The sequence below is a fragment of the Crassostrea angulata genome, chromosome 5 (assembly GCF_025612915.1).
Source record: "Crassostrea angulata isolate pt1a10 chromosome 5, ASM2561291v2, whole genome shotgun sequence".
Taxonomy (NCBI): Eukaryota; Metazoa; Mollusca; class Bivalvia; order Ostreida; family Ostreidae; genus Magallana; species Magallana angulata.
Window position 1 is genome coordinate 28,380,914 of NC_069115.1, and position 72,089 is coordinate 28,453,002.

The 72,089-nt window shown below is 33.0% G+C and overlaps 2 protein-coding genes and 1 pseudogene across 7 annotated transcripts; 1 reads left to right on the top strand and 2 right to left on the bottom strand.

The window, feature by feature from the left end:
- The first annotated feature begins 18,406 nt into the window (after nucleotides 1-18,406).
- Nucleotides 18,407-57,703, top strand: LOC128183876 (PR domain zinc finger protein 1-like). 4 transcript variants are annotated; one of them, XM_052853083.1, is made up of 5 exons: nucleotides 18,407-18,645; nucleotides 37,272-37,438; nucleotides 46,192-46,314; nucleotides 49,282-49,534; nucleotides 53,339-57,703. In XM_052853083.1, exons 1-5 carry the CDS (start codon nucleotides 18,570-18,572, stop codon nucleotides 55,192-55,194), a joined length of 2,475 nt encoding a protein of 824 aa, XP_052709043.1. In that variant the 5' UTR covers nucleotides 18,407-18,569; the 3' UTR covers nucleotides 55,195-57,703. The 4 variants fall into 4 exon arrangements, with proteins under 4 accessions (XP_052709043.1, XP_052709042.1, XP_052709044.1 ...); XM_052853082.1 differs by lacking the exon at nucleotides 18,407-18,645 and adding an exon at nucleotides 22,413-22,645; XM_052853084.1 differs by lacking the exon at nucleotides 18,407-18,645 and adding an exon at nucleotides 32,530-32,710.
- On the bottom strand, nucleotides 25,023-31,980 carry LOC128183877 (uncharacterized). 3 transcript variants are annotated; one of them, XR_008243664.1, is made up of 6 exons: nucleotides 31,815-31,980; nucleotides 30,357-30,485; nucleotides 27,353-27,560; nucleotides 26,386-26,446; nucleotides 25,777-25,806; nucleotides 25,023-25,218 (listed from the first exon to the last, which is right to left on the bottom strand). XR_008243664.1 is itself a non-coding variant. In XM_052853086.1 (3 exons), the coding sequence occupies exons 1-3, from the start codon at nucleotides 31,741-31,743 to the stop codon at nucleotides 27,408-27,410; spliced, it is 414 nt and encodes a 137-aa protein (XP_052709046.1). In that variant the 5' UTR covers nucleotides 31,744-31,792; the 3' UTR covers nucleotides 26,725-27,407. The 3 variants fall into 3 exon arrangements, 1 of the variants encoding a protein (XP_052709046.1); XR_008243663.1 differs by lacking the exons at nucleotides 25,777-25,806; nucleotides 26,386-26,446 and having other exon boundaries at nucleotides 25,066-25,218; nucleotides 31,815-31,959; XM_052853086.1 differs by lacking the exons at nucleotides 25,023-25,218; nucleotides 25,777-25,806; nucleotides 26,386-26,446; nucleotides 31,815-31,980 and adding an exon at nucleotides 31,612-31,792 and having other exon boundaries at nucleotides 26,725-27,560.
- Nucleotides 57,704-67,451: 9,748 nt separating the features above from the next.
- LOC128185269 (deleted in malignant brain tumors 1 protein-like) overlaps nucleotides 67,452-72,089 on the bottom strand; it is a 5,268-nt pseudogene continuing 630 nt past the window's right edge.

A 72,089-nucleotide genomic window follows, 5' to 3' on the forward strand; every position in this document is an offset into this window, starting at 1 on the left:
CCAGCTGTGAAATTCCCCCCTATGAGTGTGGGGTAGTTTAACCTCCCATATAATCTATGTAAAGAGATTAAAATGAAAATTCAAACTCTAGAATCTTTAAACATGCACGCTTTCTTCTCTCATTTATTTTAAGGGGACTTAATTTGCACAAGTTAATATATTTTCTAAAGGGGTTCTCTTTGGAGGATAAGGATAGAGGGCAAGCCTTCATCTTCCCATCCATGTTTTGCTTTTGTAATTTTTTTTTTTACGAATTTGTTCTCTCATGCACAAATTAAGACTCTTCTGTTTATTTATCTGATGCAGAAAATGCGAACGTGACATCTTCATTTTAATGGCAGGAAATTAGGTTTCTATTAGAGGCTGATCCGTGATTTTCATTTTCTGTTGCAAAAAAACTCGAACAGCGACAAAGAAATCTTTTCAGGGGAAATGATATGGCCGTTTTGGTAATTAATGACTGCAGAAAATAAAGCTGCATGATTTGATTTGTCAAATACAGATATGACCTTTTTGAACTCTTGACATGTATCTTCTGCTCTCAAACAGGTCCCTAGAAAATTCTTTTTACAAACTACATGTATATCGGAACAATATTTGAGTCCTCGATTCCCTGGTAAGGAGACAAGTTTGTTCTAAAAAACCCAAATAAAAATTTAAACTGTCTTCTTTGTTCTGAAACTGATATAGTTATGTACAAGATAAATTAATATAATAATGAAGTGAATACATAGGTAAAAATGTGGATAGAAAAATGTCCCATTATCTTTAAGAAAGTGTTATTTTTCACTCAGAGAGCATTTTTGACTGCAGGTTAAATGTTTTATTGATGTGTCAATTTTGCTTCATTTTGCTTCATGACATCATCACATTTCTCTGCAGATGTTGATAAAGATGTGTATATCATATACCTCAGTTGCAATTATTCACAGTGAATCAAGCATTTCTGCCAGATTTTAGAAAACAATTTAATGTTTTCATTTCTTAAAAACACCTTTGAATGAATTTTTCAACAAAAATTAGTTTAAAAATCATGCACTTTTAGTATGTTGTTCAGGTATGATAATTTTAAGAATAAAAATTCTAGTTGTAAATCAGACAAAAAGGAAAAATGAATTTCTGAAATATTCACCTTAAAATTATTTTTTTTCATTATAATCATATAATCTTTAAGAGTGTCACATAAGTAATTAATATATATCTACATATGATGTTAGTATGTGGTAGGTAAAAATTTCTTTTTGGAAATTTTGTCACCTGTGGGTAGCTGATCTTCCTTAAAATCATAACGCCCTCTTTAATATCAGTTTTTAATCCTTCGTCCAGCACTAAAAGTCAAAGGTGTGGAAAAAAATGTACGATTATTGTGCGAAGTTTATAATCTTGTTTAATGCGATATGGTATATCTTTGAATATAATTATGAGAGATAACACAAGACCGCATTGAAAGGTTATATGATCAAATACTTCTGTTTTCACAGATTTCCATCATAGAAGATGGGCTTATCATTTACAATGGGACATTTACTGTGGAAAATTTTCTGTCCATAAATATCATTTTAATGCAGGACCCTAAAGTTTCACCTGTAGCATAAATTCTGTCTCTAATTTGAATTTCCTAAAAAGAATTTCCATTTATGAGCCCGTACTCTGTAATTTAGAAAGCTGATACAGACACAACCTTCAATGCAAGTTATCCGCAGTAAAAGTGTCGAGCAATTTCACGCAGGAAGCTGCGATTGTTCGGAGGGTTGGACTGTCTCGAGGAAAAACTCGCGGAGACTATGCATCGAAATTTGGTTTATTTGGGATGTCAGCCTCTAACGACTGACCTTAAGTAACCCACCCTCAAGCCTCCAAATTCATCTCTTTCAGGGACGTGAAAGGCGAGATGAAAGTGACAGGTGTAAATTTCTACCTGTCTCATTTCTCTCTCGAGATCTTAAGTTGGAGGTGTAACTTAATCTTAACTTTCACACAGTAATTCATGACCCGTCGGTGGGAAAGTGTGAGAACGGGGTAGAATGATTTTGGGGTAGTGCTTTTGAAATTAGGATAGCACTCTTAGTAAGCCTGAAACTGAACCCCTGTTGATGGAAAATATCTTGCTCATTTCGTATCATTAATTTGTCTGAGGCAAACTGATGAAAGTCTTGTCAGGAAAAAAAAATTGACTGACTTTTAAGTCAGGACACTGGAACTGTCCTGCATTTTCCACTCTGCCAAATGTTTGGGGCATATGAAAGTTGGTTAACATGTATATTAAGTCTTTGAATGTCTAAACATTATTTCCTGTCAGTAGATTATCATAGGTGGATTTTAAAACAGGTCAAGAAATTTTTTAATTGAAAATAAAAATTTTCTACCATCGTATTCCTCTACAATCCAGGAAATAATTCATTTACCCTTTTGAATTTCTTCTTTTAATGCAAGTGCAAAGTGAAAGAGTCTGTGACAGATTTTACTTGCCTCCTTTTCCATAATCATATACTTCATGCAGTCTGTAAGTCTTATAACATTTGAAAGTCATTAAAAGGCTTGGTTGGCAAGAACTGTCTTTGCCTTTTCATGCTGGAACTTCAATTTTTAATTCGATTTTTTAATTGGCAATTCTTCTTAATGATAATAAATTTATTCTCAGTTTTGAGGATAAAAAGCATTGCAAGAAAAAACCCAGAATGTGTATGAGCCACAATTTTTTTGCAATGATTGCTTAATACCTTCATAACTGCATGAACTGCCAAAAAGCATAATTCATTTTAAAACATATTTTTCTGAATCTCTCTTCAATTATCCATAAAAAGTGAGTAAAAGTAAGTAAATTTTGATGTTCATCATTACAAAGCATTTAAAAAAACAACAATTATTCCAAATAAGGAAAGTTTTGGAAGCAGTAATAAAGTTCCAGGAATGCTTGATTCAAATGTGATAAAATTGATTAAATTGGTTGAATGATGATTTGGTCTGTCTGTAGCTATAGACACAACCCAATTTCTTTAGACATACGAAGGAAATAAAATTATTTAAAGTACATTAACAGGAGTAATGTATCAGTGTCGCAGGGATTGAGACGTCTTAATTATCGGTATTATGGCTAATTTGGCACTGTCCGAAACTAATAGCTGTAGTAAAAACTCACTGGATGTCTTGGAAATATTTTAAGATCAGTTAAGAAATACATTTATATCTATACATTTAATTTGTCTTTAGACAGATATGGTTGTCTTGTATGGTGTGGTGTCTGATGTGTGGCCATCCTGTCCATTTATGGGTCTGTCCATCTTTTTATCCATCTGTCCACATCTGGAAGTATGCAAAGCATAAAACACAGTAACTGTAAAAGTATTATTATAATAAGCATGTAGAATACTGTAAACGTACTACATTTGGCTGTGTATTCTATTAAGCGCTTTTGGCGGAATGCAACTTCCGCTTAATCAAGTTCATCGCTTAATGCCATGCGCATATGTATAAGAATAGTCCCATTCAGGAATACGCTAATTCAAATCCACGCCAACTTGTTCAAAAACTAATTTCTGCCAAATAACGTACACACCAAATATAATACATTTACAGTAAATGGCAAAAAATCATTTTTAAAGTTACCATTGATTTGAATAATTAGCGTATTTCTGAAAGTGCCTATATGAATGGTATTTAGCAAAGTACTTGAGTTAGCGAAAGTGGGAGCTTTCCACCAAAAACGCCCAAAAGAATACACAGCCAAATGTAATACGTTTACAGTATGCCATAAGAGGTAGGGAGGATGATCATATTGGTGTAAAGGTCGCTTATTACAAGTGGAAAGAAGGTGTACTTAGTGCTTAATCAAAGGGGTTTACTTGCAAATTAATGCAGATGATACTGCAAAATTAAGGTTTGTAAAGTAGCATCTGTTGTTTTGATAAAACTGTTGTGACTTTCTGTAAGGAATTTATTTATGTTATGGTTAAAAATATTTTGCATGTATTTATCAAGTACCCCTTAATGATCAAGCAATTAAATTGTTTTGTTGCGTACTGCAGGGATATCAAAGGCTTTATCGAAAATATCAGACATTCTTCATTTTTTCCTGTTTTGAATTTTTATTCTTTTTCTTGGTAATGTCCTTGGAATAAGACCACTTTAAGATCTTTGTCTCCAGAAGTATGAAATATGAAATGAATATAAAACGGGATTACAAAGAAAGGAAAAAGGATGCAAATTATTCCAGTTTTTATCAGTTTTCCTTGTTTAGAAATGAACGTGAAGAACTTGCTGCATTTTGCTGTAATTCGAAATTATGGTACCTGCACTTTACTCCAAAATTTTGAACAGATATGCAAATTTATGATTTATGGAGTTTCCACTTAAATTCACCGAGTTCTCTTCATTTAAGATCTTTATTGTGTTTTAATTCAGAATATTTAATCTCTTAATCAGTGGCTTAGCCCGTGTTATCATATTTTACAGATTTGTTTAATCACTGCCAGTGCTCGGGTGTCTTTACTAGATGTTGAAAGTTACTTTTTTTTTCCCCCCTCTCCTCGGGACAACAATTATAGGGATCATATTTTGGTAATAATATTCTGTTGGATAAAGCTCTGCATTTAATCGGGTAATGCATTAATCTTAAGCATTATTGCAAAACATGATCCACTGTTACGCGAGTAGGTTTACACTTGTGCTTATGGAGCCACTGAGTGCTCGTCAGAATTTGAGCGGTCTTTGTTCGAATCACCGTTACATTACTGTCATATCGAGTGTTTCATCTTAAACTTGGCACGGCCTGGCCGAGAAAGCGCGATTTTCTCTCTTTCTTTTCCAGGCCGCATGCCCTTGAGCTTTCAAAGTCACTTTTTTGAGAGACCTTGCAATTTTTTCTTGAAATATAATATGGAAAGTAAAGATACCTCAGCATCATTTCTAAATGACCCGCGGGCGCAAAGTGTGGGGAGGTTAATGACGGAGTCTCGTTTTTACAGCGATATTTCACACCACAGATTATTCAATAAATTGTTTACCTGCAAACAAGACTGGAGAGTGAACAGATCACTTTCATGCAAGCAATGTCGTCCTGCAACATCATAGCATCTCATTTATTAGGGGTTACGTGATGTTTGTCAGCATCTCGGAGCAGAAATATGCCCACAATTTTGAATAAATTTGAATTTGAATTTTATTTCATGAATTGTTTGCAAGGTATTGCGATACTGCACCGAACCCGCTCAAGTTACCGTCAGCAAAAGAGACGATTTCAACAAGCTGTCAGCACTATTCAGGAGAATTGTCAAATGGTCACTTACAAGCCTTTCATCGAGCCCTCATGAAATCTGACCAAGTGACTGTTTTCTAACTATCGTGCTGTCAAAATTGGAAGACTGAAGATTGCAATTACATTACTAACAGGCTTTGTTAAAGAATGGTCCCCCCGTCTCAATGTTAAGGAGATGAACACTATGAAGTTACAGGTTTTTAATTAATGCATTTAACAGAAGTGAGGTTATTAAAAGTTTTATATCTGGGGAATGATATACTGTATCAAGCTTAAAAAATGCTAAGTGTTCAAGGAATTTTCATTGCAATATCGGTGTAAATCAATTGTGATTTTCCAAAGATCAAGAAATTTGGCTTTTCTTCAAACTTTGCTATATTGGTTCTAAGTTTATTAAGCAGCAACAATACTTGTGCAGATTTAAGATTTTTTTTTTTCAATTCGGTGCATTAATTCGTTGAAAAATGCAAATCTGTGATATATTTATATGAAACCCGGAAGCATTGTATTTTTTTTTTAAAAATGTATTCACTTGTTTCTAAGAATTTCACAAATGTTCAAGGTTATAATAAGAGGAAGTGAATGAACATATGAGTAAACAGAATACATAATTATATCAAATGAGCAAAATCTTTATCATATATATTCTAAAAGTATTGATGTTGTAAATAGACTCATAAGAAAGATTTATCTTTTCATTCAAAACATAATTCATGGCACTATAGATTTTTATTTATGTTTCTCTCACATCAGACGGTGTTCTAATCATAAAGTTCAAAGGCCTTGTCGAAACTCGAAGCAACTGGTGCTAGTTTCAGAAATGATAAAATTAAGTTTCAAAAAAAGATCAATTAATTCTCGGTTGATACACAGATAGAGAAATTAAGAACTTTCATATCTTGAGTATGTTAATTACGAGCTGTATTTATGTACAGCTAATTTGTTATCGAATTTACACTATTTTTACACCACGATAAGAAAACAAATTTCCCTTTGAAGCTTGTGGATATATTTTCGGAAGTTATATCAAAAGAGAGTTATGAAAACTTCACTTAAAAGTTGACCTGACCTTTATAAAGCTTCTGGGAAAAACGTAGTGTGAAATATGAAATTGAATGGGTCATAATGACTTCCTTAGTCAATCTCTCCCCCCTCCCTTCCTCCTGTCCCTTGAAATTGATTCCACGGTTGACGACAGGACCCATTGCACAAAGTACAAATTACCTTGATCTGCTCCCCCCAACACCCTCTATTTACCCTTGATTAGCGGACAGGGATAATTACAACCCGCTGAAGTGAAACTGACCATCAGACAGAAATTGACAGGGCCGGCCATTTTTCGGACAATTGGTCTCGGACATCTGATGGGGGCCATGGGAAGTATGGGAGACTCTGGCAACTTCATGATTTTTTTTCCCTGTTTTATTTTTGGCCTGCAACTTATGGGTCTGTTGTGTTTATTTAGGATTGACTGACTGACTGACTCAATTTTACAAGCCTGGGAAATTTGAAAATTGTAAAGCTTGATTTTTAAAGGATTTTAAGAATACTATTTTAAAATGAATTAGTATTTTGTTTTAAAAGTAGTATTTTGTTTTAAAAGTAACATTTAGCAACTTTTAATCATTAAAATTCATGCATTGTCTGAATAATATTAACATTTGATATTAAATATATTACCATATACCACCTGGATCAGAGAAAAACTTTATCCTAAGAAACTGATTCTCAAAATTTGCAGATTACCGTAGTAAAATGAGAGAGAGAGAGATAGAGAGAGAGAGAGAGAGAGAGAGAGAGAGAGAGAGAGAGACTATTGGTAACTACCTGTTGTTATTAATTAACACATTAAGAAGAGAAGTAATTAGATCAGTTTTAAAGAACTATGATTGCTTAAAATTGTGAGAGTTGTATTAAGACATCTGATATACTAGAGAGATGCAATTGAAAGTTTTTAATTTCTAGCTTAACTGTTAAGAAACCATCATCCAAAATGTCCTTAGGAACCTCAGATGTCCACCACTGGTAATTACTTAGATCTAATTGACCATTGTCAAATGAATATTGTCATGCTATATCTGGTAATTGTATTTTATTCTGGGAATCCTTTTCAAAAACGGATACAGATGAAACACTTTTTGGGGCAAAGAAATTTTGCTGGAAAGTCATCCTCAAAGGGTATATAGCTGTTTAATCAACAAACAGAATTATGTCTTTAACCTTAGCTTAAGGTCCATATCATTGAGTTTTAATGAACTAGAAGAGAAGATGTTTTAGAAAAATGTGAACTCAGCACTCTCTTGATGTTAAATCTTATCAAAGGGTTCAGTCTATTTGTCCAGTAAATAAAACTCAAACCTATAATGGAACCATCTGAAGATTGTCTCCAGTTGTGTTGGCCGGATTCTTTCTTGATCCATTTGGAAATAACATTTGTAACTCCATTTCATTTAATTTGAACTAAATTTAGTACTTTTCTTTAATTTGATAAAAAATTCTTTTGATACATGTAAATATTTTGTTCTTTGTTTGTTTGTTTATTTTTTTTATTGATTTATCACCTGGTCATTTTTAAATATATATTAGCAATTATATCATGCTTGAAGGTCATAAAAGGATATTTGTGTGGGTTTATAGATTGTGAAATTGAGTCTCTCGACTTACATTGTGATTAATTTCAATTGTGAGTATGCTAATATTTACAGATGCTTTGCTACCATGACCAGTCACGTCTGGCGCAGGAGATAACATTGTACACCATGTTTTTCAAAAGTCTGGGGAACCCAAGACGCACACGTATAACGGTAATTTCTTTTGTCGGAAAAGTTGATACTTTTGGAGACGTTAATGTTCATTACACATTAATATATTCACCTCATAAAGCATGTTTATTTTCCAACAAAGATATACCCATGAATAAAGAAGGTTGTTTTTCTCGTTCTTGAATTGTCGCTGAAATAAGTTTCGTCAGTTTCAGTTTACGGTACATTATTTCGGCACGTGCCTGCATGCACGTCGGGTTTTCCTTGTAACCTATTGGTCAGATGCACCTGATGGTAGGTAGTCCGTGATTCCCTTTGTCTGGTGTACTTTTGTAGCATCTCTGTTCGCACCTTGCACAATGCATGATTAGCATATAATGTAAAGTTATATAGTTATTAATTTCAAGTGAGGATTTTATCTCAAATAGTCTAAGCTTCTGATAATTGAAACTCGATGCTGAAAAAGTTACTAAAAGACACTTTTTTTGAAAAGAAAAGAGTTAACAAATACTTGCTAAATGCCGTGTCAACAGAATTAAAACTTTTTTAATTTCATTTTTAATTCCAAAAAAATTACTTTGGATTATGCCGCCCTACAAAATATATTAATTGCAGTCTTAAAATGTATCCATTTTTAGCCCTGGAGGGATTATCCAGTTTAATTTCATAATTTCATAATCTGGAGCCGATTCCAGTTTCTCTGAAGTTCTTTTGTGCTTTTTGTGCTGAGCTAGAATTTCAAGCCCGAACCAATTTTTACCTGTCAGACTGTTGAAAAATAATTGAAAGAACCATCAAAGTTTTAGGGGCCCCTTATTATCCAGATTTGTTTGTTTATACAGGTTCTCTATATTTTGAAAAAAATGTACGTGCTAAGATGAAGTGATATCTCCTGAATCAGAATGTCCACTGTTACAAACATATTCCATTATCATAGCAGAGAGATATCACATTTTACTTAAAAATAATCCCTTAAACATTTACATTTTCCTCCATATCTGTCCTTTTCCCTCATAAAAGCCATTTTTAAACCCAAGGACAATGTCTTGATCCCAAACTTAAAGTTCATGGTACCTTATAGGACAACATTCCCTCCCCCCCGAAAAGCTAGCAAGTACCTGTATCTTTAGTCAGGGGGACTTTCAACAATTGCAACCTCGTAATTGATAAGCAAGAAGCACTATAAGTTCCTTATTCTCAGAGGAAAGGTGATAAAAGGTAGATTGATGGCCCAGAGATATATGATTTTTCCTGATTATACAGCTTGTCCAAGATATGATATTCCATTCAATTCACCACATGAGGATGTTTTCCACACCAATCATTTATCATTTGTTCAGACAGAACAAATAACCAAACAAACAAAAAATAACAACATGAAAATTTGTATCGTATTAGCATGTGAGATGGTGGGCATTGCAGTCGGAGAGAACAAAATGTCCATTTGTCATTCAGGCGTGTCAGATTGTCCCCACTATCTTAGGTAATGCTAACGACTCGGAGCTGATAAAGTACGGCCATAAAGTTCCCCGACGACAGCGCTACAGTAAGGGGCCCATACTGTGCCCGCCATACAATATCTGTAAAAGATACTAACATTGGACTGTTCACTTCCTCACAATGATTTGTCCTGAATTCATTCATGGTTCTGTCTTATTTTTTTTTTTGTCGTTGAATTGAAATGAATGCACTTTTAGGTTGTAAGGTCAGCAATAAAATGCAATGTTAGAGTTATTAATTTGTTATTTATTCAAAATGTAGAGTTTTTAGAAGTTTTAACATACATATTTTAAAGAGGTGGATGTTGCACACAGAGAGAGAGAGAGAGAGAGAGAGAGAGAGAGAGAGAGAGAGAGAGAGAATATTCAAAGGGTATCAAAATTCCTAAACAAAAGTGTTTAATTTATAAAAGTTAGGACTTTTTCCAACTTTTATTATTCTTGTTTAATTATTAGTTCATGTTGCCATTTATTTTGGCAATTCGAGTTCACCGACTTGGAAGCAGTGCGTGTCACTTCTTCATTTTGCCTGACAATCCTGCCTTTGTTTCGATCATTTTGTTTTGTTTTAATGAAGAATTTACTGTACGAAATTTTGGCACCAATGTATCAATTAAGTCCCAACCCTTGAAGATCATAAATACAGTTAATAGAAACTGATCAAAGATAACAAACCCTAAGACAAAAGACGTAGGTATACATTTAAAGAAAACGGATTTGGAAGAATTGATTGAGAATATACAAGACTCCCCCAGAACGGGAAAAAAAAGGCCCCAATTCAACATGTAACAACCAGTTAGAATGAGATAGGATTAAACTCCCGAAGATGATATTCTCATTTCTTTTGTCACCGATTTCAGAGCCAGCTCTTTTCTCTCTCCCTGCGTCAGCGGTCAGGGCAAACAATGACACGATTCTACGGCCGATAAGAAAAAAAGGTAACAGTTTCCAAACACTTGGACAGAATTCTGCATTCGCTTCAACGCTCATCGATGCCGATCTCTTTAAATTCAGTCAGAGAAGAATTTTTGCCACATGCAAACTGTTCTTGATCAGATGTGATCAACTTACGGGCCCCGTTTTATTCAAAGTCATTGATGTAAAGTGACCTTATAGATAATAAATAATTTATCGTCATTTTCTATCATTTTCGGTAGCCTATTTTTTTTTTCTTCTTCTTTGAGTGTTCGTGAGACAGACTCTCGTCATTTAAAGTTAAATTCCTTTTGTCTTTTGCGTGAAAGATTTCGGATGAAGGTATTTGACCTTTAATAGAATTCAAATACCAAAACTGAGAGATTCCGAATCAGAACTTTGGAATTAAGAAATACAATAGTTTTTCTTCTTGTCTTTATTACCTATTTTGAATTTGGAATTTTCTCACAAGTATACATGCTTTCTAGAGTTGCAGCCCGAATGTTTTTTTCTCATCACTTTTCAATGGGTTACTAATGTTCTAAGCATTAGTCATTGACTCAGCTGATGTCAAAAGTACTGTTTACAGGTCTTTTCTTTTTGTCTGTGTGAGGTTTGAAATTGACAACTGGGCTCAAATACCAACTCATCTCATGAGAAGATATTTTATTCTAGCTAGTGCATGAAGATAGATTGAGGTTTATTTGAACAATCAAACTTTTACTGAATTTTTTCATTGCAAGATATATGTTTATTTGGAAATGTTTGGATTACATTTATATAAAACAAATGTAGTATGAAAGAAGCATGCATGCAAGTCAAAAGATAAATAAATGCTTATAAAATATGAATTTGCAGATTTTTTTTAAAGAATTGCTTATTATTTTACATTTACGTCATGTCATAAAAGATTTTTGACCTTTAGTCTACATTCGGAGTTGACACTTATTTTTGGCATATTAAATAATTTGGTCATATGAAGAAAGCCCATATCAAGATGGTATGGTATTATTTGGAACTTAAATGATTATAAACTTGCCATTCTTATGAATTTAACGGTAAAATTTGAAGCTCTTGCGATTAGTTACACTATAATGTAACACAACTGGCTAAATCTTTGAAGTAAAAGTCACGAAACGTTATGCTATTTCAACTGTCGCCACTAATTAAAACCCTATAATTTTCTTCTCTTAAATTCGTGCAGCAGAATCATATTGCATTATTTATCATAAATTATTCATTCCGATTTCCATAGAAAATGCAATGTAAAAAAAGGACTCAAGTTGTAAGGGGAGATTTGTTATTTTGTGGTTAAATTTCCCAAAATAAAAGTTGCTAAATATTTTTAGGTTTTTTTTCTGCATGTTTGTTCCTCCTTTATCCCCCTAGACAGATTTAATTTCACAAAAAGATCATAAATCATCGGCGTAAATAGAATCTTTTTTTTTCATTGTGATGTCATCACATGGTGTCTCCCTATATACTGCTAAAAATTATTTTAAATCATCTCTTTTTATATAATGTATAATTTGATGTTAAATGTGCACCTGCTTCAATTTTGTTTGTTTTTTTTCTTTCAAAGATATTTATCATTATCTCTTTTATTCAAATGCGGATATATATTTCTGACAGAATGCAATATCATGTTTGGTCTTACGTATAGTGTCCCATTTTATTGAACTTCATCAGGTTTACTGAATGTTAACTGTACTTTTAATTTAATCAAGATTTTTTAAATGCTAAAAAGTCCAGAAAATTCAGATTTTTTCATTTCAGAATTTGCGAGAAATTGTGAGAAAGTTCTAGCATGTTTTATTGGCTAATTTATATGGACATCTTTCAAGATTGCCCATGATCATCTAAGAATTGTTCGAAGACAAATGGGGAGAAATTTCCCATCACTTGATCCTTGGAGTCATAATCTGTTATCATGTTAACTTGTGTTCTCACAAGCCGCATCAATACGATACTGATTACTTCATACTTCGACCCCAGATCGCTACTCAATTTCCCAATGAATGTAATAGCCCGAGTTTTAACCCTCGTTCAGCTTGCATCTTTTGTACTGCTGCCTGTCATTCTCGGAGATTTTCCCAGTCCTGGGCTTTTCAAAAAAGAGCGAAAAGAAAAGAAATAAAAAAGCTGAAGAAAAATCAGAAGAATTAAGAGAAGATAGAGAGAAAAAATAGATAAACATCAGGAATAATGACTTTTTAAAATGGCAGAAAAGTCTTGCAGCGATTTTTCACACGGGCTCCGAAAAAGTTATTGTTTTAACGGTGACAGGGTTTTTACTCTGACAGTAACATGGGTGTTCTCCCAGGTGGGGAGGGGGTCAAGTTTCGCCCTGCCGATGAATCTGTGATGATATCTCAGAAGCATTCTTATGGTTGACTCTGTCACAATTAAAAGTCAGAGAAATTGTTACTCTAGCCATGAAAGAGTGGTGTCGGTTTCACAATACTGTCGATAATTATCGGGTGAAATCAATGAAATGCATAAACTGTTCTGAAAGTGTGATCATGGGTAGGTTTGTAGCGATTTAACCGCAGATAAAGCATGAATTATGGGATACCCATACAGTTGCTTTCACTTTTGTTGCACTCTTAAGACTTTGAAATATTTTAAAACGTCATATAGATCTCGAATTTAAAATTTCAAAATAAAATTGCCGGTATAATAGATTTAGAATATTATAATAGTTGATTTAAATATGAACATAATTTGCATTGCTCTCTCTCTCTCTCTCTCTCTCTCTCTCTGATGTTTTATGAAAATACACATTATTTTAATGCTATTGAATTAAGCTTGTTGTGAAAAAATCTTTTCACTGATATGTTTTTACGTGTTGTCTTTTAAAATTCTAACTTTCTGCTAATTCAAAAATGGTTGAACTTGACCAGATTAGCAAATATCCTTGACTTAATTGAAGTCTGTTTTTCATTTCAAGGTCATTTTATATAGCAACAACAAAATTAATTTGATACCAGCTAAAATTTATTGGTCTTGTATAAACATAATTATTTTGAAGAGCTGTTCTATGCTAGAAAGTGCTTCAAACTTCAAAATCAGCCAATGAACATCAAGAAGATTTAATTTGAATTAATATTTTTTCTTTTTCTGTTTTTTTCTTTAAGGTGAAACAATAAATATCTCTTATTTATTTGGAATTTTGAAATGATGATGTAAGAACAGCTGAATTATTAAGAAAATTTGATTGAATACTGGGAGATGTTTTTTAACTGGTCAAATTAAGATATGAATTACTACAAATTACTTAACATTGGGGCATAAGTTACCTGAAAGTATAATTACAATGAATTCATTGTCCAAAAAAAAAGAGAAGATTTAATTATTAATGGTAACCTTTAATTCTTATTTGATCATCATCTGGATAAAAATCCCCCTTAATGTTATTTTCAGACACTTAAGTAAAATTATGGGTCCTCTCTGTATGGTATTTAACTCCGAAAATTTGGTCTTACGTCTGTTTCTCCCGTGAAATTACGGCGATTTCCTAATAGCGTTGAAGATTTGGAGGAAACTGTTCCTATTATGCCCTGCCCTGTGCATTTGCAATTGATTGGAATTTGATTCTTGTTCGCAATTTGATTACCTCTGATTTCCGTTGAAACCATTTAATTACAGTAGGTAATGAAATTTTTCCATGGAAAACCTCGACTCATCACCTGAAAAAAAGGAACAAATGAGGAAAACGAGCCCGAGATCATCTTAAGATGGATTCTTTTTTCATCCACGACGGAATTATTTTTCTCTTCTCTGCTTGTGAAATAAAGAATGGCTTTTCCCTTCATAATGAAAATTAGTTGTATGGTGGTTTGTTTCTTTTATCATGACAGAAAATCTGGATAGAGACACATTGTAGGAAGAATTTTTTTTGTGTGTGTGTTGCGCCTTTTGTGTGCGCTCTGATTTTGTTTAGTGATATAAAATAAATTTGGTTTTTGATTAGTAATAGCGGTTAATTTTCAATTACTAGCAAGAAAAATTTTCAATTCATTTTTGCTCACTCAGAGTAGATAATACTTTTGATGATATCATCGTTTTAAACAAAAGCCCCCAAAAATTGAAAGATTTCTTTATTTCACATTAGGCACACGGAAAAAAATAAGATTTACTGGACTCTTAGCAAAATTATCTAATATATATAAAAATATGTGTTTTTGGCCCGAAAAATTCCCCTTAAATTGATATGCTAAAGTGATCATGGGAATTTGTTGAGTAAAAACCCTTGGAACAATGGATAAGAAATCGGAATAGGTAGACAATGGATAAGAAATTTGCGGGCGCATTGTTGCGGTCTTTTCCGTGTCTCAGTCGGATTGTTATCAAATCACTTATCATATATCCCAGCTCCAACTGTTTTTCTATGAAGCTCTATCTTTGACGCTATCATTTTTATATTAATATCATAAAACAGGAAATTTTGTTGTAAAAAAAATATTGAACAATTTATTACTTGTTGCTATCCCCCCCCCCCTCCCTTTTTTACATGATCACCTACTTCAGCTCTCTGGGAAAGTATTTTTATTTTTAAAGTTTATGAAGAACAATTTTTTTGCCATCTTTTATCTTAATAAAGGTGTATTGTGTTATTTGATGCTATTCTTTAAGATTATGTATTATATCTATCTATTCTATTGAATAAAATATGACTAATGTACATTTAAGATTTTGAGCATCAGTAATTTTTAGTTTAGAGATAGCAAATTAAAAATATAAAATTTCCAGCTGTTACTCTCTCAGTCTAAATGCCAAATTGAAAAAAAAATCATCAAAAATAGATATTGTTCCAATGACATTTGATTTGAAAAGAAAAGACATTTGAGGCAAAATTAAAAATCATGATGGATTCTGCGGACAATCGAATTGTGACTGTTGCCAAAGTTTGAGAATCTTGTGTCTCTTTCTTTGCCTCTTTAGAACTCATCCAAAAAAACAATTGCCTTCTCAATATCTGAACTGATTTAATAGAGACATGGGATCAAGTGAAGTAAAAATATCTTTTCTCTTTTCTGGCCGTACAGTGTTAAAGCTGAAAAGAAAGTTGTCGGGGAGAATCCATATCCCCCCATTGAGTATATCGATGTTTCGGGCTAGCCTGTAATTAAAAACAATTAGCTACTCACTTGAGCGCCATGCAACTTGCAAATATGAACCTAATTGACTTATTTCGGAACTGATTTTTTTCCCTTATAAGTAAACAAAATTTGTTAATTGTATCTTTTCAGGGGTTTGTTGAGATGGTATTGATGAAATGGAAAACAATTCTCGGTCCCAGCTGCTCTTTTTCCAGCCTCGTTGAGATTACACAGGTAATTTGGCATTTTTGACAATGACTTGAGAAGCTTGTCGGAGATGTCTGAACAAAATGAAGTTTAAAATTCTCAAATACTGATCTTTTGAAAACTCAACTCTTGATTCAAATAAACTCTCCCCTGCCCTTAAAAAAGAGAAAGTTTTTTTTTTCTTTAATGCAGTTCTCCATTTCTCCAAAAGGCCTACACCAAAAGTTTGTTCTCCATTGATCTAGTTTCTGTTTATTGAAATGGAATCAAAGTGAGATTGCAAGTTAATGATATAGGAAGAGGAACAAATATTTCTATACATTTAGATTCCAATTTTAAGGTTTTGCTTTTATTTATGAATTCAAAACACCTTTCAGTAAAGTTGTCACTACAAACAACATCAGTTTAAAAGCTTTTTTTTGACATCCTTTAAAAACATGATACAAGAGGTCAAAATTTTGAAGAGAATTAAGATTTGATGATACATGTAGTAAATACTAACCGGTATTTATGATCCTACTTTGTCTCAAAATTAACAATTAACATCAACAATCATAATAAAGATATCAGCAAGACAGATTTTAATTACTGAAGTAGAAAGTAACTTTTGAATTGTCAAATCATGCAAAAGGGAATGTAAACTCTTGTTCATTAATTTCCATCAAGTCTAAGTGTCATTATAACCAATGATGCCACTTTGTCTGTTCGTGATTTTTTGGCATGACATTGAAAACAAGTGGGTTGGGGGTGGGGGGTGCAGAAAAAATATACTCTTGAATAAAAGTGCCCCTTGGGAAGACATTGTCAAGGGATAAGTGTATGTATGTCACTGAAGAATCAATTTTTATTCCTTGAATTTGAAATCAACCTGTTTGCTTTTCCTTTGTTGAGTTGATGATAAGTATATGCAAATTGAACGGTAGGTCACTTTTAAAAAGAGATTGACTCTTTCATAGGGAGTTTATTGGGCAACACAATGTGAAAAGACGATACATTGTTGCCTGATCAGATCAGTTTTTAATGAGATTCATTGGAAAAAAATTTCAATTAAAAATTCATTGGCTCTTAAAATTGAGTGTTACTGTTTTGTTGGCATTGATTTGATTCGTTGAATGTGATCAAACTTGAACTATATCAGAATCTGTAGCCATCTCCAAGAAGAGGAAAGAAAAGAAATTACGTTTGTAATAGTTTGGTAGAAAAAATAAAGCGAGAATTGGATGCTGACATTTTAAAATTTGCATTTAATCTTGATGAAGCAAACTTTTCTATTGATCATCTGAAATTGTATTTATTTAGTATACATATCACTGAATATTAAAAAGAAGGGATTTTTTAGCAAGAAAAAAAAAAACGGTGAAGTGCGTTGGGGCTCGCAATTTTTATCTGTCGAGAGCTATCATCACGGAGCTTCGTATTTAAATCGTCAAAAGCCGTTATAATGAGTATACTTAGGGCTCCATAAAATAATTATTTACTCAAAATAAGGCATTTAACTGTAATAAAGATAAGATTGGTACCAATGTTATTTCAATGGTGTGCATTCAAGACTGTTTGTAGAACTATTTCTGGATATGATCCATATACAAATTATCATTTCATTTTACCTGACTTTGAATACTTTAAATGGTCATTGATAATTTTAGTATCAAATATTTGGGAGGAAGAGATTAGGAAGGGTTTAAGAGGGTGGGAATTTGGATGCTTTGGGAAGGAGATCGGCAGGATGTTAATTATGATGAAGATCTTTGATTTCATATGATGCAATTGGCTCATGATTAACTTAGGATGTGTTAAAGAAAATTGGCCAAAATCAGGCCCCCCCCCCCCTTCCTCCCCCCGAGAGAGAGAGAGAGAGTCAGAGAGAGAGAGAGAGAGAGAGAGAGAGAGAGAAGGAGAGGGAGAGAAGGAGAGAGAGAGTCATAAAGAGAGAGAAAGTCAGAGAGAGAGAGAGAGAGAGAGAGAGACTTCATTGGTAAACAATCAAATAGATTGATAAAACTTTTTCTCATTATGGATTAATTGGGTGATTATACAAATAGAAGTTCGTGTAACAGTTTGATACTAGGATTTGCTTGATCGTCCTGTTTGTAAGATTATACCTTACGATTCAGACACACTTTAACTTTTCAAGCATTGAATAACATTTCAAGCTAATGTACAAACACTTTGTTTTTCTTTTATTTCTATTATTTATTTGATACTGGCATCTTCCCAATAAGGAAGCAACACTGAAAAGAAGAAGGTTTTCCATTTTTTTGGTCTTTTTCCATTATTTTTCCTTTTTTCCAAGTAAAATTTTTGTTTTTTTGCTGTGCAACTACCGGGTTTGGTTTGACTTATATATTCTAACCCTGTGCAATTTTGCATTAGATGTATTCAATCTACAAAAAAAAGTGCCTGTATTCATAATGTTAGTTACCAGAATTTAACTCTTTGTTATGTTTTACCGGCTATTTAATTGAAGATCTGTTTTCCATATGCATTAAGAAGATTCAAAAGAGGCGGGGTTATATGGCTACAGTTGATCAGTGTTTCAGCTCGATAACAAAAGAATCAAATCGAAGAGACAATTGCTGCTACCCATTTCTGTTCATGTTCTTTCATGCAAGCTGAGACTTTTATCTATCATTCTGTATACAAAAAAAAAAAAAAATTAAGATTCTATACATTCTTTTAATTAGTAAGCTTAAAGAAACTGAAGAGGGTACCATTGAAATTTTATTCACCAAGTAATAAGGTCTGCAACTTTGTTGTTGATGGTCCTTAATATTAAGAACTTGGTGACAGTTTGAGTAGAGGAAGAGAAAACAAAAAAAGAGAAATTCGAATGTTGAGTAAAACAATGACTGGCTGTCAGTTGCCGGGTGAAAATGACCCCGTGGTTCACCAAGAAGACACAACAAGTAGGTCAAGTTGATTTTTTTTAAGAATTTGAATTTTTATTATTTTCAATTTTTTTGTGTTCTGAGAGAGAGAGAGAGATTATATTTTGGTAAATTAATGCAGCATTATATCATTTTTTTTTTGTTGTTGGAAAGAAGTATTTTTCAAATTTGAATTATTTAAATTTTAAAAAAAAATTGTTATTTAACAATGTTAGAAAGAAAAATCATGGTATTTTTTTTACTTTTTAGCTAAAATTAAATTACCAATCTAATTAGTTTAAATTTCAAAAAGTTCTTAACATCTTAACTCTGCATTCGCAACCTTGCAATATCTTTCAGACAAGATAAAGAAAACAAACTTTCCCATGTTCTCTTTTTAGAACTAAAGTTGTTTCTTTTGAATTTCAATTTAATTTTTTTCAAAAGAAGGTTAAAAACAGAGCTTTTGAACAGAAATAGAGTATAGAATAACATATTTAACCAGCCAAGCAAAGTTTTTTGCTTTTCTCCTAAACAAAAAAAATGAAAATCCGACACTAGCGATGGTGAAGTGATGGCTAAAGCCGATGTACCTCTTTTTAAAGGCAGCACTCAAAAACATTAAAACAAGTGAAAATTGAAACTATTTGGCTTGTCAGGAGTTATAAAGAGAAAAGTCCAGTGTTTTGTTTATAGAAAGGATGTGAAACTTTTCAGGTGGCAAGATGATACAATGGGAAAAAAGTCAGTTTATGTGGAGGATAGGTGTAGCGAATTTTCCTACGCACCCCGTCGCCTCTCTTTCAGCATGAAAGAAAAATCTACCACTCGATCTCTTGGGGTCTTTAAGAGTGAAAAATGTTACAAGAAATTTATCGGCCCTGTAATCTCAACTTGTTTTTCCTTGAGGTGCATGAGAGAATTCCTTAAAAGCGTGAACTGTTCTTAAAAGTTAGTATCCAAATGGACTGATTTATTGTCTCTGGGCTGCTTTGGAGATAGGAAACGTGTGATTGGATTTCACCATCCTTTACGCACTTCTACCAAGACTTGAAAATGCACATCGGATTCGATTTCAGCTCTGCGCACAATTTACCTCTTTGCCTGTCGCAATAAGGTGATTTTTCAACTCCTCGTTGCTCAATAAATACCTTTTTCCATTAAAAGAAAATTTGAATTTGAAAAAACACCTGAATTTTTTTTTTTTACTTCTTGAAGTGACGAAAATTTATGGTGAAATTGTGAGATGTTGAAATGCAAGCACTTTTCTTACGCCTGAAATAAAAGGCAGAGGAATAAAATAAATACATTATACAAATGACCAGCAAAGTTATCCCCCTTTTCATTATAGTTTAAGCGCACGAAACCGATTCAGATTTCTCGTCGGAATGTAATACTGTCTTTTGCTGGTCGTAGAAGGTGCTACTTGGTCCCAGCAATTAAAAGTAAAGAAAGCAATCGCAATCATCGCATACTTTTTTTTCGCTTTAAGCAAAGAAGGTGCAAAGAAATAAATAATGTACGTTAAAATTCGGGCAACAGTGTTTGATAGCAGATCATAGCCTCTGATATCTTACTGTAAAAAGACACAAAAAATTGTGAAATTCAAAATCGGGACTCTGATATTTCAATCCCCGTAAAAGTTTGGCATTGCTGTGCCCCTTTGTTCTCTTTGTTTTGAACAGTATGAGGTAAAAACTTGAGAGTAGAAGTTTGATGTTGGTATGGGAAATGATAATGTTTTACAAGATTTCATCTACTATAATATTTGTTTTTTTTACCATTTTAGACCCCCATAAAAACTGATGCTTTGGCTAAATTTTTCTCTTTTGATTCTTTCTTTCACCACCAGAGGCATCAGGTATAAAGGAAACTATTGTATTAAACAAAATTGAAAAGTCGAAAACGAGAATGTTAAGAAATAGAGAGATTTTTAGCAAAAAATTTGAAATATAAAATTGGATTCAATTTCGTTTACATGTACCATATTTAGGTTTGTCACAAGCTATTAAATAGACAGTCTAATGTTTGCTTGTTCATAACTATCACTGCAATTATGTAATTGACCAATTGCATAAAATCACTGTTTTGTCAAATCGAAGGTTGTTGGGTTTTTTTTTTTTCAAAATGAACCATTCATGCAGATTAACTAAGTCTTTAGTAAAAGGTTGAAATTATTTTTGTACCTCTTTTTATCAATGTGTTAAATAAAGCTTGCCAAATTTTGAAATTTGCCCATATATCTATAATTATAGGTATTTAACTGATGTTGTGATTCTTCATATCAGTAATTTGTGTGAAAGAGAGAAAGCTAAAAAAAAAGATTGCGAACTTGCGAGTATTGAAAAAAAGGGTGTAACACACTGACAGTGTCTTTTCGATCGGGTCTTCCCTTTCCATGCAATGCCCACGGTGTTGTCAAAACAGATAATTACAGAAAAATAATTTCACTGGCTAATTTCAATCAATTTGTCTGTGAATAAAAAAGGATTTAACTCTCCTTTTCTGAACCCGATGGTTGTTAAATTTTTCGAATGCCTTGAACTTGTAATTTACAGTAAAGTAATCCCTCTTCAATTGGCGAAGATTAACTGTCATATTTTCTGAAAGCTGTTGATATCATCTCCATAATAGGGCTCATTTTCTCCCCAAGTTTCATTTCAATTTTCAAAATGGATTTGGCATTGAGGAATTCTTCATGAGAATTCGATGCCTTTTTACTGATGTTTAAAGTCAAAGCAGACACTTCTCATTATGAACAATCATTGTTGAATTCATTGAAATTAAGAGTGATAAATTACCATTACTGGTGTGGGTTGTCTTCTTTTGTGACTTGCACTGTAAAAGGGTACATGTTTATTCAACTTCAAAGAGGTCATTTTTAATACGGAATATACGTTTTTGATTTTCTTCAGTGACCCAAATGTTAACATTGGAATAAAAGAAAAAGGAAATATGACAACATGTTAAAATTTTTTTGTTATTATTATTTTTTTTCTTTTCATTCATTGTATAGACTTATCATTTTGATAACGCCACAATTTAAAAGGTATGTTAAATACATTTAATTCGGCAAAGGTGAGTCTTTGGGAATTTTTCCTTTACAGCTTTTTTTTTTGTGTAAGATAATGTGACTCCTCACAAATTAGCAGCAGGAAAATAGTGGGCTTGGATTTCTAATCTTGCACCAAATTGACAAATAATTATACGGTCCCATCTCGAAAGTTGTGAAAGTGTCGCTATTCCAATGGCTTTAAATAAGAGAGAAGCAGACGAGTGTAATGTTTTCATTTATATAAAAAAAAACCCTGTGCCATACAATAGAATAAAATTACACTCAACCAAAATATTTTCATTGACTTTTGAAAAGACATAGCTGGAATTAAACAGGCTTTAGTCATAGATTGATTAAATTTATTTTCCCAGCAACTTGCAACTGTTTTCTGCAAGCCTTAACAAGATGATCCTTGATTTGTCATCGTGAGATTTTTTTTGTCCTCTCTCGACAATGCATCGAGTCAATTTCCATTCACTCATCTATCTATCGGAGCAAGCAGCGACAAAAGTCCTCGGAAATTTAACCTGCATCTCGATCACACCTGAGTGGCTGGCGAGAGACAAAAAGTTGACACACGATGCAGAAACACCGCTATTGTTCATGCCCCCTCTTTCTTCAATTCTATTTTTTTTTTCTTTCTCCTTTCTTTCTTCTTTCCCCCTCCCCCTCCCAAAAACAAAGTATAAGTCCACTAGTAAATGCAGCTTCCACTTTAAAAGGTTTTGAACAATTTCACAAGTCACATCCAACCTTTCAGAAGTTTTTCTTTTTTGAAGTTTCAAGAAGAGAAGATTTTTTTTTCTTCTTTTAATGAAGCCGTGACAAAGAGATTTTAGGAGAAAATTGTTTTCTTTGCCATTGAGAGCGTTTTAATTTTTATGATGCCTGACGCTATGGCCGCCTCTGATGTGGATGTGACAGACATTTCGGACAACGAATCTGAAAAGTCGAGTGATTCTGATTTTAGTAACACCGAAACAGGTCAGATAATTTATTTGTCACTTTCTTTGATTTAGTCACAGTACTCTTAAGGTCAAACAAAAGGTTCATTTTTTTTTTACTTTTACTTTATGAAGGAATCTTTCCTTAGGAAAGTGGAAATATGTAAGAAGGGAGAGGGGTTAAATGATAACAGATTAAGGGGTGTTTTAATAGAACTAATATTTAATTCTGTGTTAAAGGGGGAAAAGAGGTTGTCATTTTATCTCTATGAGATGAACTTGAAAATGAGGGAAAGTATTTTTATCGTTAGGTTGAATAAAGAGGTATATGGAATTGAAAAAGACCTGAACTAATTAATTAAGTTTTGAATGGGGGGGGGGGGAGTGTTTTATATAAATGATGAAAGTTGAAAGATTCTAAGTAGGGAAATCATGTTATCCTCCTTAATTCAAATGGGGAAAAGGGTGGGATTATTCAATAATGTAAAGAGGAAGCATTAATAGAGGAAATTATGATGAAAGAGAAATGGAAAATGTGAATATTAAGAAATATTACCAGGGGGTGGGAAAAGTGAATCCCTCCTTAAGTTTAAAATGATTATGAGCAGATGGAAATTATTTTTTTATTTAGTGCATTAGAATTTTTACCCCTGGCCAAAAGAAATTGTTGAATCTTCCTAAAAATTTCATTGACAATCTTGAACTTGGCAATTTTGATACAGTATTTTAAGCTCACGTTGCCAATGTCAACAGTATAAAGAAAGGTCATTGAAACTTTGCTTCATTGAACTAAAACAATCCCAATTACAGTTAAAAATTCTATAGATTTATTAGTAAAGGGATTTCAGAATTAGATAGAGTATATGGAAAAAAAAAATGTTGGCGATCCTTTGGTCTTTTTGAAAGCTGCATATTTTTTTCGGAGGTCCTTTTAAACTTGGAAGTTTTTATAATATATATCTTGATTTGCTTGCTATGATAATTTGTTTTATCACCTCCCATCTGAAACACTTTGTTGCTTATGTTTCTCAATGATCGTAGATCTAGTTTCTTTTTGATTGTTCACTACCTGCGACAAAAGGGCTTCCAAATTCGAACCTTTGCTTGCCCAGGATCAGTAAAATAAAACGTTTCATCAGATAAGGCCGTTTAATGGAGCCCCTGTCGACCATTGTTCTTGCTTAATATTAGTGTCTCAATTAGTATTGTCGGGCAGTGCGAGATGGCATCTCGGAATGAATTCTATCAGCTAAGGTGAACCATACCTCCAGTTTGATTTTATTGGGGTTTTTTTTTTTTGAGGAAAATATATTTTACTTTGACAAACAACTAATTGAACAGTGTCCAAATAACATTGTTCCATAAAATCCCATTCATTTACAGCCATTGTTATTGTGCACTTAAAGAGTTTAATTTTTTTTTTTTGGAAATGCACTGCAATCAAACTTTAAAGCTTATTAATACATTACTCTGAATCACCAATTTGGATGCTCCTATTAAGGTAGCATTTGAGAAAGAGCCATATAAAGTGATAAATTGAAAATTCTCAGGTGAAAGTCAAATTTTTCAACTTTTTGCACTTAGTTCTTTTTTTTTTTTTATCCTCTTTAGAAAAAAGAAATCGTAATGCATTGGTACTTATTGTATCATGGAAATTCCAAGACTTGAATTACAGCAAGGTGTTTATTTTTTGCCCATTTGATTCTTCTTTGGTAGCAGCCTGCTATGAATGCTTTTTTCTCCGATGATATTGTATCGCCCAAGATATATCTCCTTACAACTGTATCTAAATTGGAGGCTGCAGAATGCATTTTGCAGTGCTTATCTGATATTCAATGCATGCGACAGACACCGGTGCAAATGTTTCCATTATATCGCTTGGGGGGCATTTGCCTACGAAAGTTTTCAGTGAAACTTAATCGGGTGAATTGAATATCCATTTAAGAATATAATCTCTGTTTATTAACTTCTGAAATGAGCCTTTTATAACAGTGCCATATATGTAACACAATTCACTAGGTGTGGAAAACTTGTTGATTTCATCCATCATGTTAAGAAATGAGTAAATGAGAAGTCTTTTAAGTTGCACAAATGGTAGAAATTGCATTTCGAATGTTTTGAATGTAGAAATTTTAAATGAAAAGCGGTTTCAATATCATTTTTACATAATTATGTATTCTGAGAATGAATCTCTCTTTCTCTCTCTCTCTCTTTCTCTCTGAGACTGTCTGTCTGTCTCTCTCTCTCTCTGACTTTCTCTGTCTTTGTCACTTTCTTTCTCTCTCTCTCTCTCTCTCTCTCTCTCTCTGTGTGTGTGTGTGTCTCTCTCTCTCTCTCTCTCTCTCTCTCTCTCTCTCTCTCTCTCTCTCTCTCTCTCTCTCTCTCTCTCTCTGTGTAGGCATTCTAACATCATCATCACTGTATCCAACTCAGTGCAGAAACACCGGTTAAACAAAAATGAAACTAGATCCCCTCTTTATCGGAGTGTTGCCCCCACTTTCTTTTTCTTTTATTAAAAACTCAGTTTCTGGTCAATTACAATTTAACGAATCTGATAATATCCAATCGGTGTGCCTCTTGCACTCGCATACAGGGCCTGCTGATGCTGCCTGCCTAGAAAAGAAGAAAGTTTATCTTTATGAACTGAATAAATCTTTTTACAAATATCAAGAAATCAACAGAATCTATTTTGCTATCTTTAATTCAAGCTTGACTTTTGACTTTGATGCAAAAAAAATGAGAGGAAGTGTGGAGATAAGATGTATATAGGGGCATTACGTTATCGCCCCAAAAAATCATAAGCGCCGTTCGTTGGATCAGCACGTCGGGGTTGTTTATAGCGGACAGTGTGGAAGGAACTAACGACCAAAATGAAAGTACACACGAGGCCCCTGCAGTGGGACGACCAATTTTCAACAGAAATCGGCTCAGATCGAAGCCGAGATAGCACAAAACAAATAGCATCAGAAAACATTTATAATAAAAAATATACCCAGGGATGATGTATATTTATTTCTCTTTGGCATTTTGTTCAAATGTGTATCGCGATTGCGTATCATTCTTGTATAGGGGGTAGAGGAACAGGTGGGGGATTACGAATGGGGGAGGGGGTCGTAGACACTCAGGCTGGACAGATAAACAGATAAGGCTTCCTCTTCCGTAAGAACGTACCAGAGACTAATGACCTTTTGAAATTAACATCTGAAATTAAAAAAGAAAGATGATTTTTAGGGAAAGCCTTTGATTATCTTTCAATTCGTTGGTAGAGGGATTTCTGTAGCTTGTGTTCTTCCTACGTGGGGAACTGAACGTTTTACTCATTTACTCGGAATTATGAAAATCTTCAGATCAGCGATAAGCTGATTGAAACAAAATTTAATAAAGCAAATGGCAGATTATTTAATTTTCTGAAATAGGATGATTTCTTTAAGAGAACGGACTTCACTTAGTCATTCAGACTCGTGTCTCACTGATTCGTCTTTGATAACTCTTAAGTTTAATATTTAAAATGCAGTATAAAATGAGTCTTATAATCAAACACTTTGAAATCTTTTACTTTTTGATTTTGATAATACATATGTACTTAATTTATTTTTTAATCCAATAAAATGATGATTCATTGCTAAAACACCAATTTTGATTCAAATGAACAAATGATCATAAAAAGTTGTACAGAATTTTACAACAATGCTTTGTTCTAACAACAAGTTAAGTATTCAATTTTTTTTTTCTATCAGAATGCTAAATTTTTTGTGCTTGTTGATGCAGTTAAGTTCATACCCATTGTATTTTTCTATCCTATCTGATCACATGATCCTGAATGGCCTATCAGAAACCCTATCTGAAAAGATTTAAAATAAACTTTATCAGGCGAGATGTGCGATGCGACAGTGCTTTCTTATATAAATTCTGATAAAGTGCCGATTTGGGATCTTTAAATTTTTTACAAGAGGCAAAATTTTTATCACTCACATAAGATAGCATTCAACTGTCTTAAACTCCAAATGGGCTTCAACTTTAACAAAGTGTAAAAAAAAAAAAATCCAGAAAAGATAAATTATGAATTACATGAAACTGCTGAATTGATTTTTTTTTTTAGAATACTAGTAGGGGAATGAGTTTATTTTGTTAGAGTATTCTATTGTGTGATGAAAGTTACAAATGCAGTTAATGGTGATTAAAGTTTTCTAAGTTGCAGTAAAAATGCTCCGTGCATCATTAAGTTTAAATGCTTCTGAAACATAAACAGGGTTTTACGGAAGGTTAACTTTTATTGGGAGTTGGTGGCAAAGTGTCGCATTAATTCCTTTTCTAACTCGCACTATATATGGGTGAAAACATCGGCATCAATTAGAGAATTCAATTTCTCCATTGCTAGAACCCGAGTTAATTGCCGAAGCCAAATCTGTTTCAGTCCGAGTCATTAAAACCAGACAAAACAAACACGGCGGAGCTGTTGGAGAGCTCTTTTGTGTGCGAAACAATAGGAAGCGACATATCCGTGTTCCACTCTCCTCGGTGATGTGCAAGCTTCGGCAGTGAGTCCTCATCTCCTGGTCTCCCGAGCGTTTTACATGCTCCGAGTCATACGATCTCGCATCTTCACCAGTCTCCAAACCGCAGTCAAGTACTTGGACATTCCGGAAAGTTGTTTTTCTACATTAGTTTCTCGGGAGACCTTATCAGCCAACCTAATTGATTTCGTTTTGGAGGGGAGAGAAAATATCCCGATATGACAGAAACTCACCTGGTTTGTTTGTTCATATTGCGGAAGCCATCAGATAAAAATGATATTGATACTTTTATGTTTTTTGGGAGAGTGGTCTGCGACACTCCAAGGAGAATGGCCAAGAACTTCTAGCCCACCTGGTCCTGCCTGAAAACCACACTTGAGCAGACCGTCGAGTCCTCGATTCTCCTCTACTGAGGAATGGGGCAGCGAAATAACCACAAACCTATTAACACGAAGAGATGGATTAAGACATTTTTTAGTGGATTAGAGTTATTGAAAATCGAAAATGTAATATTGTCTTGATTCTTTTGTCTTAAGAGATGAAGGTTTTTTGTTTAAACAGCCCATACAATGTCTTTGACTTGCCGTTATTTCACCTGAGCAAGATTTATCGGGGTTTGCGGAGATAGCAGGTACTAAAACAATGATCTGCAGTTTAAACAAGCTAGTCCATCTTGAAAAGAAAAGGGCTGATTCGGAAATGTATATTGATGTCATTAACATGAGAGAACTGAACAGAGTTATTCCTCTCTATGCACCAAAAATCTGTACCACTGCACTTTGAAATGCAATTTAATAATGTTTACCCATTTATGAAAGAATAAAAATTGATTTTTGATTTATTAATATAAGAGCTTTTGATTCTTGACACATATAGAAAGTGCACAAACTCAAGAACTGCCTCCTTGAATATACAAACTAGGTTCATGTGGTCTAAAAAAAAAAAAGAGCTTGCATGTTAGCATGCCATATATATCCAAATGGCTGGTCATTTGAAATTTTTTTTTCAAGGATGGCACCCTCTATTCTGAGGTTCAATTGAAATACTCTAAACATTTGCCTGAATAATGGAGACAGTGTTATTGCCAAATATTTAAACAGGATGAAAGTTAGAGGATCTGGGAGAAAGTATAATTATGGGTTATCGAAAGTGATATAATAGATGATCATTTAAACCTGAGTGACTTGGGGGTTTATTCGACAAAGAGGGGTTTTCACAATTGTCGTGCTGTGGAAAACATATGAGAGCCAAAAGAGAAAAAAAATTCTGAAGGGGGGAGTCTTTTCAGAAGAAAAATCAGCAAGATTTCATTGAGGGCTGTAAATTTAATCTTTGTTAAAAAATAAAAGTCGGTTTGAGAAATTCAAGAGCTTAATAAAACAGTCGCCACCGATTGTCAGTATCTGCCGCTAAAAGCATTTAACTCTTGGGAAAAATAGAACGGCCAAAAAAAAAAAGGGGGGAAGCTCGACGGCACAGGAAGGAAGAAAGCCAATGACTTCTATCGAAATATAAAAAAAAAAATTATATATATATCGGTGTATCGGGTTTACTTCGGAGGGGGAAAAAAGTACTGGGTGTATAGGAGATACGATATCTTTCGTAAATCACCATGCTAATTGATACAAGCCATAATACGACGGTGTGTGGTAGGGATCTTGTCTCCACAGTGTCATGTGGTTCCTCGTAAATGTCAATATTTTACGGTCCACTTTATCATAACCAATCTAATGCAAAGCCAAAGAAACTGTCTTTCAAAAATCATCTCTCACCCCCGTCCATAGATTAAACTCATAATTGTATTCTGGGTAATTTCCTAAGTATTTATGTGTTTGGGAGGTTTTTTTATTGAGAAAGGAGCAAAAAAAATATTTTTATCTGAAAGATTTTCATCGGACATTAAAAGGAGAACTTTTCTTTTAGTGTTAGCTAAGTCAAAGATAGGCTCTACTTTGCTTTTTATCATTCAAGTGCTTTTCATCCCTATTTTTTGTATTGGTCTGATTTTTTGAATTACATAATTAACCTTTAAAAATGCTTCCATTCATTTGTGCTACAAGTTATAAAATTTTAAATGAGATGTCAAAGCATTTTATTTTAGATTTATTTGAATTTTGATAACTGATTTATATAATTATTTAGATGCAGAAAATTAAGGTCGAAAACCCTTTTTATAAGGCAGATCACTGTGATGAATTTTCGTATTAACCTGAATTTTACTTGGTCCAAAACCTAAAAACATGTGCAGAGAATTGAAAGGATTATGATGGTCATAAAAAATTGTTCCGGTATATGGTACTGGTGTGTCAAATGACCTTGAATCAAGGTCATTATTTCAGGTAAAGGTCAAAGTTGAGAAAGTTTTTCAGGTAGTATTTTGAGGACCACACAAAACTATTTAAAAAAAATATTTAAACAACTTGCAGCAAAAAAAAAAATAATTTTGTGAGAGAAGATCGAGTGTTTACTCATGTTTTGGACAGTGAATTAAAAATTTACCACCATACAATATGAACATCTGGGAATAATTTATCATAATTATTGACCAACTCTTCAAATATCTACTCATTAAAAAGGAAACATGTTGCCAGGAGAATATTGTATAAAAATTGTGTATCGCAACAAAAGAATAACAATAATCAATATTTGATAAACTGCACTCACTTTTCCAATTGGATCTTGTAGTTTGGTAACATGTGCATTTAACATAAAAAATTTTGGGGTGTTTATTTTCAATTATTAGCTACCAGCCTTCAGGAAAAGAGTTATTTACATTAATTGAATGAAAATCCCCAATTTTAGATCATTTGTTTCAAAGGAGCTGTCAATTTTTTTTTCAGTTGACATTTTAATATGACATATCATGAAATATGTTGCAAATGCTCTTGAATGACTTAATTGCATGGAGCCATTCTCTTCAGTTAAATAAACACATTTTAAAAGGTTATAACAACATGTTTAAGCAAATTATTGGCTTAAAAAGAGAGCTAATGTTTTTGATAAAAAAAGAAAGAAAGAAAATCCCAAAGATAAGTAAAAAGATTTTTTTTTCATTGTGAGTAAAGTAACCGGAGTGGAAAAAGAGGGGAGATGTTTAATAATTCTTACAATATGATAATGAAGAAAGACAGGGTGCTAATCCACCTTAAAAGATTTGTAACCTAATACTGTTTTAAGACCCCCAAAGAAAAACAAACCCCAGCCCTTTGATGTTGTAGGATGTTTGTCAAAACATACTTGTCTTGGGTCTTCTTCACTCTCAGCGAACAGGTGTTTTGGGGGGGGTAGGTATGGCTTCGATTCACCTGTGCTTGTTAACTGACCAGTAAAGTACTCCTTGTGTGTGCCCGCTATCCAAATCTGGAACTTATTGAGGGAAAATCAGATTATCTATATACTGTGGCAAAAGATGGCTACCTAAAGAGGGAAAAAAAACCCCGAAGTCAAAGTCTAGAGATTACAAAATTTTAATCTTCGATCCTCATGGTACTTGGCCACTATCAGAAATAAAGTCCATGCAAGTCAGTGCGACAGAAATAAGATGAAATGTGTTGGTTTCCCATGAATACCCACCCCCCTCTACCCCACAGATTAGATAACTATTAAGTTTTTTTTATCTCCTATACTTAAGATATTTTCACCTATCAAAAGTTCATACATGTTTTGAGAGGGATTTGATGTCATTTTCTGTGTTGAAGGATTTTTTTTTTTTGCGTTTATCTTGTTATGTTGAGTATCATTTTTTTTTTTTATCTGGAAATGAATTCTTTTATTGTCACGTCTTCTACGATTCTATGGCTTCTTGTCCATGTGCTGATTATCTTATACATTGCATTCGATCTGAATTTTATGCATTTAGAAAGGGGTGAAAAATAATACCTGCAGAAATAGAAGAGCTTCAAAGTATTGCTTTTATTCTTGCACAAAACAGATAAAAATCATCCGAAAATAATTCCGATTTCACGGAGTGCAGAGTTTCTAGAATCACAGTCAGGAAGACATTTATAGATAAATTTTTGAACACTCAATACTTTCGCCCGAAATTAAAAAAAGTCTGAAGAGAGGTAAAGAATTAATCTTTACTATCTCTCTCTTATTTTAAATCTTTAATTTTCATGCAAGAGAACTCTGGTATTTCTTTATTAAAAAAGTTAAATTCATTCTCATTGTCTAAAGTCTTTCATTTGATACACCAGTTAGACAACCTCCATTCAAAATGAGAGAATTTATGGTTTTTCCTGAGAAACGAGAGAGACGAAGGTACTGCACACATAAGCATATTAATGTGTATTCCAACAATACGCACTCGTGAAGACTTAATCCCGGGGATTAAGCGGACAGTGGATGACTTCACTTCATGGGGATTAAAAGTGAGAAAACTTCAAGATTAAGATATAAACATTGGGGTTAATTGAAACTAAAAGTAAATTTAATTTCAAGTCTTAAAGACGAGGTTCACAGTCGGGGATTTAAAGAGAATGGTTATTCGTACCTCCGCTCGGAAACCATTCACGGAGGAGATTCTAAGCCTACAATAGGAGGATTGCAGTGTAGTCGAGAAGTTACGCATTTTGTCACTAAGTTGTTTTTTAATCATGAAAGCGTCAATTTCATCTACATGCATGCAGAGTGCAAATCCTTTGAACAGAAAAAAAAATTCTCACTCCTTTTCACCCCCCCTTCCCTTCTTTTTACCTGTTGAAATACACAATTAAGTGTATAGCAGTCTATCGGCTGATTTGATTGGTCAGAGAGGGAGTGTGCATTGCATTCTTATTGAATTGTTGCCCCCATCAATGTGTCGCTTCACCTGAGGCTTTGACTAATGGAGGTGATGAGAGACTCCTCCCCCCTGCATCATCTTGATCAGTCACGGAAATGATGTCAAAACCCACTGTGAGGCCGTAAAGGATGAAGAAATCCAAATAAATAATCAGAATCAATTTAATCTTTGTTTGTTTAATTACTTCTCATTAAATAAACAAAAAAGCAAAAATATTACAAAAATTCACATGCAGTAAGAAAGATTTTTTATTTAATTCAGGTAAATTTTTTTATTGGAAAATGAGAATTTTTAATAGAAAAAAAAAATTGATAAATAATACCTCAGGTGAATTTTTTTTTCTCTCTATCATGTTCTTTGAAAAAATAATAGAATGGACTGGCCCCCTTGGATCGAAGAAGCCATATCATACATTACAATAGCAAAAGGGTCCAAGGGAAGGACGGCCAGGTAAAAACACTGCATGGAGATAACTAAGGGGGTAGCCTATCTCTGTATCACACCTGAAGAAAAACAATCTGAGAGCGAGTGTCAATCATTGTGGAGTTTGTGTGTCTCTGTCCGTTATAACACACCTGGATTATCGTCTGAGTGAAGAAATTTGTTGCAATAATATATACTGCATCTCTTGGAAGAAGAGGAGGAGGCTTGGGTTTTTTAAATACTTCACTGCTGCCACCCTGCCTCGGGTTTTTAAAAAAAACTGCTTTATTTGAAAAGAAAGCTTTTATATTACTTACCTGTGTTATCCGTCTGCTACAGCAGTTTCTGAAAATGCTATTTACTAAAGATCCCAGAAGATTTCGAAGTGAGTTGAATATGGCTTTATTTTTATTTTTTAAATTCAATAACTTAAGATATTTTAAAGATTTTATTGATGATTTTGAATTGGTCATTTATTTTGATTTCTTAATTAATGTAAACTTTTGAATATTTTAATTTTTTTTCTGTTTTTATTTTATGATACTGTCAGTGAAAAAAAAAGATATATTTGTTATAATTGTTAAAAGATTATTTGTAAAGGTAAATAATTTTTAACTTTAAATATGAATTTTGAATTTAAATACCCAGCTCTTGCTCAGTCATGCAAGAAGGCCAGGGGAAAATAGTTTACAGCAGGTAATAAAAAGTTTAAATGAAATATTAATATGTGTGCATGATGCTAATTGATACTGCAATTTTTGGTATAGAAATAACAGATTAGTTGATTGTAAGTTGATCTCAGTTGTTTATTTTTTTTTTTCACAAAGATGATTTGTCCTTGTTGATTTTTCTGATTCAATTCTTTTACATTTATTGATTAGATTTTTAAAAGAAGACCAGAACTCAATTTTGGTCAAATCAGAGTTAATTCATTTTTGTTGTTGACATTTTCTCATTTTATTAAAAAAAAAGTTTCTGATATAATATTCATGAAAATAATTAAATTTGCAGCTCTGGAAAAACCTTGTTTTTTTTCTTAAAGATTTCAATGAATTTTTCTGTTTTCATTTCATATTTTAAAGTTTATCCCAAGTTTTGATTAATTTTTCTAATTGCAGCATTATTTAAGGTGTATTTTACATTAAGAGTTTTACTTTCATTTTCCAAATATATATAAATATTTGCCTTATTTACATAAGGGCTGCAAATGATAGTAAGTAAACAGATTGTCTCAGTACTTGTCTAGTATCTATCCTGTATCGCACATTCACTGCAGCGATGGAGTTTTCATTGAGCATAATTCATTCAGCAGTGTACAAGTACCTGCACTAATCCCTACTACAGTTTACTTCGAGTCACTTCTTTATCGAAACATAAACATGTGATTTTGTTTTTATCAATCGTGCTATAAGCTCGTAATTATATCAGCAAAGAGGTTATTTACAATGAATGGTTAGTGTGGTTTAAGGCCATCGTTGCATGGCTTACAGATTATCCCAAGATGATACTCCGCAGATAAAGACAGAGATTAAAAGGGTTTCGCTCAAATTCACTTTTCCATTCATGATAGATGTGTAAATTGAAATGTACCATACTCTCTAATGTGTGTGTGAGAGAGAGAGAGAGAGAGAGAGAGAGAGAGAGAGAGAGAGAGAGAGAGAGAGAGAGCCTGATACACTAGAGAAGCAATTGCTAATACATGTTGAGAGACAGAGAGAGAGAGAGAGAGAGAGAGAGAGAGAGTAAAAGAGAGAGAGAGAGAACTGATTATAATATATATTTAAGATTAGAATTTTCAATAGTTAAATGCCCTCACTCTATATTTTTCTCTTTCTTTCTTTCTCTCTCATAAAAAATATATTGCAGCAGCAGTAGCAGCATCTTAGAGATACATTTGTAATTTAAATGATGATCTCTTATCTGACCAATGATTAGTAAATACATCTTTTTTCCGGGTCCAATCTGTTACCAAAGCAATCATTCACTTCCCAAATGATTTTTGATCTGTATCGTGTTTTTCCCTTTATAGGCCATTGAGAGGGAGAGAGGTTAACGTGGTCCCCATTTCCCCTTAATGATTTATAGGGTCGCTCCGTATGTATATTCTTCAGAACACTGTATGTGTAATTTGATCGCACATTAAAAAGAAAAAAAATGCTCGCTTTTCCCTAATGAGCCCAGCAGTTGTTGAATAGATAATAACTTCCCTAATTTGGTTAAAACACATTTTTTTTTCTTTTCTCTTATTCTTGATGGTTATATGAAGGGCTGTTGCACCACAGGCTTTGACATTAAATTTGTATGAAAAGTATTTTCCCCCTTATTAATTTGTTTGTTAGTTTTTTACTCTGGAAAGGAGATAAAGACGAGAAAATGTGTTACCTAAGTTATTGACAGAGCAGAAAAATGCTTTCTATCATTTCTTTTATTATGAATTGTTCTCAAATCAATTTGCAATGCACCATGTTTTTGGGTCTATTCAAAAAAGCTGCATATATGTTTATTCTAAACAAATATATATATGAAAGGTACTGTAAACTTGAGTGTCAAAAATTATAGGTAATTTTGAGACAGTTTGGTAAAAGTATCTATTCAATTAATGTGACAGTCTTCTGGGTAATTTATAAAATTAATTTTTTTTTTATAAAAATAGAAATACTGATAAAATTTAGTAGTTACTTAAAAAAATGAATTGATAAAAAAACTCTAAAAGGTGGAAAAAGTGAGATATAGGGATATGGCTTGTTTTTGTTTTTTGTTGTTTTTAATTTAAAAAAAAATGGGTGTGGGAGAGGAAAAATTGCCAGAATGTATTAATCATATAGGAACATATTAATCATAAGGGAACGCATATTAATCATAGAAATATGAGAGGAGTGTTGGCCTTCAAAGATCGGGACTGCTCTCTTTGTGAGTAGTATCAAAAATACATTCGCTCTGATTTCAGGGGAGATAACTCGTGTTTGTTTGGAGCGGAGAGTTGTTTGAAGTCTGGGGTTCTTATAGATGCAAAGAGATCAGACTATGCACTCTAACTCTTGTTTTGAATGAGCTATAATTTTTCTTGAATTAAATACTTGAGCCTATAAAATTCTTATCTCTTTTTACCCTCTTTAACCCATCAGGAAGAAAAAAAAAAGGAAATTTTGTTTTTTTTGCAAGTAAAAAGTGAAAAGATTGTTACAACAGCATGGGGGCTCAACCACATGCAATGCTGACATTTTCTATTTTCAAACAACGCGATACCAACATTCAAAGTGTTTATTTTTGTTTCATGTTCATTAAATCTTTGAAACTCCGAAAAAGATAATATTGTATCTGATAAGTGTTACGACCTATTTCAGTCTATTTACTACGAAATTTTGTTTTCCACCTCCACCCCACTGGGATGGGGAGCCATATCAATTCGCGGATCGTGCTAAACCATTTGCTCATCCGTTTCAAATATATTTATTAAATCTGTAATCTTGTCATAGCGTAGACCTGTTAAATCATGTCGGGACACAGGGCCTCATTAAATCAGCTCTTGTAAACTTCACTATCATCGTGTTTTTTTTTTTTTTTAAGAAGACGTCACTTTGCGATGTCTGAACTAAAAGAGAGAGAGAAAAAAAATACAATGCTTAAACAGGATCTCGACTGCGGCTTTAAACTCGCTTCCCCCTGGACTCTCCCTCCGGGAGACGCGCAGATAATGAATGAAAAATTATGCTTTTACAGATAATACGTGAAATATCGCAGTACTTGACACTTTAATATGGAACAACTCAAGTCATCAGTCTTTCTGATTTTAGCAAACTGACTGATTAGTTGGGAAAAAAAAGTGGGGTGCACAGAGAGAGAGAGAGAGAGAGAGAGAGACAGACAGACAGACAGACAGACACAGAGAGACACAATAACGAAGCTGAAATGAAATCAAAATCTAATGAATTTTATCAATTAATGGCTTTTTTTTTGTTTTTAGGGTACCATTTCAAGTATCTTTTAAGAGCTATCTAAGAGAGAGAGAAAGAGAGAGAGAGAGAAAAAAAAAGAAAAGAAAAGAGAGAGAGCTAATAAAATGGGTGAATGTTGAAAGTTTTGATTCTGGGTAACAAGTAGCTAGAGAACTAGAGTAATGTAAATAGAGGATAGGTCTTGGCTATCATGGTTTCAGCCAATGATAACTCTGTACAGGGACTGCATGGGGGAGAGAGAGTTATCCTCGTCAAGAGGCAGATGTGGAAACATGTCGGGAGAAGTTTTCTTGTCGCCGGTGTTTGTTTTGCGATAAAACAAGTACTTTTCCCTGTGTATAAGCTTGATAAGTCCGCAAGTCTGTACCAAATTTGTCAGGCCCCAAGGGCTTCTTCAGTCGGCGGAGATAGAGAAACTGACCGGTATCAAGTGTTTTGCTGAAGTTTGAACCTTTTGGAGGACAAACTTCCACAGTATTTATCAAATTTCCAGGGGGAAAAGCTGATAAAACTTTCATAATTTGACAGGGCTTAAATTTTGATACTTCAGATTATACAACATGATTGTCTCTTCGTATGTACATGCAGGCCTATTCAAATTTTCCACAACCAGGTTCAATTTTTCTCAACACTCCAGCAAATGTGGGGAGATCAGACTTTGCCCCAATGTACTCTCAGTTTGAGAGCCTGAGTACCTCTAAAATGATTCTTCGAATTAAAGTTTAATGAAATTTGAATTTTGTAAATAAACCCTTCCATCCACCCTTTCAAGGTCAACAAAATCATAGGCTTTATTGGGTACAACAATGGCACAAACTCTTAGAAAATGAATTGACAGTTTATTAATTTTTTAGTATCTTCTCGTTTTTATAAAACTGTTTGTGGAGAAACATTTACAGATCTTTTTGAGATGCATGGAGTATAGATAAAATTGAAATTAAGTTTGCAAGAGCAAAACTATAATTAAATTCAAATTTCTTTTATTTGTAGATTTAGAAGAATGCTGGGATAGCTCAAACCTGAAAGAGGATGAGTTCGAGGAGTTTTCCGTGTACATCGTTCATGACCGGGCATGCGATCGAGTGTGTCCAAACCGTGCTCAAGCCTCCCTACCCAGAAACCTGACCCTGAAGCCCTCACAGAACCAAGTTAACAATGTGAGTTATAGTTTTGAGCCGAGTCAATATATGAGTAGATTTAGAGTGTTTTGTATAAGCAGTTGTGCTGATATTATCAGTCTGTCTAAGTACTCATATAGGAAGGAAATTAACAGATGTATCTTCTTTTATTCTTTTTATTGCTATTTGATTTTGGAATTGACGGTTATTGACATTTTGGTTTTTAGCGAGATGATTTAATTAACTCTAATTGTTATTCTTTAAAAAAAAAAAACCAAGTATAAAAAGGCAAGATCTGGTAAGTTTTTTTTAAGAAAGGTATAATGCTGATCTGATTATTTTGTTGTTTTTGAAAAATTTGAAAAGTTGAAAATCTTGTCAAATTTGTAAGATTTAATGTCAATTTACAGAAGGTTGATTAATCTTAGAAAGATGTGTTCAATTTATTAAAACAACTTAATAGGTATGGGTCTGTAGAAAACAAATTTATCTATATTCAATCAAGCATTGTTACAATGATTTTTGTTGAAAGGCGGCACATGTATTTTGATATGTGTACAATGGTTACAGTACGGCACTTTCTTTATAAAGTTATATATAGGTCATCCTGCGTTGTGGAAATTCCTAAAAACTATACAAATCATGAGGAAATATTCATTTGTTGTTTCTCACAATGCTGTGAACTTTCTTAATATCAAGAATGCATAAGAACTTTCAATGTATAATTATAGGTTTATCGTCAGTGAAAAAAAAAAGATACAGGAAAAGTTTGAGGAACTAATTCCTGTGTATTTGAAAGTAGTTTTTGAAGTGTTTTCTTTTGTTCATTTCATACTTTTTTGTCATAAATGCAAACAAACCTTTTTAAGGAAAGAAGAGAAAATTATAGACTTTTATCTCTTGTATTTCCGCCCTTCTCTGTATTCGTTTCTCTGTGGGGGTAAAACTGTTTGAACTAGTCGCAAAAGAAAAGTCTTTTTTCTTCAAGATATTTTAGCTCAGAGAAAATAGGAACAAGACAAGAAGAAAATGAAAGCAAAGAGAGAAATCTTTTTTGGTGTTTAAAAGCGACATCTTTAGATTAATATATCAAAGTCCGGGTTGAAAGGAGGGGGAACCGTTATATTGTGTTATTATACCGCAACTGTAAAAGGCCTCAAAAAACGGACAGCGTTCAACTCTTTTGAGAGGTTTTCATACAAACTTGTGAGAAAGCAAGATCAGAGTTTTTTTTTACCCTTCAAAGAAAACATTTTTTTTGGCAGCTGTAGCGGTCCCTTTTGGATTTTGTCTTTTTATATTGGCTTACTGATTGTCCCTTCCTTAGTATCTTCAGCAAGTCCACTCCCCCCTTCTAATTACATAAAGGGGAAACTTTATACACAAAAGTTTTATTCAATTTGAACATTTTTGTAAACTTACTTTCCAAAAAAAAAACACCCCACAATGGTAGGTGGTTTAGAGTGGAAAAAAATGGCATTCAAAATTCATACTATGATTTTTATTTTTTTTCTCTCTTTAAATATGGACCTTAGTCCTTGGAGGCATCATTTCACTACCAGAACAATATGGCACTTGTTGACATTTTACAGAAAAAGACATTTTGAGAACTGCAAGTCCGGCTCAATCAAGGGAGGATTTCTCTCTACTCACAGTGCATACTGAATGACAGTCGGTTACATGTCACAGTTTTGTTACCATTTACTCAAATGCTTTTTTATTTTCGATACATAAAATCCTTATTCTCTCTCCGTTTAATAGAAAGTTGATCATTGCGAGATCATAAAAAAAAACGAGAAAAAAAAAAAAACTGTTGCCTAATTCCAATGAAGTGAAAAAGATTAGACAACTTAAGTTGCACTTATTATCTGCGTTTAATATAAAAGCCTCTATTATTGACGACAAAGTAGCGATTCACTTATATACATCTTCGTTTTTAATTCCTATTTAAATTTTCCGAAAATTATTTTTGAATTATTAATTTTTTTCTTTCTGTGACGAGATCCCATACTTGTTTTGTGGTTAAGTAGAGAGCAGTGTCTTTATACAGTGAATGAAATTTCATCAAGACCTTTCAAAGGACTCGATAATGATCTTCACTTGAAAGTAATGGCGAAGAGTAGAGACACCAAATAAATTATAATTCTTTGGTCGGCCTAAGGGAAGACTCTTCTATTTTGTTCTGGGTTTGCTTTGAAATGATATACTAATTTCCTTTTAAATTCCATTTTATTTTTCTCTAGCTCCCTCTCTATCCTATCTCTTTTTCTCTGTCAATGAAATTGTTACTTTTGATGTGCATTTACCCACAAAATGAAATCTTTGGTCAGGGTTTGTGTGTATAAAGTCATCAGATATTGGTTTCTAATATTTAATAATTTTCATTTTTTGAGGTATATATTTTGTATAAATGAGTTTCCAGATTGAGAATAATGTCATTATTTTTTTTTTCAATATATAGGATAGGTTAGACAAATTAAAGAGGTTTGTAGATGTTTATAAATATTTGTTTCTAATTAAATCCATGAGGATATCGCTAAAAAATCATGAAATATTATGGGGAAAATCACTTCAATCATAAATAGACTGTATTTGTTACAGATAAATTATATATGAGCAATTTAATATATTAAAAAAAACTTTTTTTTGGTATTCATTAATTAGCTCTATGTAATTTCCGAATGGAAATAACTTTTTTAGTGCTTTTCCATACTACAAGATATACTTTTAAAATTCAACAAGATATACTTTTGAAATATGCCTGTTGGTTTGTAATTCTGCAGGTACTTTATACAACATGCAATAATTTCTCCAAGTATTTATCTTTAAATCTACATCTCTAAACTTGTTCTACGATATCGATGCAATTACAGTTTGAACAAAATCTTATTCCTTAGCTAATTATTTCAATTCAATAAAGCTCAAACATTTATCTATCATAAATGGGTCAACTTAAACTCCACAAAACTTTCAATTTTCTTTAGAGATTATCCCAAGTAGCCTGCTATCTGCTTTGCTCCATCCATCGGCTTACAGCCTTTTGATCTCGATTTACTGCTAAATCCCAAATTTCCGTGAATACAGACAGATGGGTCGCGAGTATAATTCGTCGTATTAGCTGATGATGATTGCCGACCATAGATTTTTTATAAAAACAGAAATTTTAAGTTTGGAATAAGGCAAATTTTATCACCTCTTGAAAATCAGGAGCCAAAAACCCAAGGGGGGAGGGAAAAAAATGTTTGATGCTTTTTCATTCAGCGTAAGTAAATAGAATTAGCGAATTAAGGGAGATGTTAGCTTGATCCGAGAGATTTGAGGTTTCGATAAACGAGATAAGGACCCATGATACACAAGTCAATTACACACTTTTCCGAGTTTGAATTTGACTTTTTTCGTCATCTGTATGCATGTAAAATTTTTGCCAGTTTTCATGTAATTCCCGTTTAAGATACAGAAGTGAGAATCGTTCGATAAAACCGAAGGTAATTTTCAAACAGATTTAGAATTTTACATGCTATTTTGTGCGAAGGTGTGTATTATATTAGTTTTAGTAGCTTATTAAATAAAGTTCTTCTGAGTTGAAACATGTTTCAATTGATTGTGAACCACTTGGAGTCAAATCCTTGGAATAACTGTTTCATTAAATATCCTCTATAAACTAAAGTTGATATTGGCTGAAAGTGTATATAAACTTTCTCCCTTATCTTTACTCTTACTTAATCCGTGCAAACATCAGCCCATTAAAGAGGCGAATAGTATGCGAGAATTGTCATGAAATACCAACAGATGGGTTGGGAATCCTTGACCATATCAAACCAACGCGAAAGAAAAACCTGCCGAATTATGACATTGTTTTCCCCCCTTGTCACTCTCTATCAAGAAAGTGATAGTATAATCCATGTTAATCGCGGCAAAGGTGTCTCCAAATCCTGCTAGTTTATTGATCTTCACACACCGAGGTTTGTTTGTCAATAACATTTCTGTCATTCCTGATTCCGAAATCATAGACTGCCGATGTAGGTCCGTAACTATGTAATGAAGACATCGCCTACCAAAAGACAGCACGAAATCGCCCAGTCCCGATGATTCATATTTATTCAATCGAACAGAAAAGTTTGCCCAGATTATAATCTAACTGTGAAATCAAATTCATCGGATCTAGACCGCAATAACGAATTGACCCTTGCGGAGGGGAGAGAAAATCTTTTTGTCTTTACAAAATTCACAAACATTTGTCAGAGGAAAACATTTTTTCTCAGGAGTTTTACTCCTCAAACCTTAGATTACCTTCCTAATTCTATAAATACCATTGATAAAATCTTTTTCAGAGAGTTATCTTATTTAAAGTTGTTTTTTTTTTTTCATTCAATTATATTTTTTCCTTTCCCATGTAAAGTAATTACTTTTGTATATCTCCGTGCACAATGTGGATATCTCTTTAAGTCATTGTGCGCCTCTTTACATTGTCACTTTTTGGCGTTACAATGTTGATCACATAATGAGATCAAGACATTTAATCTGCTTTGTATGTTATCGACGATACGATCACACTTCCATCATGGGAAAATGATAGTTATATGTCTCGGAAAAGGCAAACGTTGAACCTCCCCTTATAAACTTCTAAGCCCTCTTTACCACAAAAAAAACCTTCTGTTTTGTAATTTCATCAATTAAAATTAACTTGAATTGAAGGGAAAATAAGAGTAAAATATTTGGAGATTTTCATTGAATTTCTATAAATGGAGGGTTCTGTTGACACTTTTTTTGTAAAAAATTAGGTTTACTCATATATGATAGCTAGTATTTAGATTTTGGAGTAGCATTTGCTACATTTTACAAGCTAGCATTCTTCACAGAAAGTTAATTTTTTTTTTGGACAAATAATAGAACATTACTTGGTTTTCATCTCATGATCTTGGCTTGGCTATATAAATATACATATGTATTTGATACACACATAGATAATAACTTTAAGTAGTGCAGACATTGTAATTAGTGGCTCCTTGGGGATATTGCAACCAGAGACAGCAACACTGCAACAAACAAAAGCAACCCCCTCTGAAGCCAGAGACAGAGCGTTGGACAGAGGCCGACTGTTAAGAGAAACCTGTGATTTGGAGGGACTTTCAGACAAAATTTTCTTTTCTTTCAATTTCTCCAAACATCAAACCACTCCTATGTGAAATTGAAATTTTGAACAAATTTTCATTTCAATAAACAAACCTTAGAATGGTGTGAAAGGCATAAATTGTTTGCATACATCTGAAGAGGGGGCATTTTGCTTTAGAAATCTTTTTTTCTGCAATCTTTTTTCTACAAGTCTATAATTTGAATCCTGCCAAAAAACAATTTTTTTTGTCAAAGTTCAGTTATGAAGTAGAGAATCAGTTTGTCTTGTGCTTGTCATTTTCTGTCGATTTCAATGTCTTCGTTTGTTTAGGGGAAGACATAATTTGGGAATTCTTTTTAATTCCAATAACGGGCATATTTTTCTTGCAGACAGTTGATAAATAGGAGGGCTGAAGGGATACAAAAAAAATAGCGTTGATTTCTTTCCTGTGTGTGATTTCAACTTTCAATTGCCGTGAAATATCACCAGCTAAGCTTTACCTGCAATTACGTCAAGAATTAGCGGAGCAGATAAACTGTATCCATTGAAAGCCTCTCTTGTTAGAGAGACTCTCCTTCCCTCCCCTTGTGTCAATCACTCACGCCCCTCTTCAACTGTAATTGTCCAACAAGCGACTTTTAGTCAATTTTCTCGCTAAAATGTTTTGTCGATTCGTCTGATATGTATTACTGCTGACCTTCGAGAGGGCCTAATTTCCTTATTATTATTTTTTTCCCAATAGCAATTGACTTTCACCTTGCCTTGGGTTTATCCGCTTTTGAAAATTAAAATATTTTTGTTTTTTTAAATAGGCATTTCAGCCGAACAGCAGATAAATGCATCTTTTGTCAGTTATACAAAAGAGAAGAGATAGGTTACCATTATTGAATTGGGTCTATCATAATAGAGAAAAAAGTTCACATGAATGCAAGAACTTAATGTTAAATATTTAAATTATGACCATCACTCTCATACAATAGGTGTAGTGTTACTGGAATTAGGTTCATATGTATTAAATTTAATCGTCACAGCTAATTTGCATATAAAAGTGAAAGGTGTGGCGACTGCACGGTTTGGAGGTCCCAACCAAAACGCCGTTTAAAAAAAAGAAGAAAAAAAAGGGAGGAAAAAAGATATCGCCCAATCTTTTTCTATCATTTTGAAAGTAAAAGAACTAAGCAGAGGAAGGTCATTTTTCTTTAAGAGCTCAATGTATGAAGATTATCAAGTTTTGAAGATGCAAATCGAAAGAATTATAAGTGGGTATTTAAGCAATAGGAAATGAAATTCTAGATCGGGGCAAACAGCCAGTGGTTATCAGAACAGTTGGATCCATACGGTGAAACTTTACTGCTTCGTGACTCTGTGGTCATTTTCACGGATAGGGGAGTTTGGTGTGAATTTTATCACTAAAATCCGCAGGTCAGTGCTACATAGATAATCTCCTGAAAACTTTTATGAATGAAAGATCAGAAATGATGCATGGTAGCTATTAAAAGCCCATCCATGATCAATTTGTACGACAGGGCTATTTGCAAGGATCATCTGCTGGTTTTTAACATTAATCAAAAAATGCATATTTGTGTATTAATCTTATTGATAAAATCAAAAATGTTGTGATTATGATAAAAATGATTATTTTGTCTCTCTCTCTCTCTCTCTTTCTCTCTCTGTCTGTCAGATGAAAAATGTTCATTGAACTTTTGATCTAAAACGACTGAGCATTAATGATCAATTTATCAGATGCAAGGGGGGCTTTTGAGATTAAAAGAAATTATGTTCTTGCTTTTATTTCATTGGCTGTTGAAGACATGCACATGCAAATGATTGCCTCAGAGTGCTTTTAGGGGGTATTAAAAGAAGGTTTCAGTACAGATCAGAACTTTGTATTTTAATAGGAGCTGAGTAGATGAATTTTTGGTAAATGTTTTCATAGTGAAAAATATCATTTGCAGATTTGCAGGTGTGAGTTAGTTGACTGAATTTTCACTTTTCAAGTATTATCGAATTAATTAAACCATCCATTGCTCCACAGAGTGGCTTTTCAGCTCCGCATTCTGACGAGTGTGTTGACAGCTTTCGAAAATTTCCTTTGAAGCACAAGGACTTATTCACTTTCCTTGTCCCGTCGATGGCTGAATTTCAAACTCGGGGGGAGTACTTTGGCTTTCGTCAAGTAGGGGGCTTTTAAACAGAAGTGTTTTTTTCTTCCTGTACTCAGTTCCTTCTTTTAAAACCAAGCCCAGATTTCTTCTCATCTTGTGGTAATTGCATGGACCATGCACAGGGACTTTGTTTTGTCTGAATCTCTCTCTTTCTCTCTTAAATTCTCCCTCTCTTTCTGTACATGTCTTTATTTTCACTAATTTTTTTTTCATCTGCAAAATTGTGAAGTGAGTCTTGGGTCTATTATTTTAGAGAAATGTGTATCGCCCCCTCCCGTGGAGATTTTCTAGTGGCTTCGTTGTTATTATAGATCTCTATCATACTCAGGACCCACGTGTTCCTCAAGGGTTGCACATGCATGTTGAATTATCTCCCCCTTCTCACCAATGAATTGCATGCAAAAAATGATTTATTATTAAAAGATTCCTATGAAAAAGTTAAAAGTTCTGTTAATATTATGATATCATAATTATTAATAGACTCTATGCATTGGCTTTGAACACCTCTCTTCCCTTTTGAATATTTTGAAGAAAAACATTTTTATTTGCTGAATTAGTCAATCATTCAAAAGGTGCTTTGACTCCTCTAACTGTATTGATAAAGACATATACATACCCTTTGAAAACCTTAAGAGTCAAAACCACCCACCTTTTTCTAAACTAGCTTGAATCTGGTCATCCCTTGATGGGAACAAATTTGGTGATGATGATCAATGAACAGATCTCTTAGAACATCAATCGTCTGAAGAGGGAGATTCTCATTGGATAAACACTTGTCGATTTGACAGCTGTACACACTTTTGCAAGTTCAACCCGATGGGCCCCGTAGCTCTCTCAGTATTTTCGTTTTTCGTAGCCTCTATCAAGAGATTTTCCTTTTTTACACACCCCCTGGGTGGTGGTATCAGTAAAACGAAGCTGCTGAACTTACGAGGGTCATTGGAGGCATCAAAATATTAGATGTAATTTTTTTACTGACGACTCGTGTGAGCGCCGCCGCATATATATGTATATAAAAAATCCCTGTCTCTGCTATCTCTTGGCGAGTGGTAGGGGGTCCAATCTATAATTTATATCTCTACCAAGCCTGATTTAAAACCAGAGGATCTTTAGCCTTTTTCTTCATTAATACAAACTCTGTGATAGAAGGAAAAAGTTCCTGTCATTTAAAGAAAAATAATATAAAAAAGATTCCATAATTCGGCGTATTATATAGTTGGAGCTTGGCTGTGCAGAAGTCTTGTGTGTGCTTTTGAGAATATAATTGTTTGAGAGGTAATGTTTCCTGTTTAATTATTCGATACTTGACTCAAGAACTGGCCATTCTTGTTCATTTGTTTGTTTGTTTGTTTGAAGACTAAGAAAGCTAATAACATTGAGACTGTTATCACAGTTTCAAGTATAGGAACATTTCCTTGTTGGTTTGGTTTTCTAATTTTTTTGTTTTTGTTTTGTCTTATTTTAATTTGATGTCTGATGACTTATTTTTTCCTTTCTTCTCTCTCTCTGTCCAGGGACTTGGAGTTTGGAGTCTCGACCATATTCCTCGGGGAACCAGATTCGGACCACTTGTTGGAGAAGTCTTTTCCCGTGAACCATATAGCAGGAAGGAAACCGACAGAATTTCTCTTTGGAAGGTAAAAATATTTTTTTATTAAAATTTTAATTGTTGTAATTTCTCAACTATTTGGGTTTTTTTCTCTCTCTTTTTTCTATCTCTCTGTCTCATTGAAAATTATTTACCACTTCACCTAGATTTTGATGAAATTTAGTTCTTTAGATTTTTGGGTCTCTCTCTCTCTCTCTCTCTGGTTTTTTTGACTCCCCGATTTTTACACCATTTACAGTCATGCAGGCCTTTAAATTGAGTGACAAATTGATTTTCAGTCTTTGACAGATAATATTCTTCCCCCAATGCTGATAAAGATTTAAGTTGTTTTCATTGATATTTTTTTTTTACAATTCCATCTCTTTAATTGAATTTAAAAATGTTATTTTAATAATGAAGTGAAATGAAAAGGAAATAATAAAAGAATTATGTATTATAATGGCTTACAAAGAATTCAATTATGGTTTTTTCCTTTAAAAGATGAGAGACCAAAAAAGAAAGAAAGAGAGATAGAGTGAATAATTTTTATTCAAGCTTTATTATGCATTAGAATATTAACATATCCTATTAAATTGAAATAAGGAAAATTTTTTTAGGAAACTTTGCATAAACAAGGTAATTAAAGATGGTCAAAATTGAAAAGATATTAAACCTCTCTGACTTCTTCTCTGTGGAAGTGAGAGTATATAGAAAAAAATTAAGTGCATTTAATTTTTAATTGATTTTTTTTTTAAAACCACGAGCATTTCCCTTACTGAAAGTCAGCCCCTATGAAGAAATCTCTGATAAACATCTGTACAGCAATAATATCTTCTATTTAGGTTACTTTATATCTTTAATTTTGCCTGTGGGTAATTTAGATACCCAGTATCTGTTTGCAGATGTATTTTACTTTCATTTGATCCCAAGCATTATAAGCCTCTCCGATAACCCATCTAAAACTAAAAAGCAGTATCAGTTCGAGTATTGTGTACGTGAGTACCTATAGCCCCCTATGCTCTCGATCACATACTCCGAGTAATGGCCAGGGAAGGTTTGACCGAGAAAGAAAGAATTTGAAAGAGAAATTTTAAAAAAACCCATTTTTTTTTTTATTTTGGGATAAATATTTTTCTCCGTCTAACCTTGCAGCATTGTACAAGTTTTGCCTGCCTGTTCTCACGTATTAGTTTCATCTATAAATCGTTATGACTTTCTTTTCAAATTTTTCTCTTTCAAACAGTGCCCAGATACATAAATGAGATAACTACAGGATTTACTTTCAGATAGGGAATTCTGCGTTGATAAAAAGTTCAGTGGTCGTCGAGTTGAGTTTCGTATTTTTGGGGGAGAAATTTCATTTTGTTTCTTATGTACATATAGACACCCCAGTATGAATGCATTTTAAGTATTAAGGAGCATGCAAAAAAAAACTAAGAAATATGAGAAAAGTTTTTCATTTCTATGATGTCATTTCACAAGTATGAACAATATTGTATCTGATGGCAATCTCTTTTATGACTGAAAGTAAAACCCAGTGAAAATATCTAAGGTATGTCCATATGTTTTTCTTTAGGTTTTTAGGGACGACTTTTCAATTACATTTTATACGACTATTGAGAAATAGATATTTTTATCAAAGCATGTGTTTCAGTTAAACCTTATCTTGTAGATTGAAAACTAAGATTTTTTTTTTACTTCAGAAAGTGAAAAGATAAATTTCAATTGACAGATGTTATCTGATGGTTGATCCAAGGCATTTCAGAATTTCAGTGTAAAATGTGTTGACACTTTAAAATCATTGCAGAAGGAAATTGCCCGTTTAAATAGATTCATTGCCAAGCACTTGTATGATAAAGGCCCCAACGGCTCATGATTTTGAATATTATCAAATGTATATAAAATATGTCATAATTTTTACCCTAATAATCTTTGAAATTTTGAAGAAAAGAGAAAAAAATTAAGAAGAAAGATCTGGGAAATCTCTTCATTCATTTTTCGTAGTGCACTTTTGACATTTGTAAAAGTGATTACATCCAAAAAACCAAAAAAAACCTTTATATATTTTTCGCCATGTTACCGAAATGTTATCATAACTGTCTATACTCAATATGGCTGGTTTTTGCTCAGAGAGAGAGAAAGGCGAGATAAGTTGATCTTATCTATGGATAAAAACCTGCTAACACTTTGTAAGAGCAATATAATTTTTTTGAATCCTTGTCTCTCCTCATTGGACAAACTTGAAACATCCCCCACGGACAAGAATCAAGTTCTGTACTCGAATAAAAAATAAGATTATCTGTCGGCGCATATATATACCGTATATATTTGAAGAAACAAAAAAAATAAGTCGAAAGAAGAATTGCTTATCACTACATTTTCGGTAATGTTATATATATCTACGATTCTGTCAAAGTGACACATGTTTTATAGTACGATGAACATTACCATTGCATTAAGATGGAGGCGATATCGGGATAATAACTCACTCGGAGCGCCTCGCTTCCTGGACCCCCTAACGCAACACGGAATGACACGCCGACTATTTCAGTAGCATGAGTTATATTTAATTCTGATCGTAAACCAATTTTTTTTTTATGTTTTTTTTTTAGTTTCCTCTCTTCATTGATAAAAATTTTTTTGGAAACAGGTTTTTTCCCCCTTAAATATGACTTTCAACCAAAGGGTCGTACAAGATCTCTTGTCATTTGAATCATACAGATACTTTCCTCGTATGTTTTACTAAACAACTTGTTGAAGAGTGAACACCTGGAAGTAACTTAAAATCTTACAGTTTTGTGTTTGATTTTCATTTTGTTGGCTTCAGTCAAAATTAGTTATGGTCTTATTTCTGTCTTGATGAGATCTTTACACATGCATAGATTTTGATTATGTCTTAATTATGTTAATTAAATTATATCATGAATATAAAAAATAGATTATTTTTAATTGAAATAAAAATCTATGAAAATTCTACAAATTTTGAAATGGTGGTTTTTTTATTTTGCCTTTTTAGGTTTTCAAAAACAACAATGTCTACCAGTTCCTTGACAACAGCGATGTGACGCGCAGCAACTGGATGCACTACACAAATTTCGCCTACACGGCAGCCCAGCAGAACTTAATCGCGTGTCAGATAGACTTCAATATTTATTTCTACACGACGAAGCCCATCCCCCCCAACACGGAGCTCATGGTGTGGTACTGTAGGGAGTATGCTGACCGCCTCAACTGCCCCCTGACAGGGGAGGAAATGCTGCAAAACTGGAGTAAGTTACAGTTATTTCCCCTTCTTAAAAAAAAAAAACTTTGATTTTGTTACGTTTACGGGCTTTTTAATTGGTAAGTAAAAGACTTAGTCTTTCACAAAATGGGTGAAAAAAAAATGTGTTTTTGGTTAGACCTTTCAATTTTCTTTTCCTAGATGAATAGCAATTTTTTGGACCACATTCCAATATCTGTTTATATTGAAGTATTTTTTGTTTGTTTTTTTTACTTTTATAATTAAGCTTTCATTTACTGACAATAAAATGAAGGTGCAATATTGAGGAAACATGTTAAACTTAATTGATAGTTTTGTTGAAAAAGGATATTTCGGCTGATTAAATGATTTTCTCTTATTTTAAGATATAACAGATTGAAAAGAACAAAAGAATTCTTGGTCAAATATCTTTTTGTGTCGGAAATTCAATGATCTTTTATATATATTGGAAGTTCTCTTGAAAAGCTTTTTCTAGGAAAATAGAAAACAGAAAATAATTACTTTGTTGAAAGCTAAAAAAAATCATGGATTTTCATTAAGTCTTGTTTAGAAATAATAAATCGTTAACCTTTGTTTGTTGTAAATAAAGCTGGCTTTTATTGTCTGCTAATAAGTTTAATTTTCCGCAGTCACTTTGAAAATGGAACCAGTCTGAATGAGAAATAAGACATTTCTTCTTGGGTATTTTTCTGATATTAGACATGTCTTTGTGAATCTTGGAGCCTGCAAGGCATAATCAAAAGTTGACTTTTCCCGAGTTTATTGTTATTGAGAAACCCCAAGGAAAATGCCTGACAATATTCACAGACACTTTTTGAAATCGTAGATAGCTAGTGCAGGGACGTTGGAAACATCTTGATTTTCAAAGATGGCCCCATGTGATTAAAGTGGGAAAAAACAATAGGTTCGCCTCCAAGGAGGTATTTTCTCATGAAGTTCTTTGCACGCAAATATGAGAATTTGAAATGCGATCAGGAATGTCGGAGCAGCGACGAAGCGAAAGATCAGTGAAGCTCAATAGGGATAATCTCAATGATCGCCTTAATTCATAGTCAACTAGCAAATCATGATCTTTTTATTTTAAATTGTTGAATCTTGATTGCTATACACAGGACCAAATTTGAAAAATTGCCAGTGAAAAGAAAGATATCTTTTAAAGGATAAAACAAAAAAAAAACCAATTCATTGTCATTTTAAACCAAACCCTCTAGGCATTTGTTCGTATTAATGTAACAAATTTGAGGTTGATACATTGAATTGCATTTGGGAGAGAAAAATATGGCAAGAAAGAAATTGATGTAACATCTGGTTTGTTTGCATTGATTAATAGATAATGATGCTTTCACTGTCCTCGTAAATGCCCGGAAACCTATGTCTAGCTCAATCTTAATTTTTTTGGTGTCTTGTGATAAATGAAAAGCATAGTCGTAATCTACCATATCGTTTTCACTTAATAATGAAATTTTTCAAAAAATATTTATATCAGCAGATCTAGACTTGGTCACCTTTTTTAACGATTATAGTGCGTTATAATTAGATCTAAAGGCGGCCTTTATTTTGTACATGAAACAGATAAAGAAAAATTTTATTTTCCCTAACAGAAAATGAAATCTGATAGTATAGGTACATTGTAGATATCTGCTTGAATATGAAGATTGTGTCTTGAATATACTTTTAAATATAATCATTACGGTATTGTGACATTCCCATTTGACACTTTCAAAATAAAATTGACAGCAAATGCTATGGTCTTTTTATGCAAGATAGACCAATTATGTAAAATTGTACCATAATTTAGCATGTGAAAATGATTTCTGAATAGAAAATTTTGCTATATTTTGGAAGTTAAGCATATCGTTTACACTGGTGTCGGAGATTTTAAATCATTTTTACACTTCCTAAGACTGTTATATTTTGATGATGTGTTAATGAATGGTAAATTTGATATCTAATTTCATGCAAGGAATTTCGATGTATTTGTTCATGTAGATTTAAATTTAAAACTATTGAAAGCATAATTATAAATATCTTATATACAAGATATAAATATTATTTTCTTTACATATAATTTTAAAGCAAAACACTTTTTACCCATGTCAATATTTTATATTTTACTAGCCTAAGTATCTTACATAACCTATTTATTTTCTTTTTAGATTATTTAGATGAATTTATTTATAATTATTTGATAGAATCAGAATTTCAAAGAAAAGATTTTTTCTTTCTTATTAATAACTGTATTACTTTAAAATAATTAATTGATAATTATCATAATTACAAATCATGATGAATTCCATTATTAAATTCATATCTTATGATATTATCCATTTGAAATATATCCTATTGATTTTTCAACAGCAGTATTTTTTTTATATATACTTCATCTAACAATGTATCTTTAATTAGTACACTGTTCGAATTATTTTTTCAACTTTTACTGCAGTTTGTCGGTGCATATCGTTTAACTGACGTTTCCTATCATCACCGCTCGCCCATTACCTCTTTAGATTTCCTAATTATCGAAGCCCAAATAATAAGAAAAAAAAAATTCATTTTTTTTTTATTTTTAACAATTGGCAGTTCCCTAAATCAGTGTCTAATTATAGGATAACTAGGCCTGTATCAGAGTGCAGAAAAATTATCACGTTGTTTGAACTCAGCGTTTTCCTTTCGAGACTTTGTAATGAGAGCAAATTACTTTCTCCACACTCAAGTGTTGAATCAATCGATTCGGTCAACTGCTGGGGAATGTCAAGAGTCGGGCAATTAATCGTCGCAGGGTAATCATTCGATTAAATAAACAACTTTTACATCAGATCACAACTGTTTTGCTAATTGAAGGGCTGTTAACACTTGATTTGATTTTTCTTCGCAACAATTGATCAAGTGGCTTTATATAGGATCTTGTGGGATTTCTGTGTAGTTTAAAAGTGGTTGATTTATCTGTAGTTTTCTTTTTGTTTGTTTCTTTTATTTCTCTCTCTCTTTCTCATACATTCTCTCTCTCATTCTCTCTCTCTTATTCTCACTCATTCTCTCTCTTATTTTTGATTCTGAAGTCATTTCGCCATCTCGGTCAGTGAGAGAAAAATATTTTTACATCAGTAATTCCAAATGTTTATTTGCATGGATTTGTGGCATTTTATATTCTAGCTGAGCCTTTCGTTTACAAATGAAAAGCGAAGCCTTGATGTTTAAACAGTATATCATTTCAATGGCTTAGATTCCCCACTTGGGATCAATGAAAGTGATTTTAGTAAATATCTGCTAAAGCTTACAGCCATCTCGGATTTCCTTCAAAAGAATTACCACTAATGACTTTCACCATTTTGTAAATTTTACACCATTAAATTATTAATCTATTGCCTCAATTTTGCTTTCAAGGTTTTCAATTAAAAACACATTTTTCTGCCTGTTGGGAGTCAGGTTTGACAGTTGAATGAAATGAAAATCAACAAATGAAAATGTCAAAAATGTCATATAATAAGAATGTTTTTATAATACATATTGATGTTTGCCTTTGTGCTGCTAAATCAAGTTTCTCGTTTCTGAACATGTAATGAAAGCTGCGATTTAGAAAAACTGATCATTATAAAAGTTAGAGACTTTTATAATGGAGGTCAAAGAACTTTCATAAATAAAAACTTGTGAAAACATTTGACAAGTCTGGCAATTTTTTCCATGAATTGATGAAATCTGGTTGATAGAATTGACATAATGTTAATATGGTCAATAAATAAACCTATACTTTGTTAATACTTTTTGTAAGGATTTTTTTTATTAAAGGATACTTTTATTTTACTTTTAACAGGGCGGCAGTATATCGAGCGACAGATCACCATGCCCAAACCTTTACTTCCTCTTCCTATCTGTCACAACGCATTCAAACCGGACCTGAGCGATTCCAAATTCTGTCCAGAAAAACTGACGAAGGAGTCCAAAAACGAAAGTAGTGACAGCAGTCGAGACGATGGCTTCGCCATTGATTACAGTTTACATAAGAGAGATGGTTCGCCCACTAGCGAAGATCTTGAGAGGAGTCGAGAGGAACGCAAAAAGTCAGAAAATATGGAAATTATCCCCTCCCCCACTAAGTCTCCGCCCATCAGTTACTTGAGGGATAGGCTGTCGCCAATGTCTATCTTTCAGGCTAGCTCCACACCATCTGCTTTCCACCCAAAACCGGTCATGGCACACAGCACTCCAAAGAAATCATCGTCCGGTGCGGTGTTTGATAGTCTGCTGATGAAGAAGATGAAAGAAAATGGTGAAGATGTGCCAGACAAAATGCTGAAGGGAGATATGTCTCCACTTGACTTTAAATCACCCAATGAAATCAAATCACAAATCTCACCTGCTCATGAGCCGAAAATCAAAACCGAAGAATCTAGTCCCAAAGATCTGAAGGATCGTGCACCTCATCCAGACCAATTCAACCCCTTCAATCCATTCTTTTTCAAGTTCATGCAGCCAAACCCGATGATGGATAAAAACAACATGCCTATGCCTCCATACATGGGCCGTCCAGAAGAAAACAAATTCATGTCCAAGATGCCTCCCCATTCTGGGCCCCCCTTGTATTTCCCCACCCCATCCATGCCCTATCTTCCAGCCATGTATCCATTTGGCCCATACCCAGGAATGCCCTGGCAAATGTTTCCGCCTCCTTTCCAGCAGATGGGCAACCAGCAAGCACCGATGCCATTTCCACCTCGACCCATGATGCCTCAGCCAGAGCAGGTCCTCAATCTCACAAAACCAAGAATGGAGGGGGTTCACGGACGGGGACACAGAAGTCTGCCCTATCCTCTGAGAAAGAAGGATGGAAAGATGCACTACGAGTGTAATGTATGTTATAAATCATTCGGACAATTGTCAAATTTAAAGGTGCACCTTCGCACTCACACTGGGGAAAGGCCATTTGTCTGCCAGACTTGTGGCAAAGGTTTCACCCAGCTCGCTCATCTACAGAAGCACCATCTTGTCCATACCGGCGAAAAACCTCACGAGTGTACAGTCTGCGGAAAGAGATTCAGCTCAACCTCCAACCTCAAAACTCACATGCGCCTACACTCGGGGGAGAAGCCCTTTCATTGTAAACTCTGTCCAGCCAAATTCACTCAATTCGTCCATCTTAAACTTCATAAAAGACTGCACACCAATGAACGTCCGTACGAGTGCCCTCAGTGTAACCGCAAGTACATCAGTGCGAGTGGACTCAAAACTCACTGGAAGACTGGCAACTGCATCCCGCCCGGTTTGAACATTGACTACAACACGCTGTTAGAAAATACTCATCACGAGGTCATCAGCCAAGACCGGCAAGACGGATACAACGAAAACATGGAAGGCGAGAAATTCGAAAAATACGACCAAGAGCTGGACGAGGACCTCTCCAATCAAAGTCATTTAGACTCTTTTAACAATAACGCAGACAGTCCTAGTGCTAACGGAAGCTTAAATCATTTACGTTTGAACAGTTGTAGTAGCAGCGTGATTGGAAGTGACGAAGAAGGGGAAAAGAACCCTCCCTCGCCGGCTTTCTCTGACCCTGAGAACAGCAGCACCAGTGTGTTTGAGAAACCAGTGGAGTATACCATGTCACCCTCACCCCCAAAACTGTCATCCCCACCCCCCATCTCAAACCCTGAGCCCGTCTCAGTTTAATCAAATTAAACTATAGTGACAGATTAGAAATTTCCTAGGACCGTTTTTTATGGTTGGAAAATACTGTATTAAATTATACATGTAAAAGATGCATAATAACAAAGTAGAGCATGATAATTTAATATAAACACATTCAGACCTTATGTAGAAGAGTTGCATCCCTTGATAGATTGTGTATTTGATTTGACAAGAACTTAGTGTGATGATGATAATGATATATATATCCATGACAGGTCAAATATGACTTTTTTTTGTTTGCTGAATATTTATATTTCATGTTATTTAAACAGAGTTGAATTGTTTTTGTATAATTTATTTTTCTTTCTTTCTTTTGAGTTGTGATTTTTAAGGTACATTTTTTTTTAGGTTATACCAGTCTTCTTTGTAATTTAAGTGTACAGCTCAGCAGCCTCTGAAAACAATTTGTATTTATTTATTTTTTTCATGGATTTTTGATTTCATAACTTCCTGCTACATGTATTAAATGCTAAAGCACTATATTCTTTAACCCTGTTTTAAAACATAAATTTTTTTTTTTTATGAAACCTGACTATGTTGAAAATTTTGAATTGAATGACTTTAATGGCAGCAAGGAAATATTTATTTTCTGATATCAGTGAAACTAACAAATTTTTGCTGTGTGTTTTCCCACTAATTCTTTTTTTAAGAAATGTGAATTTGTACCTGTTGTTCTTATAATGGCTCTTGCATTTTGTGAATGTCATCATGTTATGATGACGTTTTGTTTTTGTATGATTTTTTTTTCCTGGCATTTCATTTGCATTTATGTCTATTGACAATCATTTTTAAGAGTATTGCTAATGAATATACTTATTCAGTTCAATGACTGTATTGAAATGGTTAATAAAACGTGCTCCCAAAAGCATAAGAACTGTGAACAAAGAAATTTTGTTAATTTAAGAGGGATTTTCAATGGAAACAACATTACTTCTAATGAAATGTTATCGTCTGATGAAATCCTTTTTATTCTGCTTTCAATGAGATACAAATTGTTTATCTATTTTGGTCCGTTATGGGGGATCATAATGTTAATCCTTTGTTTTCAATGTTTACAATAGGGAAAAGTCTTCATGTATGCTATAAAATTGACTACAATAGGCCGGATTAGAAATGGCATTTGGGCTTCAGAGAAAATTCAGCGTCACTGATGCTCTAGGAGATAAGATAATGTATTGGTAAATAAAAGGTTTTTTCTTAAATTTTCTAAATCAATTGTCATGATTATCTCCCTTGGCACGAGTGCAGTCCCTTGGCGCATCGGCCATATCGTCCATATCACAGAGAAACGAGATTGGGAGTTATTAATGACACCGGAATGGTCCGGAGCTCTCTGTCAAATTAACAGAGCCGTTCTACGTAACTGTATAGTAAACGTGTTTGTTTAATAAATTCCAGGAGACAATTTGGGAGTCTCCGGGCGCTCTGGAATCGTCTTACTTAGACTTTTCAAGCGTGTCCGCTCTAATCTACACAATCGTCGGAGTAATTTTCAAAATCGCTAGACAACCGTCATTTCCCTTTGACTCTTTCTCTCTGGTGAATTATAAGATTTCTATGCAAATTCTCCTCTGTGGCCATGCCAGGGAATTAACAGGTTGACACCATATTGAAATTAGTGAAAATCTTTATCTGGAGAGTTCGAAGCATTGTTCTTAAATGTTGGCCCCCATTAGCGAAACAAATGATGCAGAGAACGCATCATCTAACAGGTCTCTTTAACTAATGATTTAGTAAAATCAACCGGCAAATAAAAAAAAAAGCACATTGAATTAAGCTCTTGCATCATTTGCATGTAGTCGTATGCCGCGATTAGATCTCGAACGCAAATTGGCAGTTGAAATTGACAGGCATAGATAGCGAACGGTTATCGTGGCTCAATGGAGAGAATTGATTGTGAAAGTTTTCTGTCAACACTAGAAGCGGAAATGTTTCGCTTTCTGTCGAAATTTGTGTCAATATTTATCAATTAAGGGATGCTTTACGACCGGTCGGTTTAAAGCGGTGAAATAGAAAACTCTAATAGTTAGATCTAAATGATAGGTGGTACGTTTCAGAGGTAAAACAAAAGAACAAAAATCTAGAGAAAAGAGAAATTGTTCTTAAATAGAATGTGCGCAAGTTGATAGAGATCATTGGGTTTTTGAAAATAGCACACCTTTATGGGTTTTTTTTCCCAACAAATTAAAATAGATTGTCTCCTTTAACAGTCACAATTCTCCGACTGGTACGGACATCGCAATTGATATTGGAAAACATGTTAATATATTGACAAAAAATATTTTTCTGCCCCCTCTTTTTAATTCCTGAAAAAAAATTACGAAAAATAAACCCCCACTGTTGAACAAACAATATTCTAAATGTAAAATAAAATGAACTGGTTATAATGTTTGTATTTCGTTTTCCTTTTTGAAGACTGTGAAATGTTTTAAACTTAACTTGTTTATGTTTGAATATTATTTAAAAAATAAAAATATATATACACAAACAATTCATTTGGGATTTTTTTCTCGTTTTATTTAAATTACGATTTCTATTTTTGAGGCACCCCCCCCCCTCCAAAAAAAAACACAACAACCTAAAAACAAAAACAAAAACCCAACAACAATCAAAAAGGTATATGAAAAACATAAAAGGCACTGAAAACCTTTAAGTATATGTTTTTATAACAGTAGTATGATTATGACAGATGCAAACTGGGCTTGTATTGCATTCATGCAATCATAAATTGTTATGTCCTCTTTACAAATTAATTTAAATTATTTTTGTTATAAATGTATTCTTCAATTCTATATTTTACATTATGTATCAAAAATACTTTATATATAGGAAAAGCAATCCGAAAGTGAGATTTTCTACCTGTTGATTTATCGATGTCGAAATTACACAAAACTCTTAATGCTAAATATACATGTACCTATGTTTCTGATACGAAGCTTACGACGGTAAGAACTTTTGACATTTAATAAAGAAAATTCTCAACACGTAATATATTTTCTATGAAATTATGTATAAAAAGAAAAAAAAACAACAAATTAACATTGATAGAATATACATGTGTATTTTTCAATGTTTTATCCAAAATATTTATATTCATATATGTTAAAAAGGCACTGACCAAATGCGCATTTGTTTCAAACGTTAGGAAATTTTTTTACCTGAAATCGTACGTCACGTGATTTGCGTTTGAATATTTCGTGAAACAAATAATTTTATTAAAACTAAATCTTAATACAAGGAAACATGGACTTGGTCATATTGTTTTTTTATGATTCATATCATTCATGCAACACGTGCAATTTTTCAATGAAAAAAGGAAGGGGGGTATTTCCAAGGTCATATTCTTTCCACAAGCTAGCGTATTATTTTAGAGGACAAAGAAGGTGAAAGGCTGTTCCTTAATGTCTGCTTAAGATAGCGATCACAGTTTCCATTGCAATTAAAATGCATGTGTTAAAAAGAATTTATCCCCGCCTGACAATACGATAAATCTGATTTATGAACTGATTAAAATATTAAGTTCATAATCTCCAGTGGGCTGCCAGTGAAAAACGTTCTAATTGGTCACGTGACCGAAGCTCATTTAAATATTACAAAAGATTTTTGGCAGTTTGAACCAAAAAAAAGATAGACGCGTTGGATGACCATTTTGCATAAAATGGGATAAGAAAGGGTGAATTCTAGCCCTCCTGAAGATAAGGATTCTGAAATATCAGCAACTGAGGGCAATGTACTGATTTCAAACTTTTACAATTTTCCCCGATTAGAACTGACCCCGCGTCTGTGACTTCCTCTGTTAATTCTATTATATCTCTCTCCCCCAAGTACAATACTCACTGCACTGTTCCTTCGGCGACACTGGATAATAATTGCATCACTTTCTGCAGTCATAAAACGCTTGAGAAAGAGTTCATCGCTCTTGTTTCAGTGCAAAAGTTATATGTGACATAATTATGTTAATTTGCAGGCAGATTGCAACGTTACAATTGCTGAATAAGAGAATACAGTGAATGAAAATTAAAAATACTGAAAATAGTACGGGGGTCGTTCTTTCAAGAGCCCAGTGAAGCTTTTTGTACTTCCTTTGATCTTTCAGAAATAGACTTTCGATATATATTTATACCACGCACAATTTAATAATAGTCTACTACTCTACTTATAGCAGTATTTGTACATTTCGAAAAGTGACGAAGATTATTTTTCAAAATCTCGCGAACTACTAGTATATTACATGTTGTTATTACTTCTATGCCCCACGAACTATGCTACATGTTGTTACAATATATATTACTTTTTTGCCCCAAAATAATTTCACTTATGTAAACATGTTATGCTTTTTACCAACAAATAAAAGGAAAAATCTTGACATTTGTCCAACTTGAAAAACAAGCTCGGAGTCGCCATAGGTTAAATCTGAATACAGTGAATTTTCCTCCTTCAAATGTATTACTTTCTTTCTTTTAACATGATTCGCAGACGACAGTCGCCATTACTAAAAAAACACGTGTTTAAATTTTCCGGGTGGCATACGGATATCGGCTCTCACGGCGTGGTTACTGATAGGCTTAACTCAACATCGGGGTCCCATCACGACAACTTGCAATTGCCTGACCCCCCGAAAAGATAAATCCTGACCCGGAACCGAAGTTGGAAAGACGAGCCTTCCTCTCGAGTATTTTCTTTACCAACATGGCTTCCTCAAGGCGATCGAGAGGAAAAATGAACATTTTTCATTTTTTCTCAGTTTCGGCCCTCGGTAGATGTCGGTTTCACTATCTGGAGTATCCGGTTAAGATTTCCTTGTTAAGGCACAATAGAGCCAGGGAACTGATAAATCTGTCTGGGCCTTAAATACTATCTACCCTCTCATCTGTGGCCACTCAATGTCGTGGAAGTGTTACATATACCTGAGGTACATAATACGGGTGAAAACATTACATATTGTCCGCTACAGTGTAAAAAAAACCCATTTTTAAAAGATGGGAAGATGTGATAATAATGATAAAACCCCAAGGTCTCTGTTCACACGCGTACAATAAGTAACAACTTATTGGCTTCAACTTTCTCCAATCTCCATTTCGTATCTGTTTTGAGTTTTAAACAACAAAGCTTAATACCCAAACCTATATAGCGTCATGACCTAATAATTTCAAGGTCATGTGAAAAAAAGGTCAGAGTAGCACTTCAAAACTTTTTTGTTTTCCTCCTTTGATGTATTGACGTTTATACTTTATATGCAACGAAAACACAAACAGTTGAAACCTCTCACAGAAATTTAAGAGGCCTAAACGAAGGCCACATTGTTTATATTACTAAGAGGACTAAACAGGGCCTCATATCACAATTGATATATAAAGTAAAAGTGTTTTTGTCCAAGAGATATTATGAAAACCCAAATGTTATAAAATTTAACGAGCTCATGAATATTTTTAATACAGAAAAACTAAAAAACTTGTCAAGATTTAATAAGAAAATTTTCAAAGTCTGTTCTTCCAGAAACCAACTTTAGCAACCAACTGTATTGTAAACTTTACCTTTTTTTTTTTATCAATATTTCTCCTACTGTACATGTGATCCTTGACCGTGTTTGTGTACATTTGTATATACTGATTTTGAACCTCAAATACCAGTGAACTGGTCTTGAGTGAATAAAGAATTGAATTGAAAGTGAGAATACTTTTATAATAATAATAATAATTTATATGTAAGATAATTCAACTTTTGAAAAAATTCCGATGTCAAACACTAATTAATGGTGGATCCGTTTTTATCTATTAAAGAGGTGTTAAATTTTATTCCTATGAAATTGGGAAAATACCCGACAAATGTTTTTTTTCTGTTACAAAAGACAAGCTTTATTTTGCACTAGAAAGAAATTACTTTGAATATACAAATCTCGGTCTATACAATGCATGCTGCATAGCGACAACATTTGAGCCATGAAGCCTACTACTTGTCCACTTGAATCTGGACTGCGCACCACAAGGGTGGTTTTTGCCAATTAGTTTTCTAGCAAGTTGTAATGAATGTTGAGCTTTAGACGAAGGTAAAATAAAACTCTCTCCAACATTCGTATAGAATGTTTGAGTACATGCAATTTAAAAAAGGAGCCATATGTTTTTTTAAAATAATATTCTTAACTTTCTAAAATTGGTTCCAGATACAGCATGTACGACGTACATCGCATTGTAAATAAGCCAGTTATTAAAATTGTTTATTTTTTACCACCACAATATTTCTGAAGTCGTATCTGGTAAATTCAGAAGCCAATTATGAATCATGACTTGAAAATCTGCATTGTTTATAGATCGCACAAATGACAGTTTATAGATATTTCCATTGGCATTTTGTTTAGTTTTGAAGATTCAATTTTTATCAATATATCCTCATATTATTCTTGACATGTTTCGTCATTGAAATGAATTGAATAATAATATCAACACCGATATCATCTTAAAAGATAAATAAGAATATATATTTACATTTTCCAGTGTCCTTGCCTGTGATAACACTACGTATCAATTTTGTACTATATAACTCATAAAGCCAAATTGAGGCGCCAGCGGGGTTTGCTGATCTATATTTAAATGATTAATCGTAGGATGGTTTAAAATTATATAAATATAAGTAATAAGGAATCATTCTTTGAATATAATGAGGTGATAATTTCGGTCGGGGCGTGATCAAATCTGTGTTGGATTTGACCACGCCCTGACCAAAATTATCACCTCATGATACTCAAAGAATGATTCCTTATTCCTTATTAAATATCAATTATCACGTTTAAACTCGGCTCAGCCTCTTCCCTACCGAAGTTGGCTGGGGGGGGGTCTATAAAATTAGAAAAAAATTAGAGAAACGGCTTGGCGCAGGATGATGTAACCGGGAAAACGAAAATACATGAGCATTCTTTTTTTTTTAAATGCATGTAATATATTTCTTTTAATTTGTGTTCTAATTTTTATAATCGTCTCTTCATTTTGTTGCCGTTTTTTTCTTCGATGTAATTTTTTTTCATACATATGTAATTTTTTTCGTACATATGATGAAGAAACACGGGGGAAAATAAATGCCATTTGGCTAAGGATAGTAGATGCCTACTTTGCACTCTGAACCCATGAAATTTAAAGCGAGATTCTTCGGAGAAATAGAAAATTTACGAAGATAATGTCATAAAAACGTACATGTATACTTTTATGCAGACAACTTGATATGGAACAGATTAAAATAAGAATGGGCTTATTACAAAACAATACATAGTATGTTTGAAACAAATTTAAGATTCAAAATTATGCTGAGTTATCATTTTTAAGTTTTAAATACAAATTATAGAAAATTCAAAATATGTTTCAGCTTTCTTTTCTTCATTTGAAAAATGTTGGTCATCTTTGGAAAATATTATTGATTTTTTAGTGTATAAGTCAATATATGATACATGTATGTAAGATTAAGACAACCTCTTGGCTTATTACATATCTTTTTTTTGGGGGGGGGGGGTGAATGAGTGTAGTATGATAAGGGTAATAATAAAAAAGCACAAAAACATAATACATTCATACTTATACAGTTATGGATACATTTGTGTGTTCTTAAAAAAAAAACAAAAACAAAACAACAAATAAAAAAAAAATCAGAAAAGGCTCAGCTGATCCGGTGTAGTATAGGAATTTCTATTAATGTCATCTTTACCCCCAAGGAAAACAGGCTATACAGTAGCCCCCCCCCCCCCCCCCCCCCGAAAATCTGGTTACATAACAACTTTCTCTAATAATAATACAGCTTTCTCCTCGTTTCATAGCCAGATTTCTTCGTGAGAATTATAGATATATTTTCTAATATTTTTGAAGATGTGAATATGTACTGCTATCAATACATTTTATCGCAAACATTATGTGTGCATCTGATGCAATAGCTTGTAGATTTCAGCTTTATTAACATGGCTAGCATTAAAAATATTTGCGTTATAAAATAATATTACATTTACATGCGTGAACTACTGGAACCCCCTCATATGTAATATTAGTCCACTTTTAACTCTCTTTAACCCGATCAATTAATTGTAAAATGTACTGTCATCACAAGAGGAAACGAGAAAAAACATGGAGATCTTCATTCCCCAGGTTTCGGCAAATGCCAATTTTTGTCTTTGATATAGTAATTTAATTTCTTGCTTTTATTTGGAAAACCATCAGCGAAGTCTTAAAAAATGCATGCACACATACAATCGTGCAGTTTCTTGTTATTAATTTTTTTCATATACTTTTGTTCTGATTGACATATTGTCATGTTGTAAATTTTGAATTCAAAATTAATATGAAAGCCAAAAGCTGAAGTACCATTATTTTGAAAATCATAGAAAGTTGATATTGTTTGTATGGGTGATATTCTGAATTTGTGAATATAGTATTTTCGTTCTGAAAAGATTGGATGAACATTTTGTTCTTTAACCACTTAATTGCTATAATAGTTCTTATGCCCAAAAGTACGTCAACATTTTTGATAATTAATACTAACAATGGATTTGTCTATTGTTGTTGAAAGAAGATGGGTAGATAAGTCGTGTAAATTGGCTTCATAAGAATGAAAAGGGATCTGAAAAGCTAAAAAATATTAACAAATCTGATATTTTTCGTTTAAAATCATTGAAAATAATGTATGTGATGTGTTAACCTTTATTTATGAAATGTATCTGTACAATGCGAGGTAACTCTAATTAGATATTAGTCGATGGTTTGTATTCTCCTTTCAACGTGGCTCCAATCAAATATTATGAAAAGAAAGAGAACTCCCCCATAAAAAAAAATAAAATAAAATTAAAAAAAAAAAAAAAAAAAAAGGACAAAACAAAAAACAAACAAATATAATTTAATCTACAAGTTCCGACTGAATGAAGAAGTACCGATATGGCATTTTCTTTTCTCTGTTTTTTTCCTTATAAAATCATTTATTCATACAATATCAATGATAAAAAAAAATCAAAGAAATTCCATGAGTAGCAAAATTTTCAATTAATTAAAACATGCTGCATTATTTATTTATCAACGGAATATTCTCATACTTATGAATTGAATTAAAAGAATATTTGAGATCTACAAAACTCAATTAAAGAGGCCGGGTGGTAAAAAAATTACCTCTTAGATCTATGTTTAATACTTAGATATTACAAGATGTTTTATTCTTAGCTATAAACTATAATTTTAAGAAAAATTCCATATTATATTTAAATAACTTTCCGTATCTTTATGCATAGCTCTTCTCCATCGGAAGAACAATTTCTTTAAGGTGGCTCACTACACCTTGAAATATTTTCTCAAATTAGCAGAAAATTACTTGATTATGATAGAAAGCATGATGGATAAGAAGTATCATATGTCATGTCAAATAGGCGAAAAAATGTGCAATTTTGGATAATGATATTTTCAAAAATTTCATTCAGTAAACATAAACAAAAGCCCAGGCGGCTCACAAGCTTAAGCCAGATACTTTAACCACTGAGCTATGACGATATACACCTAAATCGATTGATACAAACAGTTTAACAAAACATTTAAATCGCCATCTTGTGACGTAGTATCTTAAAAAGTATAAGTCTTGGTGTAGTGAAACGACCTTAAATCGATATACATGAAATCACTAACTATATTATTTCTCTTACATATTTTGTTTCTCTAAAATTAAACATAGCATTGTAATAAACATATGCTTGCTCTCTGAAACCACTTGGGTTCATCCCAGTAAACGTCACACGAGCATCCAATATGGCGACGACCCAACAAGGCATAAAATTAAAAATAAATCTTGTTTGAACTAATTAGATATACCTTGTGGATTGCATGTCTCTTTGTTAAATTTTGTCAAATATGTGCTGCGTTCCTTCCTCATAGGCAACAAAATAATCAATTATTCGATGTATATAATAGTATCCTATTCCTTTCTGATAAATAAAAAAAACAGTGTATGATACTGGAATTTTTTTTAGAGAGTTCTATATTTTTCTTCCAATATCTAGTAGTCTGGCCAGGGGATACTTTAAAACCCAGCCTGGCCTCAAAGTTGGCCTGGCCTCACTTTTGGCCTAAAAAATGGATTGGCCCGAAATTTTGGCCTGTCAGCAAAAATTGGCCTTGCCTCAAATTTGGCATATAAACCAACATTCTTTGCCTCAATTTTATTTTTTGATTTTCTTTACATATTAGATGATTTTATTGATTTTTAATTGATTTATTTAAAATACACATTGCTGATTCAAATTTTATCGGAGGAGCAATGTTGCAGTCATTCGCAAATGACATTAATTGAATTAAACGAGTAGAATGTAAAACAGCAGAGAGAGAGAGAGAGAGAGAGAGAGAGAGAGAGAGAGAGAGAGAGAGAGCTACAGTTTAACAGGATATATGTACGTATTCAATCATTTTACTTTAACTAAATAAGAAAAAACCAAACAACAATGGTTGCTTTGTTACGCTGATCTTGATTTTTAATTGTATAAATTGCATTGTTAAAATATGGCATACTCTAAAACCTGGCCTGGCCGGGTCAATGGGGCCAAGCAAGGCCAGGCCAGGTTTTAGAGTATGCCTTGAAATATTTCAACATCGCACATGTTGAATAATTAATGTAAATGACAAACTTTAAAAAAACAAACAAACGAAAAATATGCAATAGTATATTGTATTTGTTTTTGTCGAAACGATGCATCGATGCCGTTAGTAAGTTTGTCAATGAATCGATGTTTTTCTATAGTAAAAAAAATATCATCTCCCCTTATGAATATTTCATAGTTTTTCGTAAAATTTAATATGGGTTCTCAAAATTCTTAACTCAATTTGTCAAAAATTGTTACACAATTTATAGCAAAACTTGAGATGAGTAATGATTTAATTGGAGGAATGACATTTTGTATTGTTGCTTAAATGTTTATTTCAACAAAGTTAGCTGCATGGTTTTAATATCAAAAACGGTCGATTTTAAATCCTAAATTGCAAATCCCCTCAGCATTACTTATTTTCATCAAAAATGGAAAAAATACAAGTTCCATGTAAAACCAGTACACTGTTTGATATAAATGTATACATATTGTATAGCATTTTCGCGAATAGCATTAACACCAATGTTTCGCAGAAAAAAAAATGATATTAGTAATAATTGCAACGCAACGTGGACCCCTTCTAATGATAGAAAAGAAAAACTCATTCAATGTTTGCAAATAACTCCGACATCTTCGGAATGGACACAGTTATGTGACGTTAAATAGCCACAGTGCAACATTGTTGCCTCATTCGATACACAACTTACGTTATCCATTAATATATATAAATCAAACTGCTCTCAGGATTGGACTTTATTAATGTAACTCTTCCTATATTAATGACTTGTATGAGAAAATGACAATAAAAAGAGGCTAATATTCATTTATTCTAATCAACATCAAAAGTTACAAAATGTTTGACGTTGTTCAAATTCTGATAATTCCCCACAGGAGGAAAATTCTTTTCTTAGTATACAAACAAGATATGCATGAAAACCTACTCTGATCAAGAGGTGATCTATGATAGATGGCCATTCATTTGATGAATCAAATTATATCGAAGAATGCAATGTTGTAGTCATTCATTGTGTTACGTTGATGTTTATTTTAAAGTGTATCAATTGCAATGTTAATATATATAAAAAACATCGCACATGTTATTTAATTAATGTGATAGAAAAACTTAACAAAATACAAAAAAAAAAACCCAAACGAAAATGTGCAACAGTATATTGCATTTGTTTTTGTGTCGAAACGATTCCTTGATGCTGTGAGCAAGTTTGTCAATAAATCGATATTTTTCTATAATAAAACAAAATCTCATCTCCCCTTATGAATATTTAATAGTTTCACGTAAAATTTAATATGGTTTCTCAAAATTCTTAAATCAATTTGTCAAAAATTGTAAGTTAACTTATAGCAGAAATTGAGATGAGCAGTATTTTAATTGAAGAAATGACATTTTGTACTATTGATTACATATTAATATCTACGAAGTTAGCTGCATGTTACAGTATTGAATTACATTTTAAATCATAAATAGCAAGTCACCTAAACATTACTTATTTTCACCAAAAATGGATAAATACAAGTTCCATGTAAAACAAATACAATGTTTGATATATAGCATTTTCGCGAATCACATTATCATCAATGTTTCGCAGATAAAAAATGTTATTAGTAATAATTGCAATGAAACGTGGACCCCCTCTCATGAAAGAAAAACTCGCTCAATGTTTGCAAATAACTCCGACATCTTCGGAATGGCCACAGTTATGTGACGTTATATAGCCACAGTCCAATATTGTTGCCTCATTAGATACACAACTCACGTCATCCATTAAAATATCCCCGGTGCCGCTTCCATATTTATGAGTTACCTGTAATGCACTGGAAAGAAAATATAACGCATCAGATACAGCATCATGTCGAACGTGATCATATATATTGACCAAATATGTTAAGAGGATAAAACACAATTAACGATCTCCGATCCCCGGCAATGTTAGATAACTCTTAATTATCAGGATTTTTTTGTTCGTATAATAAATCTGCCTTTGACATTGACAAATTTAATTAGTCTTGAAGTGTTAATATTACGCAAAGTAGTTCAACGAACTGCTTGGCTTAGAGGTTTCACGGATACCTACTATATAGAGGTCCAAAGGTTCGAACCACCGATGCACCGTTGCAACCTTTTTTTCTAATTTGGTCTCTACTTGTATACGTTATTTATTCCATTTTATTCATCGTTACCAAATTTGCAATAACTTCGTAAAATGCATGGATACCATTAAAAAAATTCTTTTGATTTTATTTCAGTTATAAAGTTTGAAGGGTTAATAACATTTTTCTGATGAAAAAAAATTACTTTGAGGCTGTGGATCGGAGAACCTTAAGTTCTAAAAACTTATAATAGTTATCTTCTTAATACTTACATTATATATTACACTTTCTGCCCTACAAATTACAGTGTAAGTGACAAAGATATAAAATTCTTATTTTGAACGTCTTTAATAATTATTATTTGTTTAAGCAGAATTATAATAGAGTCTTATAAGAAAAAATGCCAATACAAATATTTCACAATGACATTAGGCCTAAATATTTCATTTTTTAAATTTTTTTTATTAAATATGGAAAGAAGAGAAGAAAAGAAAAGTTAATATTTTCAAATGGAAAATTTTCTTTTACTTTATAAAAGTTCATGCTTTAAAAATTATACATAGAATGGTAGATCTGACGGACAATTTAATTTGTTGACGATCCAGTCTTATTCAAGAAGCTTTACTTACCCTGGAAATCCCAAACTTCTACAAACGACATCTGCCTCCGACATTCCAAAAGAATCATCACATACAGTTCCCCAGGATCCAGACCTGTAGACTTCCACTCGTCCTTCAAAGGACACACTCGAACCAACTAGCCTGGTGTAACCTAAGGTAAGATATAAGCATGTAAAAAATATTTCGAAAGTAATATGGCACTTGAACAGAATGTTTATTATTATTGCAAAAAGTTTTGCAATAATTCTTTGAATAATTGTTACAATCAATGAATGTATTGCTAATTAAAACTTGTTATTATTACTGTGTTTATTCTTTTTTTGTAAAATGAAACTGTTATTTGGTTTTATACGTAAATAAAGTATATAAGTTTACTTTCTTTCTATTTTTTAATAAAACGGCATAATTTAATTTTCTTCTACGTTTTCCTTCTGATTCAACATTGTTGTTTTCCTGTTTATTTTTAACAAAGGACAGAAAACACTGGAAAAAATTCTTTAACCATATCACCAAGTTTCTCAAATCACACTGATAAACTGTAAATAGGGTTATTTTTGCGCAGTGTCTTTTTTCGCCCTTTATAACTTGCAAACGATTTTCTTAATTCGCCCGACGCAGTTTGAAATAGATACTCTTACTGAAAAAACACAGTGATATTCTTTTGTATGCGCAGTTTTAAATCGCCTTCTGACAACAAATGCAAAACGGGCGAAAATAAAATGGAGGCGAATATTTCCCAGTATACAGATGCTTGGTAACATTGATTGGTTATTTACAAACTTTCAATCTATCAAACTAAAAAATAATAGGCATCCGTAGGATATGACTTACTTCTCATAGTTAACATATAAAAAACTATTTGGGACATTGTAACATATATACCATCAAACTATGCAAAGAAAGCACGATTAATATTACTTGCAGAATACCGTATATATTTACTGTTTTCAATAATTTATGTATCAACATTTTGGTTATACAGTATAGAAATCAGTTAAAATGTGTTACTTACTGATTGAACAACGGTAATCTAGAGGTGACCAACCCCAGCCTACAGTACAATTAATGGTTTGTTTGGAACCCACAGGATGAAGCTCTGCCATTCAGTCAACTGAATGTTAACTGAATGGTCTGGAAAGGTGACTGAATGGCACAGCTATGCCATTCAATCACATTTCAGTTACCTTTCAGTCACCTTTCAATTGACTGAATGGCAGTGATTCATCCTGTGACCATGACTGATGTAGTTTGGATTACAACCATAAGTAATTGACGCCGGAGAATATGTCCGCTGAACAATATTTCCGTTCGGTATTACTGGTGTTGTTTCTGAGCAATTTTCTTGAAAATAAAATGGTAGCAAGTAATACATAAACAACTTTATAATCAATTATCAGCATGAAAGGTTAAATAATTAAAAAAATGAATTAAAAAAATTTGAGACTATGCTTAATGTCTAAGGCAATTTTAAACACGATCAAATTTAAATTCCACAACAAGTAAATTAAAAAGTTGCTTACTATATTCACATCGGTAATCAAGAGGTGACCATTTCCCGCCAATAGAACAGTTAATGGTTTGGGTGGTACCATAACCGATGAAGTCCTTGTTACAACCATAAGTAATGGACGCCGGAGAATATGTCCGCTGAACAATGTTTCCGTTTTTTATTACTGGTGTTGTTTCAGAGCAATTTTCTTGAAAATAAAATGGTAGCAAGAAATACATATGCAACTGTATAATCAATTCTCAGCATGAAAGGTTAATTAAAAAAATCAATAAAATTTGAAAAACTGATCTTTTTTTTACAGTTGAATAAACATGTAAGAATAGTTTGTACATTTTAACTTGTGAAATCAAAGTTTAAAATCCAAGGTTTTTATAAACAAAACCATGAAAAAAGCTAGCGATTTTTAAGTTTAGTTTTCCAAAACAATACTTTGTTTTAGTTTCAATATTGTTTCCCCCGGTAACTTAAACAGGTTGCGTGGTCTTCTGTCATGCATTTTATGACACAAATAAAAGATTTTTTGTCAACCAAATTTTTCCATAAATATAATACATAAGCATTTCCAAGAGAAACACTTTTATTAATTTTGCCCAACTTTGAGCTTTGTTGCTACAAGTAATTTACCCAATACAAGTAACTAAATCCAAAATCTTCCAATGAGTCCAAGTTCATTTGCAATGAAATAGAACAACAGATTGCGTTAAAGGTCGTTTATTCAGTGAACCCAATTTGTATTGTTTAAATTGAAAACAATAAATTAAAGAAGAAAAAATCATTGAATAAATGACAAATTAATTTGCAAAGGTGATGTAAAAACCGCCAACTCACAATAATTCAAATACTCAATGAAAGTTATAATAAATAACAAATTACTTTGCAAAGGTGGGGTTAAAAACCGCCAACTCACAATAATTCAAATACTCAATGAAAGTGAAAACATCATTTGACTATGATAAAAGATTATTTGAGTCCCCTTAATATTTCATTAACAAAATTTGAGACTATGCTTAATGTCTAAGGCAATTTTAAACACGATTTAAATTTAAATTACACAACAAGTAAATTAAAAAGTTGCTTACTATGTTCACATCGGTAATTAAGAAGTGACCATTTCCCGCCAATAGAATAGTTAATGGTTTGGGTGGTACCATAACCGATGAAGTCCTTGTTACAACCATAAGTAATGGACGCCGGAGAATATGTCCGCTGAACAATATTTCCGTTTGGTACATGTATCTCTGGAGCTGATTCGGAACAATCTTTTAAATTGAGTAAAATTTTACACGTATTATATGTACAACAAAGATAAAGTCAATATGATCAAAGTTTAAAAAGAGAAATTTTTTTTTACACTGTTCATAAAGTATTTACAGGTTTGAATATTTTGAATATACAGGCGTATTTTCGCTATTACTTTTGATATTTATATCATTATATTTTTAATAACATATAAATTAAAAAAAATGTATTTAAATCATTTTTCCCTTTTTTGTTTGTATTTTATACAGTACAACTCGCAGTTTATGATACCTGTTTCAATGCAAACTTTCCTATTCCCTGCCATTGTAACACATGTGGAGTAGTTGTTGCAAATCGTATCGCCACAAACATTACTCTGATGGTCTGTCCTCTATTGAAGAAATAAGACGGCGTCATTTATTATTATGAATAGATAAATGAATTATTTGAGAAATGAACAACGTTATTTAGTGAACATGGCGTTATGAATAGCAATTGCTCCGCTAGCATATTCCATGATGCGCGCTAGCGCATCATGGAAAATATGCCAGCAGAGCAGTTGCTATTCATAACGCCATGTACACTAAATAATCGTTGTTTATTACTTATATCTGCATTTTACCACTCGCAAATACCCTGTATTAGCCTAGACCTTAACTTTTAGCTATTGCATCAAAATTAATCATTCAGACTGTAATGTATCTTTTTAATTCACATAGATTTGTTAACAGAATCAATGATATGTTATAACAGTAATTCTTTTAAAATATTATTATAAGACAGGTTTTGACATTAAATACATCAATTTTATGGA

Bases quoted from the DNA above. Each gene is read 5' to 3' on its own strand.
- LOC128183876 (XM_052853082.1), top strand. From the start codon at position 22,543: ATGATGCCTGACGCTATGGCCGCCTCTGATGTGGATGTGACAGACATT. The intron at 46,315-49,281 runs GTAAAAATATTT...TTGCCTTTTTAG, and splicing joins ACAGAATTTCTCTTTGGAAG to GTTTTCAAAAACAACAATGT. The intron at 49,535-53,338 runs GTAAGTTACAGT...TACTTTTAACAG, and splicing joins GGAAATGCTGCAAAACTGGA to GGCGGCAGTATATCGAGCGA.
- LOC128183877 (XM_052853086.1), bottom strand. From the start codon at position 31,743: ATGCATGTAGATGAAATTGACGCTTTCATGATTAAAAAACAACTTAGT. The intron at 30,486-31,611 runs GTACGAATAACC...TCCCTCAATAAG, and splicing joins TGAATGGTTTCCGAGCGGAG to TTCCAGATTTGGATAGCGGG. The intron at 27,561-30,356 runs GTATGTTTTGAC...TCGTGTTAATAG, and splicing joins GTGAAGAAGACCCAAGACAA to GTTTGTGGTTATTTCGCTGC.